Consider the following 69,135-nt stretch of genomic DNA (forward strand, 5'->3'; position numbering starts at 1 on the left):
AGGTTGAATTTTATACCAATATTAATAAAAGAAAAAAAACTTTATTGACAAGGGAAAAAAAAATTAAAGTAGTCGTGTAGAAAATATTCTAATAATAATTCATATCAAATTTGAACCATCAATTATTATATATTTTCTAGATGGTTCCACTACTCTTCTACTTTGATTATTAATTAGGCTTTAAATTTAATTTTTTTTGGGTTTGTTTTTAATGTTATCAAGCATTGAACATATCTACAATATGAAGTTTTTATAAATTCATTGACTTTTTGTATATATATATATATATATATATATATATATTACTTTAAGGTCCATTTGATAAGTCTTTTATTTCTTAAAAATAAAATTGGGTGCTACAACTTTTTTTTTTTAAGGTATGATTGGGATGATGACACTCACCCATAATCATTTCCCTCCCATTAATTACATATTTAATTATATCTTATTGTGTGTTACACTTTGGAAGTGTCATCAAAATATATGTAGGAGATAATTAGGGAATTAATTATTTGACAGTGGAAAAAAATTCATTGATGTGATTATTATTATTATTATTGTTTTCTTTTGTCATTTAAAAATTATTTCAACCACAAACATGCTCAACGATGATCTGTGTAGATGTGTGTTTTAATGAAGAAATTAAATATATATTTAAAAAATAATTGAATTCTATTGCTAGGTTTTGGGAATAAGGACAATTATTATTATTATTATTATTATTTGACTGAGGACAATTATTGAGAGGTATTATAATTTCTAAATAATTTCAGCTTTATCCACTTTGGCTTCTAGAATTAATGCATGCCCCTTTTTAGGTAAATATTTCTAGTTTTAGTTTCCTATTTCTTAGAACCATGCATTTCTTTTTCCATTCCAAATTTCCCTCTTTTATTTTCTGAAATAAATTGATGTTTTGATTCGAATATATAAATTAAATGTTCTCAATAATAATAAGGTTCTTTACTCTAATACGAAATCAAATTAATTACCTACCTACAACCTTTCTCAATAGCTAATTCACGTAAAAAGTTGGTTCAGAAATTTAAATCTCTACCTTTGTTTATTTAGTATAATATGTGGCAATGACAGTGAGATTCAAATTTATAGCCTTTTAATATAATGCTCCGCGTCCAAGATTCGGACTAGGATTTGGTCATAGTACAATGTGGTCTGAATTCTGAGTCCGTGGCGTTACAGAATGATATCAAAACGGAACCTCTTCTAGTACGATGTGGTTCGGAGACAGAAGCTGGTGGACATGTAACGCCCGACTAAAAATGAGGGGTACATGAATGAATCGATACCATATTCGAATGAGAGAGATTCTGAGATCATGGAAGAATGGTCAAGAAACGTTTAAAAGAATTGATAGTAGGTGAGGTGACCTCCTAGTTGCTTTACAATAAGGACAAAGTATGTTGGAAGGACTCAAGGTGCACCTTTCTTTTCGAAATATCGGGACAAAGAGGTTCAGATTGATGCGCGAGACGAGATAAATGTGAAACTAAAAAAAAAAGAAGCAAAAGTCCAATAAAGAAAAGAAATAAAGAGCATGTATTAATGACTTTTATGGATGATTCCACTATGTAGATGTCAAGAGGATGATATGATATGATGCATTTCCCAATAAAGAAGACTTATGGAAGACAAAGGCAACATTGTCATTTTAACAATTGGGAGACATGATTCATGGCCATGGGGGCCATCATATATCATATCATGATATTATCATCTATCTATCTTCACTAAAGAAAAATCTTTTACTAAATTTGATTTCCCTCTAGTGAAGTGGGGGCAATATCTTGATGAACCCTACCCAAACCCAACCAAGTTCCAATTGACTGTCTTTGCCCTTCTGCTTTTGTTCTTTCTTTACAAAGGCCCCACACACACACAAAACCATCTTTTTGGAGCTCAATATATATGCTTTTCACATTGCCCTAGTTCTCATTACATCCCTATCGCCGTCGATCACAATCGAGTTGTTTCTTAATTCTCATTACACCCTCAACCAAGAGCGCTTAGTATCAAAATCACTTAATGGGTAATCTGTTAATCTCGCCAATAGATGTCCCACACTTTCCATAAATCAAACGAACATTTTTCTCTAATCACGCGCATAGGGTTGATGAGATTGGATTTGCTAAATTTCCATGTCATCAACATAGACCAACAAGAAAGTCGTTATAATAAATGTTATGAATCTAGATCCAAGATGAGTGTCGTGTAGAAACTAATAAGGTAGGTAACAAAATAAATGACAAGAAATAATGGGTCTTAATTATGAGTTTATAGTTTCCCATACAACATGCTTCTCTTCAATACTCGTCTATTTACTATCAGATAAGGCATGTCCATAACCCATATAGTTTTTATTTATATGTTTTTTAATTTTGGTGGAGATCAAACTTTCAATAACCCATTAATTTGTTTTTGAGTTCTACTAAAAGAGAGAGATTTGAACCTCTAACTATTAGGAAGGTAAGTAAAATTAATATTGATCAGTTGAATATTCGAGCACCAACATGAGCGTAACTGAATTGATCAAATCAAAGTACTTACCTTCAACTTTAAAGCAAGGTAATAGATTCTTTATTAATTGACCTATGTTCGGACGATTGATACAACTCATTTAAGGTAGGAATCCAGCTAATTCTATTTCAGTCCTTTGATTTTGGTCCATCTTCTAATACATTGGGGATTCCCTTGCGAATTGTTCTCAAAGTATACGACTTGATATTGTTGGAATGATTAGGAATTAGGGGCTAATAATTTTTGAACATGTAATGTAATTAAGATGTTGATGTGTAATGTAAGATAATTTTTGAGAATGGTGGATTTTGGGCATTTTAGAAACAAAGAAAAATGGTGGCTGAAGATAAGAATCCCACCATCAAAAGCAAACCCTGCACGAACCACTCACCTAGGAATCATATCTTACACCATTTTGATTTTGATTTTGATTTTGATTTCCCTTTTTCTTTTGCCTCCTTTATTTGTATATGTGGGAATTTCAATGTTTGTCCTTCCCATCACACTCTACTTTTTTCCATGGAAATTCATCACCTTGCTTGGAATTCTAATATTGGGTGGAGTAAGTCTAAAGTTTAAGGGAAGAGAAACTCATTAATTCTTTATACCCATTTTGATATCATAATCAAACTCCTCAATCATGTCGTTGAAATATTACCCCCCAACGACTCCTATTTCGGAGCTGTTATGAAAAAGCACTTATCTACTTTCTTTTTTTTTAAGGAAAAGTTTGAGTGAAAACGTGCTGTGTGAATAGCGATTTTAAGCACTTCTAATAAAAGGCAATAACTTTACAAAGTTGCAGTAAGTCTTATCAAATTTACTCGAATCTAATAGGGTAGTATAGGTGCACCTCTGAAGAGAAACTTTTGGATTAAGTGGTGGTTTATTTATCATTAACATCATGGTATCAAAGCGGGAGGTTCTATGTCTGAACTACTGCATTATTGTTTCCTTCAAATTTACCCAACCCATCAGTTTAAACTTTTGGGTTGAGTGATGGTTTATTAATTATTTAGTCCAGTTGACAAGGGCTTTAAGTCTCTTGACCATATTGACTAATACCGAAAAACATTTGATGTCTACGAGGTCCGGGACTTTGGACGTGTGCGAGTACTCCTGGGTATAGGGAAGCAAAACTCCGGCTTCCGGTTATTTTTTTTTATAACCGTGTGTTTGGGCCATCTTGCGTGCACCTCGACTATTCACCGGCCAACCGCCTGATCCTACTATATTTGGTTTATAAGGAAACTCGTAGGACATTAAATCCAAGGTAGGTGACCACCATGGTTTGAATTCATTCCCTCTAAGTCTTTTGCTATTTACATTGGTTCCGATTGACCACTATTTAGTTATTAAAAAAAAAAAAGAGTAGTAGTGTATGTGCAGTAATACATTTCAAAAATTGAGATAGGAAACTAGAATAGTTGTGTGTCTGAAAATGTAAGCACCAAGTTTTAAATTTCCTCCTCACCCATTAATGATCATGACCCAAGTGGCAACATTTTAATTTTTCACCCCAATCTTTTATGAAAGTGACAGACTTTTTTCATGCTCTTTAGTGGATGGCTTTTGCTCAAAATGTGTTTGATACAGAAATTGGATTCTTAATCTTCTTGGCCCCTCCAAGAAAAGAAAAACCCCCCATTTTTGAGTTATTGAAACTTTGCTTTCGGATAGATCAAATGGTCCACTCAAAGGAAATGTGACGAAGAATACAATGTATTATATTTGTTACTTATTCATCTTTTTTTGGAATGGCTATTTTATAATAGTGGATGGAGACGTGTGAAAGTTGAAGGTGACAGAACAAGAAAATTGCAGAGTCTCATTTTGAATAATAGTAAGAGAAAAAAGAAAGAGGGAATTAATGGAGGAACAAAGTTTGGTACAATCAATCAATGTAGAAATGCATTGGATTGGCTGTGGAGAATTGGGTCATCATTTGGATGAGGAGATTGGTCCCATTTGCATAAGAACCCTCATTATTTGTCATTTGAATTCACAACCCACTTGTATTTCTATTCTATAACAGTCAATAAAGACACAATTCCTCTTCCATCCCATGCTTGGACAATAATCTTTCTCTATTCAACTCTCATTTATTTTCAACTGTTTTCGTCTTATCTTAGCTTCTCATTTTTCAACATTATCTTCGTTTATTTCTACACGTAACAAATTTTTTTGGTTATTATTTCGAGTCAAATGTATCGGGTTTGGTATTGAATTCAAGATTAGATGGTCTAAGATTAATTTAGTCGTTGCACTTGACTTTCTTACTTTTTCGATATAAGAGGTCTTGTCTCTTTACTGTTTTAGCCTAGTATTTTAATCTGGTTTCTATAGTTTTAGAACTTCTAATTTAGTATCTACCATTTCTTATATTTAGCGCCAACAAATTTAACCAGCAAAGCATTACGTCAACGAAAAACGTATAACGCATTCAATATAGTAATGCTGATTTGTGAGGTTTGACCAATTTATAAGAATCAAGACGGCTAAGGACCTTACAAACATTTATATTTAACATGGAGTACACCTCTCGTTGCCAATTGATTTTGAGATGAAACCCTATAAATATTATTATAGTATCAGAGTCCAAAAGCTCAAACAAGCATCTAATCCAAAAATCGGATCCAACCCAAGTTTGGATGAGCTTAAAAAACCACGATCTTGAGAGGACATGTTGAAAATCTCATGTTGAAAAGAAAAAGAACATTATAAAGATTTATAGTAGACCTGAACTATTCTTCTCATTGTCAATTGATTTTAAGATGGAACTCATTTTACTACACGATTCGTGGATAAATTGGACGGGTAGGTGGAGAAGAGAAAAGGAAGTGTCAGCATATTATTACTATTACTATTCTCCGAGAGTCTGAAAGGTTTCAGAGAATCCATATTCATCTCTGATTTTCACTCATTACATCTCAGCTAAAAAAAAGAAAAGAGAGTGGGATGGAAGTTATGTCATTGCCATCATGAATGAAGACAGCCACAGGAGCAGCAGCAGGCCTGACAACCTGGGATCCACCCTCGAACCCCAACCCCATGATGTCTCTCATTAATCTACCAAACAAACAGCAACAGCAACCCCTTTTTCTTTTCACTGCATCAGATCTAACTCCAACTTCTGCCTCATAATGGACCCAACCTTGTCAACCATTCTTACACAATGGTTTCTGGGTTCTGACATATGTTTTCAGATCTCTTACTTGAATCCTCATATGTGACCTGGAATTCAAGTTTATGTCACCTTCATCCAAACCCATGTGCTAAAGGAACAATTGTTGTAGGAGACTCCACATGATCTAAAATACAAGCTGAAGAAGCCTTCCATTTGAAAAATCTAGGCAAAATCTTTTCACAGTAATCCTCCCTGTCCCTCTTCAAGGTTTTGGCTCAGATAAGCTAGGATGTTCTAGATATAACTGCAAACTCAGAGGTTGGCTGTTCATAGACTTGATGGGGGTGATTACTGGTGGTTGTTGCCATTGCTTTGTATCCGTTGGAATCCATAACTCTGCATCCTTACTTGTGCTGGAACTTGGGAGCATTTTGAAGTAGGCAGTTATTTCCCATCTGCAATCTGTTATATACAAAGATAAATGAACTTGCAGAGTTCCTCCAATATTTTATGACATAAAAGCCAAAATGCAGCAGATGCAGAGATTCCTATGGATTGAAGTATGGAAACAGCTAGCAAGATTAGTGAACTAAGCTCTTACCAGGAGGAAGAACCTTGGTTAAAGGTCCAGAGACAGAGAGCTTGATCAAGAATGATCTTAAGGCAAACTCTAGATCGGAATCCTCGACCTTTGACTCATAAGACTGGTTCACCATGAGCTTGAAAATAAAACTTTCCACTGGGATATTTTCACCGTTGAAGAATATAACTGCCACTCTCTCTACCAGCCCCTAGTTGTGGAGGAAACTCCCGTTTAGACTTCTCAGTAAATTGCATGAAGAATTATTCACAACATTTATTGTTATTTCTTTAATTTTCTTTTAGCGTCAGAGATTTATTAGTTACATGTTTATGAAGGAAAAGTTTGGGAAAAACCAAGCAAGGACACTAGAACACATCTGCTCAGAAATGGAAGACAATAATGCATTATTCCATGAAGAGAAAGGAACTATGACAAATATATTAGAAAGAATGCCGAAACTTCATTTACCTAATAGAAAACAAAAACAGGACTTCCTGAAAATAAAAATTAATCATGGATCTTATGCAGAACCTTCAAACACTTTATGCTCAGACTCTCCAAGTAAGGCTGAAATGCAACAGTTAGATACTGCTGCATATGCCCTAAGGAAGTAGTTAATCAATCAAAGTTCCATACTTCTATAATTATTAAAAATACTACCATTTCTCTGAGATGAATTCAAGTTGGATATATCATACTGCAACTCCATCACCTAGACACCTACTTTATGTTTTCGATGAACTTTTCTCGGTTCAAGATTCAACTAATGAAATTACATTTGTAAACACAGGTTGTCCTACATTGCGAGAATACCAGTAAATAATCAACCCATTGTAGATTATAGCCTTGGAACTAACTACTAAGTACCCAATTAAATCTTTACATCTAATATTCACAACTACAAAACCGAATAGTTTCCTTCAATAGTTCCAATCATAAACAACTCCCACTCTTCCAAAAACCAGACAAGAAGTAGCCATGTGAAAGAAATAATCCACTGTTCAAGACTGTCCTTGATAAAAGGACCTGGTTTCAACTTTAAATGGCACATGGATGTCAATAAATTTAGGACCATCTTTAGCAGATGGAGGACAAGAATACAAGTGAATAATCAACCTTTTGGATGAAAGGCACTAGCCCTGAAACAGTTGAGTGGATGTAATCCTGCAGCTCAGGATGACGAGCCATCTGAACCACCGCATTCATGTACCTTCTTCTTTCAAAAGCACCTTCACATAAACCCCACAAATAATTAGCCACAATTCCTAACTTTTCTTTCTGTTCTTTATTCATTAATCTCGATTACTGATTATCTTTTTTCCCTGTGCTTATGAGGTGGGGGATAAAAGACCAATCTTACAGGTGAACGTATTAATAAAAATTCATGTTACTTTTGTTTCCTTTGGAAAGTAACACACTCATAAACCGATGTTTCTTAGCTACTTGGTAGAAATACAACGAAGTAAACTTCATGTAATCAACATTCTTTCAAGGAAATAAAGCAGCTAATAGCGACAAAAAAGGCATAGATTAAAGAAAGGGTTTCACCAGAAGGGTAAATGCCTTTGAGGAAGACAATAGATGTAATGGCCACCTCCAAGAATTCAACTAGAATCTGAACAGTTTCACCTGCATTTTTCATAAATAATTAGTTCAATGGGAATGCTACTTTTATTCTTATAATTGGGAAACTAAAATAAATTAGGGCTTGGGACAAATAACGATAAAATGGAAACCTTGAGGCGGTACTTTATTGTCTCTGCAGTCCATTGGCTAGATAAAATAAAGAGCTACGGTCTTCACACTAGATGGTCAAATAGTTAAGCCAATTATGCAAATCTTCTCGAACACGCTTCATTTGACTGCATAAACATAACAAAGGTAATCGTTATCTTTAGTTACATGAATATCTAAGACGGTATTCTGTATTGGATGTTTAGTTAGCAGCTAACTGTCTTAGCCATCTAATTAATTTACCTTGTTAAAGTTTAGTTCTGTAGATTGCCAATATAAAGGCATCGGGTTCACAGAAACTCAACTCACTTAGACAAATGTTGTCAATTCATTTTCTACTTCAGAAAAATTTAGCTGTTTCCTGCAGTTCCAGTGTCCATTATGATGTTTTTATTTAATCCTAAGAGAATATCAACATGACCAAACCCAAAGGAAGAAACAATTCATACACTGGCTCAACCCTTCATCGTAATTTCAATGCTCCTTAATTCTTTCGTTGCATTTTCTATTTATTTCATACCTCTTAACAGCTTGTAGATTCACAGAGAGTAAACCAAATAAATGTCCAAATGGTCGAACAAAATAAGCTCCAAAAAAAATTTTTTTTTGACCCAACAAAATCCACGCAACTATCTTATTGGGAAGAGAAAGAGCCAGTTCAACACAAAATTAACAACGAACAAATGGAAACGAATTGAAACTTACAAAATATGGGTGGTGTTCCTTTAAGCTCCTGCTCTGGTATAAGCAAAGCGAATTGTCCCGATTCTTATCTGTAAATGGTGCGGCTTTTGCAGGGTTGGACGGCGTTGGGCAGGAAATAGTCGAGTTCAAATTGCAGCAGTCTCTGGCTGAGGCTTGCGAATCCGGCGACCTGCCGTAGACGGCATCAAATTTAATGCGGTTCTTCATTCTTGTCCAGATTCGAGTTGTTCAAAACCGACCCAACCGATAAATCGAACTAACCGGTTCGAAAATTGGAAAAGAAAATAAAAAGAAAGGTTAAATTTTGCAAATCGTCTGGTTTGTTTCACGCTTACTATTCATCTGTCATCCTCCACCTACTCCTCCCACTTCAGGGTTGTTCAAAAAACCCGACAACCCGACGAATCCAACGAATCCAATCTAACCCTTGAGTTGGATTGGGTTTAATTAAACCTCGATTTGGGTTGGGTTGGAAAATTCCCAACCCGACCGGATTGGGTCGGGTCTCGAGTTAGCCCTTTAAAAATTCGGGTTGACCCAACCCAACCCGAATTAGACTTATTTAATAATATATATATATATATATATATATATTTATAATAAATATATAATATTTTTATTATCTTTAATCCAACCCTTCCTTGAACTTTAATCTTAGCCATCCATTTTAGGGTTTTCACCTCTCTTTACTCACCTTCCTCACTCCCTCATTTTGATTAATTTCATCATCCAGAGTTTTCTTTCTCCATAGTTTTCTCTCCTCCATTGTTGTCTCCTCACCCAAGCTCCATGCTACACCCGTCGCCGCCTGTTATCCTCTACATCCGTCGCCGCACTGCATCTCGTGGCCACCGTCGCCGCCCCTGCGTCCCGTGGCCGTCGCCGCCCCTGTGTCCTATCGCAGATCGTTGCCGTCGCCCTGCGTCCTATCGCAGATCGCCGCTGCCGCCCCTGTGTACCGTCTCGGCCCGTCACCATTTGCCGTCGCAGCTGCTGGTGTCTGCAGTAGCTACCATGTAATTTTTTGATATTTTTTTTATAACGTGACAACCCGACAACCCAACTCGAAATTTTTGGGTTGGGTTGACCATCAATTTTTATCCGGTCGGTTCCCCCATATGGCCAACCCGAAAATTCGGGTTGATCCAAAAAATACTCTTAACCCGACCCAACTCAATCCGTAGACACCCCTACTTTCTACTATGTGCTTACACCACACAGTAGCAATTCGTAGAGTGATAACAAAAAGTGACTTTTAAAAAAAAAATATATGTATTATAGAATGCTAAAGTAATTCATAAATCTTCTACGTTTTCTATTATTGACAATCAATCAATTTCGATTTCAATTAATTTATGTAAGTTGGAGTCAAAACTAACTGATTGTGATTGATTCTCATCTTAAATCAAATTGAAACAAAAGTTAAGCTGCCTCAAAACTCAGCCGCTCTTAGTTTTGATCAGTTTTATCGATTTAATTGAGTTGGTGGGAGTTTTCCTTAACACTCCATGCTACGAGTGTTCAAAAAACCCGACAACCCGACGAACCCAACCCACCTCATACTAAGGGTTGGGTTGGGTTCAATTAAACCTTGGTTTGGGTTGGGTTGGAAAATTCCCAACCCGACCGAGTTGGGTCGAATCTCGGGTTAGCCCTTTAAAAATTCGGGTTGACCCAACCCAACCCGAATTAGACTTATTTAATAATATATATATATATATATATATATATATATATAATATTTTTATTATCTTTAATCTCAACCCTTCCTTGAACTTTAATCTTAGCCATCCATTTTAGGGTTTTCACTCCTCTTTACTCACCTTCCTCCCTCCCTCATTTTGATTAATTTCATCATCCAAAGTTTTCTCTTCATAGTTTTCTCTCCTCCGTTGTTGTCTCCTCACTCAAGCTCCACGCTACACCCGTCGTCGCCCCTGCATCTCGAGGTCGCCGCCCCTGCGTCCCGTGGCCGTCGCCGCCCCTTGTCTTATCGCAGATCGTCGCCGTCGTCCTTGTGTCCTATCGCAGATCGCCTCTGCCGCTCTGTGTCCCGTCTCGGCTCGTCACCATTTGCCGTTGCAGTTGCTGGTGTCTGCAGTAGCTACCATGTAATTTTTTGATATTTTTTTTATAACGTGACAACCCGACAACCCAACCCGATCCAACCCGAAATTTTTGGTTGATCCCAAAAATACCCCTAACCCGACCCAACCCAACCCGTGAACACCCCTACCCCATGCAGCTCATTGAAACCGGTTTTGTCAAAATTTTCATTGGTTTAGTTGGTTATTGGTTTAACTGAAAATAAACAGAACCGAACCGATGGGAAGGTTGAAGTGAAACTAATAATATTATTGGGGTTTTTTTTTTTTTTTTTACTATTTGATAAAAGAGTCGTAAAAATGGCGCTACCCAATGGTGGTCCCTTCTCTTCCTTCAGCAAAACAACCCCTTTTCTTCGTCTTCACAGTCCCAATTTGATTGCCGCGGTTTTTGATGCAGCAAAATCAGCAACCGGAAACAGGGCAGAGCAGAACTTCTTAGAGTGAGTGTTCGAATCGAAGTGTATGATTTTATCGAACGAATTCACATTAGATTTTGAACATCATTGAACGCAGGACAGTAACTAATTGATCGTGTAAAATCGAAGAGGAAGCGATGGAGGGAACGAGAAGGGAAGGAAAGGGAGGCCGAGCTTGTGTGGTTGTTCTTGGTGATCTTGGTCGAAGTCCTCGTATGCAGTACCAAGCTCTTTCTCTTGCTCGCCAGGTATCACCGAACCGTTTTCTCAATTGAGTCTTAGCGTCTATTTATGTTTTCCCTCTCCTGTTGCTGATCATTGTCATTTCATTGCTCTCCATCTGATATGTAAGAATGCTCAATTTAGTTGCTCATTGTTGGTTCCGATAATAGAGCTACCATCGTGTGCTGATCTTTGCTAATAAGTAAGTGTGTTTAGTGGCGATGGCTTTCTCTCAATTGAGCTAGCCTAGCATGTATAATTATTAATGAGTTATTACCTGTTGTATGTTGCGTGAGCAACACCCTGGAATGGGTTAATGGCTTACTGCTAATTATTGGGTTATTGTCATCAGTTAGGGTTTTCTCTCTATTGAAGCTGGTACGCATAGTGATTAATAACATAACGGCCGATGTTTGTTAGGTTGCGATCATAAGTAAGAGTCCGTAGGGTGTAAATGTCCAACCAAACCTTCATATCCATACTTGCATAATAATGTATATTTTCAACATGTGCTCACATATATCTAGTTTTAGGCTCTATGTCTGTCTCATTATTGGAAATAAGCAAGGTTGGATTTTGTTTGTAGTTAAAGATTTTATCCAATTCTATACCTCTGAATGAAGTGGGACTGTGGTTGCACCTTTAATGCTAAACGAAAAACAAAAATATCAATGTTTTCTTTGATGAATCATGACTTTGTTTATAGCCCTATGAATAATTTCTTTAGTCTGAGAGAGTTCCGACATTGTCTTGAGTATTCTGTAGCAGTGTTTTTTTTTTTCTTTTCATGTTTGCTATTTGTGAAGTTTGTCTCCTTAACCTCTAGATAAGTGACTACCTTAGTCATATTATGATCTTGTGGGAACAAATAATTTTTGTTAGTTTTTGGAGCTGTAGGAGTGTAATTGGAAGACTTTCAATGATTCTTGTAGAGAACTTGAAGATTTCTTTGAGAGGGTGTGCCACTGTACCCTATTAAAAAGCTTTCATAATCACACTCCCTTATCAAGAAGTTATTTTTTGTAATTATCCTTTTGGTCTTGGGCCTATATGCCTGTTTTATGAGTTTCTTGTTACGTATTTCTAGTAAAGCATGGACTTCTTTGAAGGACTCCCATTTGAACCGTATAGCTTTGATGAAGTAGACAATTTAAACAAATGTCAGATCAATATCGTGTCAATAATTTGATTTTTAGGAGAATGTGGACCGTGATAATTTTGGAACATAAAGGGCAGTTCTTTAAATATAATGCATGGAGTAAAATGTTTATCATGCAATAAAGGTTTCCATAAATTTCTTCTTGTTCGTCTTTCAAAGGGACTGTTCTTTTTATTATTTTCACATCTAATTGTAATAATTTTGTTATTTTACCATTAACTCCATGGTTGATATTTTGGCTTTCATTTGATATCACAGGCAAATCTGGAGGTGGATATTGTTGCTTATGGAGGTTGGCTTGCTTTTTATTACCATAGGTTAATTTAAAATGTTTTGTTCGCATATTTATTTGTCTTTTTTATTACTGTCACTTCCACGTCATCAAGGAGCATTTGTCTTCCTGTTTACCTCGTTATTTTTCTCCCATTAAGTTATTAGGAAATGCTCCCATTTTATCACCCAGCCCTTTGAGTAACATCTTCACGTGCAGTTTGACCTGCTGGATGCAAGATGTTCACAATTTACTTTGAGAGCTCTATTATTTTATCATGTGTAGCAAGCTAATCTTGAAATTTGGGTGTTAAATAGGCTCTCAGCCCCACTCTGCACTTCTAGAGCACAAATCTATTCATGTTCATACCATGGTACTCATGTAGCAGCGTTTATTTTTTTCATCCTTATTTCTCCTTTTTTAAAAAAAAATGAAAATTTGTGTCATCTTGTAGACTTTCTCAAATGCCCCTTGTTGTTTATCACAGACACAGTGGCCAAAATTCCTTCAAAATCTGCCATGGATATTTCGGACTGTAATGCTACTGCTGAAGCCGCTGATTCAGTTTCTCATGCTTCTTTGGTTTCTTATTGTTAGAATTCGTTCTCCTGCCTTCTTTATTGTGCAGGTAAATAAATAGTTTTGACTTTATGATAAATCCAGCTTCTTGATTGCATCACATTTAGGTAAATAGTATATCTTTCTTTTGGGCATTGAGTCATCTCCTGATCTTTTTTGAACGATCTGTTCTCACAGCACAAGAAGAGAGACAGAAAGATTCTTGATTGTAAATGCATAATATGGTGCTTCATTTTTGTATGTTCTATAAATTGAAAATTTAGCATGAATTCATGTTTGATTGGTTTCCTCTCTTACCAAAACAAAAGTTGCTTCAAGTTTGTTAAAGAAATGGTCAATGATTGCGCTATAATTCCAAAATTATTTGTCTGTGATTATTTGCCTGGAAATGAGCAGATTATTATTTGTCTAGTTTTCTCTTTTACACTCTGACATATTTGTATGGAGCATGGACCGTGTTTGTTGGGATGTACATGTACATGCATTATATACAGTTATTGTTGTATATTATAAAAGTTGTAATAGGATGCAATGTTTGATGCATGTACTTTCGGCATAAGAATTGGAGTGTCCATACTTCTCCCTTTCTCCTCCCCCCATATCACTAGCATTTGTCCCCAATTTTCTTTTCGAATATTTGGGCCTTGGAGAAGTATGTAAAGTGATGGTTAAATCGACAGTTCACTGTTTGGTCCTTTTCCTGTAACTATCTGATATTTCGCACAAGTTCATTATCTTGATATAGCTTTCACACATCTTGAACTAGGTTAAAGAAATTTTTGTTAACATCTGCTTTTCCATTGTACATTTTAATAGTTACTGTTTATTTTCAACTTTTTATATGAACCATGTAATTTTTATAATAATCCTGCTTTATTGAGTGTTTTGTCTTAGGTACTAGTCTTTTACAAGTTTTTCTTCTCCAGAATCCTCCTTCTGTTCCTACATTAATTGCTGTGAAATGGGCTAGCATACTGAAGCGATCTGCATTTATCGTTGATTGGCATAATTTTGGTCATACCCTGCTTGCCCTGTCTCTAGGAAGAAATAGCAGTTTTGTTGCTGTATACCGCTGGTACTGAATGTTTTTCCCCTTTTGTTTTTCTGTGTGTGGTTGGCTGACCTATTGTTGGCTAAATTATAGTTTTATGTGTGCCTAGGATTGAAAAGCATTTTGGGAGAATGGCAGATGGCTCCTTTTGCGTCACGAAGGCAATGCAACATGAATTGGCTGAAAACTGGGATATTAAGTAAGAGGGTGGGACTGATGGGTAGATGGACACAGAGTCGTACTTAATCTAATATATCACACGACAATTTATTAAGTATTGTGAATATTTCTTTTCTTTTTTAAATTGTAGAGCCACAGTTTTCTATGATCAACCTCCTGAGTTTTTCCATGTTGCTTCACTCAAGGAAAAGCATGAGGTGAGTTGTGGCTCCTTTATTGGTTCCTTCTCAGAATACATGAGAATTAAACTAAATATGATGTTCATTTTAGTTGTTTTTTAGGCTACATAATAATCTACTTCAACCTCTTGGTTTTCAAGATTGTATTAGCTATGGTAAGTTCTACATTTCAATAAATTTCCCTTGTTCACAAAAAGTTTCCCTTGTTCATCAAGTTAAAACTGTAATTAGCAGGTGTAGGAATGGTAGACAATGAGCAGCAGGATACACTGTTAACAAGCCTGGTTGGCAAGGATATTTTCTTGAAGCCAAACAGACCTGCAGTCGTTGTGAGCAGCACAAGCTGGTGAGGTTTAACTTTTGACCTAATTTAATAATGCTTCTTGAAGAACTTGTATTTGCACTTCTTTTCCTTAGAGGTTGTTCTATGTTTGTACTTTCAATACACTTTTTTTTAATATATTTTTTGATTGTTTGATTGTCAAAATGAATATGATAGTTTATACTGCAACAGTGCAACTTGTCAGGGTATTAATATTTATTGTAAATTCCTTAGGCAGCCATTTGGTTGTTGAGAATCATTGGATGGGATGGCTATAAAACTGAAATGTAGATGTTTATATTGGGTATACACAATTGCACTCCCGAGCTTGACTTCCATGTATGTCTCCGTATTTGCAGGAGTCTAAATGCGCCAAATTAGTAGGTTTCAGGATTCCCACCCTGTAGGATCCTTTATTAATCCACTATGATGTTTTTTACCAAACTTAATCTCATGTTTTGAGTCTTTAGACCAAATATATTTTGTCTAAAAGATAGTAAAATTTCAGAATTAAAAATGCAAGGGCTTACCAATTATTTGTTAAAGGAAGCACCTTAAAGATAAGATAATTCAAACAAACCTTCTCAACAAGGTGGAAGTTGAATTTCTAATAGTAACATTATAGAATCGAAAAGATAGAGATCTACTAATTTCTTTTTGAAGCATATTGTTAACTTCCTGTACTGTCTTTTAGAACTTCGAGATCACTGCATTTTTGTTTTAATTTTTGAACAAATAATTCATTTTCAGGACTCCAGATGAAGATTTTAGTATCCTTTTGGAAGCCGCAGTCATGTATGACAGGCGTGTTGCTGCCATTCTAGATGAGGATGATTCTATTTCTGACGAGTTTATCTGGAAAGAAATGTATAGTGGAAAGGAGTACTTATACCCTAGGTTATTATTCATCATCACCGGTAATTACTTTTCACCTACTGAAAAATTAGCATCCAAGTGACCTATCTAAATTAGAGATATTCCACTGTTTATAAAGGTAAAGGGCCTGAGAAAGAAATGTATGAAGATAAGATCAGTAGATTACACCTTAAGCGTGTGGCATTCCGTACAATGTGGCTGTCTGCGGAGGATTACCCATTACTTCTTGGTAGTTTGTAACAGCCTAAGATTTTCCTGCACGTTTTTTTGTTTTGTCTTCCTTGACCAGTTTAATAATAGTATATTTGCATATGTACTATTTGCACAGGGTCAGCAGATCTAGGTGTTTGTTTGCATACTTCTTCATCAGGCTTAGACCTTCCCATGAAGGTATGTAATTTTTTAGTTGAAGCTTTAAACATCATAGTGTCCGGAAAGAAAAATGTTCATATGCCTGTCCATAGTTTCATTAGACTTGATCCTGAAAATGACCAATATGTGATCTTGATTAATAGGTTGTTGATATGTTTGGTTGTGGACTTCCTGTTTGCGCGGTTTCCTATTCTTGGTAAACTCTTTACCATATCTTTTAGCATGTGTGCCATGTAACAGTACATGCTCAAGGCACTTAACTCATGATTTGTTTCGATGGTTTAATTCATTTCAATCCCACAATTTTTTGCATGCCCCTAGCATCAACGAACTTGTGGAAGTAGGGAAGAATGGTCTCCTCTTTTCATCATCATCAGAGCTAGCAGATGAACTACTGGTAAGTTTGTTCCTTAAACGGGGCTGTTAAATAGGATCGTAGACAATTTATATACGAAAGATATAGTATTATGCTTAAAATTTTCCTTAGAGTTTAAAAAAGAAGGAAAAGATGCTTAAAATTTCGAAAATTAAAGAATGGAAAAGATGCAATATAAATATGCTTTATTCTACCTTGAACCCTTGCATGTTGGTAATTGACTAAATAATGTAGTTTGTATAAGGTGTCTAATTGGAGATATGATATAGTGCATACTACTTGATCAACGTTCTCAGTTATTTTTATTGTGATCTATACAGATGCTTTTTAGGGGATTTCCAAATGAATGCAGTGCTTTAAATTTGCTAAAGAACAGCACTGTGGAAATGGGTTCTCGTAGGTGGTCTACCGAGTGGGAGGAGCATGCCAAACCATTAATATCTCAGGCAAGTCTGCTATTGTTTCACCTTCTATGGTATTAGAGTCTATCATCATGTGCATTGTGCAATGTACATACAGAGTGTTGTTCTTTTATATTTTCTCAAGCACTCTTATTTCAGTCCTTCCATCAATGCCTTGGACATTTATTTTTGCTGCATTTGTTTAGTTTAACATTAAAACTCTGCTCAAGGTAAAGTAACAAAAAGAACAGTATAGGAAGTTTGGGCTTTGTCCGGTAAACAAGTACGAAGAGTATAGGAAGTTGTTACCTTGTCAACCAAATGTAGTAGGGTCAAGAGGTTGGCCTGTAATTAGTCGAGGTGTGTGCAAGCTGGCCCGGACACAGATATAAAAAAAAAAAAAAAGAGTATAGGAAGTCATAATGTTAAAAGCTAGGATATTCCGGTCTTTAATTCAGTTGTATACAAGACTCTTTAGTACCATCATCCATAGTGTTCATTTTACTTGAATGTGTTGCCTAAGCAAGAAATGGGACTTGCAGGTTATCACTCGGTATCAGGACTAAATTATCGGTACCCACTTGAATGCTCCCGTCATGCAGACATTTCCATTCTTTCCTCTTCAAAGGTTTTTTTTCCCCTTCTTTTAGTACTTCAAAGGTTTGATGATATAGTTTTACATCTTACTGTAAATTGAATTAAGGTGATTGTGAGTACTGTATTTCATTTGCATTTTTTTTATTTTCTTTGATTCCATCAATGCAAAAGGATACTGTATTTCATGTGAAAATTTTGACAAGGAGTGGTAAATTTACTATCTTTAAGGTTCCATTCATTTTATTTCATTAAAACTCAATACGCTTCTAATTGTAATTTAAGCATGTGATTCAATTATTGAATTTGAATATGTTCTAATAGTGTTACTATAGCATCCATCAATATTCAAAACCGAAAATTTTATTAAATAATTAATGAGGCGACCTTGCCAACCTCTAAGTAGGCGTCATGCGTATAATGAAATTCAGTTTTTTGGACTAAAATTCGAGCCCAAAATATATATGTGTATATATTTTTTAGTACACATTGAAGAGGTGATTCGAATTCTCGCTTTGACAAATCCAAAATATTGATCACTTTAATCGGGTAAATTTCCTTGTCACTGTAACTACACTCTTATCGTTGGAGTTGCGCTTTGACAAATCCAAAATATTGATCGCTTCCATCGTACAAATTTCCTTATTCGAACTCACAACCTCTTGTCACTAGAACTACTTTCTTATCATTGGAAGGATGCTCGCTTTGACATCCAAAATATTGATCGCTTCCATCGGACAAATTTCCTTTCTCAACTGTAGTTTATTTGATGATTGTTTTCACAACACATACAATAAAATTGATGGAAGGCATATTAGAGATAGTTGACAAATACTGGTTTAGAAATTTTAACCGTTTTCAAAGTGATTCCTGAAGATCTTAAAAACATAAATATTTTCAAGACTAATTTAGACCGATAAAAATCATTCATATTCAAAACATTGACTCAAATAAAACATAATCAACCGAAATGTATCTTGGTAGTCCATACAAACGCCAAATGAGAAGTAAAATAAGAGTTAAAAATAAAAAGGTTTTTCCAAAAAGATATAGGCTTTAATCCTATACGGTACGGTCCTGCTCCTGCAAGGTTCATATGGTCCTGTTCCTGCCCGACAAGTGATTTAAAGTTTGTCTTCAAACTCGGACAATGGGGTCATCTGCTCCTTCAATCCCTTCCTCTTCCTAATGTCGGTAACCAACTGCGCAGCTTGGGAGCCTGCTTCCAATGGATCTGAAGACATCATGTCCCAATGGTCAAACACACACTGCGGGAACGCCTGCCCAGAAGTTGCAGCTCTCAGGGTGCTCGAGAACCCGAAGGACTCGATGACAGGGAGGTATGCCTTGATGTTGTAAAGAGGGGTACCGGGCCTCTGCATCTCCTCAAAGACATGTCCACGCTTCTGGTTAAGAACACTGTAGATACCACCGAGAGCTTGCTCGGGAGCCTGAATTTCCACCAAGTAGACTGGCTCAAGAAGTCTGGGTTTGGCTGTGATCTGAGATGCGTATATTACCCTCCTGGCAGTGGGAATCACCTGACCACCACCTCTGTGGATGGCATCAGCATGGAGAACCACATCGCACACTTCAAAACAGATGCCTCTCATGTTTTCTTCAGCCAACGCACCTTCTTTCGACGCCCATTGGAAACCAGCAACCACGGAATCCTTGATTTCGTTCAGATATTGAACTCCCTTACACATATCAACCACCATATTAGGTCCAAGAGTCTCAGGACCAAAGCACCAGATCTTCTTAGCAAGATCTTTATCCCAACCAAATTCCTCCGATAAAATTTTGGAACGCACTTTAGGATCATCTCGTGGGCCAATGCGGCCATCGTCAATAGCCTCTGCCAGTCCATCCTCCAAGGGGCGTGCTTCCATGTACAGACGATTGTGTTTGTTGGGGGATTTACTCATCACTGTGCGGCAGGACCTCTCAAGGACAGTTTCACGGAAAGAGACGACGGGATCAGATTTTATGATCTCAGCTCCACCCATGAAGTCGTCTTGCAAATCCTTCAGACAGATCTCAAGGTGAAGTTCTCCAGCACCAGCAACAATGTGCTCACCAGATTCCTCCATGGTACACACAACCATAGGGTCTGATTTCGCCAGACGTTTAAGGCCTTCCACTAGCTTGGGAAGATCAGATGCCACCTTGCACTGAACAGCCACACGAACAACAGGCGATACAGAAAATTTCATGGCTCGAATTGGATGAGCATCAACTTCCTTCTCATTTGTCAGAGTGGCATTCTTGGTGATAAATTGGTCCAACCCAACCATGGCAACTGTATTACCACAAGGCACGTCCTCCACCGTTTCTTGCCTCTTTCCCATCCAAATGACAGTTCTCTGGACACTCTTCACGTACAGGTCTTTCTTTTCTCCAGGAACATAGTTTGGACCCATGATTCTAACTTTCAAACCAGTTGAAACTTTCCCAGAAAAGACTCGACCAAAGGCAAAGAATCTACCCTTGTCTGATGCAGGAATCATTTTTGAGACATAAAGCATAAGAGGTCCCTCCGGATCACAATTTCTAATGGCACTAGCATAAGCGTCATCTAGTGGACCCTCGTACAAATTCTCAACACGATACTTTTGGGCCTTTGCAGGGGAAGGAAGATGAAAGATCATCATTTCCAAGAGGGCAGTGCTAGCTGGAAGCCATGTTTGCATCACACGCTTCATCAGTGCTTTACCCATCAACTCCTTTTCATCGGACTTCATGACAACTCCAAGCTTCTGCAACATTGGCCATAGCTTATCCTTCTGATCATTCATGCAAGTTGCAATTATCTGCTTGATAGGTTCGTAGCAGAACTGGACAAATCCACGTTTGCATGTTCCAGAGCCAGTGTTCTTGCTGGTCCATTTCTTGGTTGCAGGATCGAAGAAATTCTCACCCCAAAGTCTCTCCATCATCTTTGACTCATCTACTCCAAACTTGGAGGCATACATCTTTGCGAAGTTAGTCAGGGTAAACGCCCAACCATGCAAACCAGCAGAGAAAGCAACTGTTCCTTTCTCTGGGTACACTTGCACGTCACCAAGAAGGGGATCTTCATATGTGGCCATAATCACATTAGCATTCTCTATAACCCTCTGAAATGTTTGGTAAGCCTCTTCTCCATCCACTTGAAGTTCAAGGAAGCACCTGTCCATCTTGTTAACAGTCAAGACAGGTCTAATCCTCTCTCCCAAAGCCTGACGAAGCACGGTCTCTGTTTGGACACAAACACCTTCGATGCAGTCCACCACAACAAGGGCACCATCAGTAATACGTAGAGCAGCTGTAACCTCAGATGAGAAGTCAACATGTCCAGGTGAATCAATAAGATTGATGAGATATTCATTTCCCTGTCTCTCTCCCTTGTAACTTTTCAATGATTCATCAGACATCTCATAATAGAGGGAGATGCCAGTAGATTTAATGGTGATACCACGCTCTGCCTCATCTTGGCGAGTGTCTGTCATCCGCACATCACCAGCAACTTCTTGTGCAATGATACCCGCAGCAGCCACAAGAGAATCTGTGAGTGTCGACTTTCCTAAAATGTGAAAAAAAGGGAGAAAATAAGACACCAAAAAATGGCATTTGTAATGCACATAAAGCTAATTAAGGTGAGAGAAAAGTCCAGGAATTTTGCCCTTCTCCATAAAAAAAATTAATAATAGTAAGGAAATAAAATGGTTTTTGGATAGGTTTCAAATGTCCCCGAAAGCATGTTTCAAAAAGAAAAATGGTCGATGGATAAGTAACCTTGTAATGGTCTAGTAATAATTATAAGCCGCTTGCTACTAAATATCCAGAACCAAGTGAACCACGCCATATCAAATCGTCAAGCAGACATAATCCAATTTACTAAATATATAAAAAATAATCGCTAAAAAAACCAACTCCCAAACAACAGTCAAATCATCATAAGAGTGCAATTCACAGCTATGTATCTTACCATGATCAACGTGAGCAATAACAGACATATTACGAATGTTATGCTTGTAGTCCATAATCCTACGAAGCTCCTCGGCTGTAAACTTCACCTGAGGGCACGCAATAAAGAAAAGGTTAAATCAATTAATGAAGTCATAACCAAAGTAACGAAGTAATAAAGTACTCAGATCACCCAATTAGCTTGGTTAAGGGAAAGTGAACTAACCATCTTGACAAGTCTTCAAAGTTCACAATGTCCAAGAATAAGATTGTTAACTGTCAAAAGATTAAAAACAAACGTCAAAATAATCAAATCACCCGATCGAACATCAACAAGAAGTCAAAAGCCATAACGCCAAACAGAAATTTAAATATCATCTCCAGATAATAGAAAACAAGCAAAACTGCATATCTGGCTACCCAATTCATCAGCTAAAACACCATCGGTATAATAAACATCCTTATTCCAAACATGATTCCAACTTTAACAATACAGGTTAAGTAACGATCCGTAATATTTCTTTCAATTATTCAATTCAACGGAAAATATAGACTAAACAAACAGATCTTGCAAGCACCAGCCATACAGTAAAGGCGCACGCACAGAAAATCGCAGGCGAAACACGAGAGCTAAACAAGTAGAATCAAAGATGCGATGGAATAAGCTGAGAAGTCAGTTAGATCGGAGAGAAGAAGAAAAAACCTGAAATGAACGGAGGGAGAGCAAACGAAGGCACTCCCTTAAGCCTCCACAGACGTGAAACACTGAAACAGAGCGCGCGAGAGGCAGAGAAAATGGCTGTGGCAATGGAACGTTTATATATGTGGCTTCAGTAAAGAATTCCCATTACGTTACCTAGGGTTTCCCCTTTGGGCTGGGCCTGGTGGAGTGCTAAGGCCCATTTAGTTTACGTTGTGGGCCCAAATACGACTCCTACATCCAACATTGTATGGCGTTTTCCATTTTTGACCCTTCTTATACCTTCTATTTCAATTTTGCCCCACCTTTTATTGGTTACCTTTTAGCTCCCATGTTAAGTGGCCAATAAAAAGGTCATGAGTTCAAATTCCTCCACCCCAATTGTCCTGACTGCTGCTTCAATTTGAGTCATTTCTCGATAGTAGATAGCGATTTTTATGAAATACGTTACATTGTCATATTTACAAATATAGAATACAATTATGATTTTATAATTATGACAATGTTTTTATAATTTTCCACACACCTAATTTAAACATTTTTATATATAATCATCTTTTAGTTTTGTATACAACGCATGTGTGTCTTTTAATCTATTAATATAGTACATTACTAATAGACATCTACTAGTGATAGATGTTTATTAATAGTATAGACAGCATGATAGACATTTCAAGATTACACCAACAATTACCCTTTAGTTCAAATTTTAATTTATCCAACCGCGAATAATCAATCCCAATTCTAACTAAATCTAAACATTGTATAACTTCATTTGTAATTTGTCCAACATCACTTCTATCATTATCGAATCCATCAAATCATGTCATATCATTCAAGTTTTAACTTTTATCCAACATATTGTCATCTTAATATGATAGACTAAACATAGCAAAGATGGAAATTTGTAATTTAAGCTTTGAAATATTGTGTTGCTATTTAAAAACATTCTTACTAACTAATATATGACCAAATATAAATAAAAATATAGTCTCAATCGGTTAAAAACAGTCATTAACATATTAAATCTACAAAATCCTGATAGCTCTACATCACCAGCACCATCAAAGCTTAAACCAACTGGAGGTGAATCTTAAAAAGGAAAAAAAAAAGTTAAAAGTTTCCGAACCAAACTCTGCTACAATTAAGGCTCTCACTAAAATAACTTGGAGGAAGAAAGAGTGAAAAAAAAAGAGGTGTTCTGACCTCTCATTCCTCCAATAAATGGAATATTTGTTATACAGCAATGCCTAATTTTCCTTTCCAGTTTTAATTGAATGGGGGGAAAATTTGCAATCTCCACAGACACCCCAAATGGAAACAGACTATTTAGACTTCTTAAGAAGATTGGAGGTCTGGAACTCAGCATCATCCCTCACAAAACTCCACAAAAGATAGGTGAGAGGAATGGTAGAAGCGTGCCAGAGCGCATGAGCATCCACAAAGCCTTCATATGGAGGGAAATCATAGATTTCCAGTAGTAGTGCTAAGCCACCGCCCACAACCACCGTCCACAATTTCCAGCGAGAAGGATGACCACTGATACCGCCCCAGATTGCCCAAATGACAAGTTGGGAGACGCCGATACTTGCACAAACAATCATGTTCCACCCTGCAAAAATATCGACGTTTTCGATTGGTACCTCAATACAATTGAAAGTTGAAAGTCCAACTTATTATTAGTTCACCTAATTAAGGCTTATGAGAAATTGTATCATGAGTGCAGAAGGGGGTTAAAAAGAGTAATCATTACCATAATCAAGTTCATAGAAGTTGATGTATAAGATATGCGTAAGTGCAAAAGCAAGCAAAGGAGCAGCAACCATCACTCTGGTAGCCTCATGCCTCACATTAAAACTTCTTAGTATTGCCAAAATGAGTGAAAATCCAAGCAGTGCCACAGCAGATGAGTAATCTAATTTCTCTGTCAGATCCACATCACTGCACTTCAATGGCACGTAATAACTATCAGGGCATGCTTACATAGATGAGAAATTTTAAAATTGTAATATGGTATATAATGAGTTTGTTTGAAATTTTCTTAATATTATTCAAAAACAAAATATTTTGAAGCCAAAGATATGAACAAGTGATATTTGCAATAATTCATGAAAACAAAATTAAAAAGCTCACCGACTATGGAAAACAGCACTCCAAAACCAAGCGTTCATTGAAAGGAGTGCATAAATGTGCCACAAACTGGCATATTCGTAATATGCCTTCTTGTCTTGTCTCAGAGGTAACTTGTAATAGAGAAGGATAAAGAAGGATAGCCAGCCATGGAAATGCATCGAAAGGTTGAGGGCAGAGAATACTACAGAAACAGGTTCCTGGGAAAATCATGCATGACAATAATAATAACAAATACGAATAAGTATCATTTCAGTTATAAGTTCAAATAAGGAATTGCTTGAGTAATTTGATGAACCAAACCTGGATCCCATATATACGCTTGAAGGGCCATTTACCATGATATTTAACAGGCTGATAACCAAGTGCTTCTCTTTCACCCTCTCGTTTGACCATACAATAGTAACGACAATCACTTTGGCAGTCCCATTGTTTCCACCTTAAGTAAAGTGGTTCTTGCATATACCATGGCTGGTCAACGGAAACACCATCTCGAGAGAATTTGCACTGAGGAAAGCACTGCTCATCAATGCATCCTATTTCTTCACATTGTTTAACACAAGTCCTGCAGCAAATACAAACATCAACATAATTTCCTCATCTATGAAATTCATTAAGTCAAATTATGATATTGATAATAACAAAGAATTAAATGGGCATGATTAACAAAGCAGAAAAGTACTTTTTTTAAAAGAGATTCCTAAACTTGTGAAGGCGCTACTAAATGAAATTGTATGACTCATTAGAATAACAAAAGAATTACCGTCAATCAATGAAGACAAATATGAGCAAGATTTTAGGAACAATAAACAATCACAAAAACTGATACATCTAACCTCTATGAACAAGAATGAATTAAAGAAACCTTGGATGCACAAAATTAGCTAGCCACCATACAAACACTAGGAAAGAAGCTGGGTCGAACACTAACTTGCATTAGCTAGTCTCATAACAAACTAAACTATTCTTTTCTAATGAAAATTAACAAACTAAACTATAAAAAAAAAAAAAAAAACTATTACAAAAACTAGATAACAGTAGCCTAGCGTCAAATTCAATTTCTTTATACAATGCAAATAAAATAACGGGTGACGTAAATGGTGATCACAGAAATACAAAAGGAAAATCAAGATTACAATTGGGGGGAGGGGAACTAGGTAATACAAATATTAATCATCTATATGATGGAACATTGAGGTTTCCAGGGTTAACTAGTACGAATAAAGATGAAGAAAATACAAAGAAAATTCCGACAAAACGAAAAGTACCTGTAATGCGGGTCAATATCACCTGCACTAGCATTTAAGCCTCTCACAGACCATGTAAGCACCACCGCTAGCAAGACAAACCGGTAGCATTCCCTCATCTGTTCAGGAATTGCTTAGAGATTATCAAATTGGAGACACCCAAATGGCGTCCAATATTTAGTTCTGACAATAACTTAGGAAATAAATCCAGTGAAAGGGCAATTAACGACCACTACAATTAGGAAGAAACTCATTAATATCAAGGGCATCAATTCTTTTCAGCTCTAGCCACTTCCACACCGGTGGGTTAGGAAACCAGAGATCTGATTATACTCCGATGATTATTCGGGCGTCAACATAACCAAAAAAAAAAAAAAGAAATGACAAAGAAAGAAAACAAAAACAGACAAAAAGAAAGGGCAGAGAAACACAGATTCAAAATTAGAGATAAATTAGAACACAAAGAAAAGGGCAAGTTATAGTGATGTCTCAAAGATTGTTCCGAAATATCAGGAGAGGCACGATACGGAAATTGGGTTGTCCAACTAGAGGGTCAACATCCTAGACACAATTCTTTGATCTGAAATCAAAATCTCCTTGATAATGAAATCTAACGTACTACTTCACCAACAACCATATGAATTCAACGTCGATCAGGGCAAGAGGCAGCTCGGAAAATGGCCAGATTGGGTCATTAGAGTTGAATCAGATTTCAATCTTTAAACATTAAGAATAAAAAGAAAATGAGGAAAACCAAGGGGGAAGTGAGAAACAAGTTGTTTTACCTCTTAGGCAACCGATAGGGAAAATCGGGTGCTTGGGCTGAAGACTTTAAGCTCCAACAATGGCGAAAGGAGTTGGCGAGCGCAGGAACAAGAAATTAAGAGTTTATTTGGCCATGGCGTATTAAGAAGAAAGCGAAAGACCTAGGGCAAAGTGCAAAGTGCAAACATTGAGGAATTAATCTTTTTTATTTTATTTTATTATTTTCTACAACATTGCCGAGAAAAAGATTCGAAACAACAATTCACAAAGTAAATATTTCAAGAAGAAAAAAAAAATCACAAAGCAAGACATTAATTTTATAATTTGGCCACGATTAGTAATCACTAATCATTCTTATTAATTGATTAAATGGAAAATGTCATCTTAATTTTTATTTGAGTTTCATTTATTTTATTTTTCATGGAGTAGATGAAGCTAAAAATGGCAAGGTTTAAGTTTTTAACATTCGGAAGATTAAAATTACTTAAGAATATAAATTTATGTTGGACCAAAACGATCATAACTTAATAGTAATGATACATATTTCTAGTTAAGAAACTGTGAGTATGAACTCCTCCCCATATGTTATACTAAAAAAAATATATCACAACCAATTTTATTTTCCACTTTTATCCTCACCCTCCTTTATCTAGCTCCTCTCTATTTTAAACAAGCATCTCTCTTTGTACATACGACCTATCAATAATCTCTAGAAAAAAAATATAACTTGTATCAATTTCATAAAATTCAACCATAAATTTAGATTCATGTTATAATTTTCTTTTCTAACTTATGCTTAATTTTTTACTACTTCACCTTCTAATTTTAGCAAGAAGGCAGTATAAAAAGATCACTAATTTCAATAAAAATCGAATTTTTTTTCAACAAAATTAAGTTGGATCAATATACAATTTTTTTTAATTCTATTTAATTCGATACCAAAAGTATGTTTCTATAATTCATTAAATACATATGATTATTTTCTAAACCAGTATTTCAAAAAAAAAAATCTATTAGAAAGTAAATATTAGATATTAAGATTCGAACTTATGACTTATTAAACATAATAAATATCATAACTAGTTGAGCATTATATAATGCAAATGAAAAATTACTTCTCGATAACCATTGCTTAGCTGGTTGATTTGTGGTGGACTCTTCCGTATAAATCACATGACTATGTTTATTAAACAATATATGATGAGTTATTAATTGCGTTGTAGCAAGTAAAGTAGATAAAATTTACTTCAATTAAATAAAACAATATAAAATATAACTGAAAGTTATTTTAAGTATCTAATTTGTTTAATATAAAAAATTCTCATAGTATTTTTTTTAATTAGTTAATGCAATTTTAATTAATTAGAATATAAAATAATATTTTGATAATAACAATGTCTTATTCTCATTTCTTCATCGAAGTAAACCATATGAATTGATTTTTGATTTCTATTATATATAGTTTCAATTAAACAATATAAAAAGAATAATATTCTCATTCTATTTTTTTTATTTAAAATGAGAAACAAAATAAAAAAGCGAAAATGTCACCAAACAGACGATTAACGTTCCAACCTTAATGATAAAATATTGATCATTTTTACCTGAAGGGAATGCTCTAGTCTACCTTTTATTTCTCCCTCGATGGTATATTACCAAAATCATTTTCACAATAAAAATTTTAATGAATTTTTTACGGCAACATGGTATATAATATTTCTATGAAAATATCCAAATACAGATTTTAGTTAAAGTAGTATTTTTGTCTCTTAAAAAAACTAGTATTTTTGGACCAATAATATATAGTATAAGATATATTTGAAAAAAACATTTCAACTACAAATTTTAATTCGGTGGCTACATGTAACTTGGCTATGGTAAAAGTCTATTGATGCGTATACTAAGCATATAATTTACTTATATATATAATATATATAATTTAAATTATATGCATATACTAAGCATATAATTTAAGTCAAATAATAATAATTTATATATGGAAAAAATACATTTTAAAATATTTAAGACTTCATATAGGGAAAAGAAAATATATGAATTTTATATCCACAAGTAATTGGATCAAATATGTTCTGGAAAAGCTATTATTTTAAATTTTCGTTGGGACATCAAATTACAAATTTTTCTTATGTCATGACAAAACTATATTATATATAATTTGGAAGTCACATTATTTTCTATGACTATCGCCTTCACATCCATTAAAAAATTTATGAACTCATGAATAATTGCTTTTAGATTCACTTCTTTGAATAATAAAAGTTTAATTCAAAGATATCATATCATTAATTATATATATTGATTCTTAAAAAATATATTTTGACGATCTCATTTAATCTCTTAAGGTTCCAATTTTATTTAATGAAAATGAAGAAGAAGAAAAAAAAAAGAGACTCGAGATTTAATTTTCATTTCTTTTATATTGTTTATTCTATGTATGTCCCATATCCTATTTCATTCTCAAATGGACCTATTCTAAGTAATTTAAATAATTAATCAGTTTAATTTTTTTCATTAATGATTTGTATTAGCGGATAGCTAAAATATTTGTCATATCGGCAAATATAGCAACAATTTGAGTTTTGTAAATATGACAAAATGTTTGAAAAGTAATTTTCAACAGTTATTTTGATCTTTCCCTTATGAATTTTTAGATATATTAAATTAGGTATATCTCAATTGTTATATTAAATCAGGTATATATATCAACATTCATATTAAGTGTATAATTGGTATATTAACATTCATATCAAGTATATTCGTAGGTAATATCAACGTTCATTATCAGGTCTATTAGTATTGTTGATTCCTTTAGTAATGTAACATATATATCGATATTCATATCAAATATAGAAGATATATATTTTACGTTAACATTTCACCTAAAGTAAAATTGAGAATTCTTCGAAGAATCCAAAAGAAAAAAGGGGTTGAATTGAGAATTCCTTAAAAAGAAAAAAGGTGTTGAAAATCGAGACCAAGAAACACAAATCAAGAAGTAAAAGGAGGAAATTGTAAATAGATCACTAGACCCAAAAAATGAAGAATAAAATTCACTATCGATCCGTTCATTCATTCTTACAAAGAAAAAGAAAGAAATAATAATGATTTAAACTCTAAAATTCCGATTCCATTTGCATATTGACATTTGCACTTAAAGTCAAAAGGACAATTCAATTCACGAATCAAGATCAGACTCCAAAATTGATTTCAGCTCTTCCCATTTTTCATATCCAAACAAATCCGTGGCATCCTCGTCAAAATCCGAGAAGCTCGACGACGCCGGCGACACGTTTACCGACCAATTAGGCTCCGCCGACGGCGGAATTTCCGCGACGAATCGGCCACCGTGCTGCAGCATCTGATCAACCCCACCGGAATTTTCAGCCCTCTTCACGTGATCGAAACCAACAAACGAATTCGACCCGAAACTGATGTAGCTACTCTCTTCGTTATCGTCGGAATATCTATCGATCCCAATATTGGCTGCCGCCGCTCCGAAGTTCATGTCCTCCACGGCTCGGCCTTTGGCCGGCGCCGGAACCACGGCTAATTTTTTGGATGACACATTTCGTTTGAATATCCGACACAGAGTCCAAATTTCCTGTGGTTCATCAAGAAAACAGAAAAAAACATAAGTTTTGACCAATACCCACTTTTTTTCTTGCTTCAAATTACAAGTTTGGTGAGCTTACAGCTTCTTGAAGGTTGTTTTTTGTGGTGGAAATTTTGGAAGGGAGGCGAAATTCGTTCATCATCCACTCTGTTTTAGTGCCTCTGCCGGCGCTTCCTCTGTAATAAACCAGAGTCTTCTTAAGCCCAATAATGCAATGTTGGGTGTGTGAGTAAATTGGCTTGTCAATTCCAGTGGCCTTCCAGAATCCAGAACCTGTCACCCTATTTGGCCTCACACTGTTTTTGTATTTTCTTCCTCTTTTGCAGAAGAAGTACAACTCTTTGTCCCCCAGCCCATTACTCGCATCTGCACACATTTTAATCCAAAACCCAATTATAAACTTAACTAGAGTTTCAAAATAAAAAATAACTTAAGTAGATTTAAGACTTACGGGGAAGGTCCCAAGGACTGTATTTGTAAATGTCAATTTGTTTGATGAGTTGGGCGGCAACGGCCTTGTTGAGGACTTTGCGGCGGAGGTAAAAGCCGACAAGTTCTTCGTCGGTCGGGTGGAAGCGAAACCCGGGGAGAGGAAATTGGCAGTCGTCGGCGGCGAACTGATCATCAGCTGCCATCATCATCATTGTTGTTGTTGAGTTGTTGAAGGAGAAGAAGAAGTAGTGATGGATTGAGAGGGAAGATTGTTGGGGTTTGGTTAATTTATAGTAAGGATTGAGGATTGAGTTTTGAGTTTTGAGGGGTTTGAAGTTTGAATGTTTAAGGTCAAGTCTTAGGCCTCTGACTGATGAAGAGTACTTTGAGAGAGAGAACAGGTGGCCCAGCTTTAATGGAAGACTTTTTGTTTAAAAAATGTGTAGCTTTGATGGAAGAGGAAGAGGAAGAGGAAGATGAAGAGGATGAGGATGACTAATTCTTCAGCAGTACACCATTTTGGACTTGTTATTAACCCAATAAAATTTTTTGTTCTTTTAACCTTCTTCCTATATCCGTTTCCTTTCAAAGTTGCTATGGCAGTGGGAATGGGAATCTAAGGAATGTATTTATTGTGGGTTGGGTTCTGTTCCTTCAACTTTAAAATTTTAGACCACATTTGTAGATTTTGAATGGTGTATATTCTTAGCGATTTTTACTTTATATTTTGTTACGCAAATTAATTAAAAAGTTTACGGGACACTCCATTGGATGTAGTTCAATATTCTTTTTTTAGTACAACATGAAGGAGTGAGGATCGAACTCATAACCTCTGATTACAGATATATGTCAATTATCACTAAACTATGTTTGTTTTGACTTGGATATAACTCAATTACATTTTAGCTTAGTGTACTATACATATTGCAATTAAGTTAGACTTTAATTGGATTACACTAATCTTATAAAATTTTAAACTTTATGCTATATTTGAATATACATATTTATTAAAAAAAAAAATACTTTGGCCAACATGGTCCTCTACTCCTCTCCCCCATTAAATGTTTGATCAAGAGAAAAATGTAAAAATAGACCCTTCTTATAGAAAAATAATGAGTTGTTAAAACGTAAAAAAAAAAAAAAAAAAGAGAGAGAGTTGTATGGGGAGGACAAAGTGAGTAGAGAGGAGAGTATTTTCCTTTATTTTATGTTATTTATGTAATTAACTTTTTTTTTTTCTTTTGAGAGATTCCCAATGACATCGAATTAATATGGATTTATAAAAATGTCAAAACTTTTCATTTATTTATTTATTTATAAAATAGTATACTTTTTAGATTTGGATTGGATTATGGTATTTTTATTAAACTTTAAACTTTGAAATATGTGAAAATTATACGTATTTATTTTACCTCTATTTTTTTTAAAACTCAACCTTAATCACCCATGACCCAAACACAAATTTAATAACCACGGTTATGTCTACCTCCAATTTCCAAATCATGTAATTGTATCTAAATATTTATCTAATAGAACTTTGTCAAATGTTCCATCAACCGTTCATGACAAAAGAGTATGGGATAATAATCATAATCCCAAATGTTGTAAGTTTAATTTGTGGTATTAAAAAAAAATCATAATCTAAAAAAAATCCTAATCTGAAGTCCAAAAGATGTAATTATCACACCAATACTCTAAATATAGCGACAAAAATCTATAATTTAACTCAAATCACAATAAGAACCCATGAAAAATCTAATTATTTTACAAACAAGATCATCTATAAACAACAAATTAAAACAGAAAAAATAAATTAAACATAATCCTTCAAACATATTTTTACTGATCTTTATTCTGATTTTAAAAACTCAAGATCATCTATGGGGCCAACAATCTAAGCTGATAGGTTATTAATAATTTTAAAAGTTTCAATACATTTCTTCTCGTGACCGACTCTCTGATGATGATGGTAATATTATCATTATTATTATTATGTTAGAAGGATTACCAATGAATAGTTATTAATTATTTAATTAGATTTCATTTTTCTTCTGATCTTCTACTTCTTCTTCTTATTTGAATAATTAGTTTTCGTTGATCAATAGATAGAGCTAAGATTCAACATATATACCTAAGCTGTTAAATACGACTTCCCTGGTTAAAATTATTGAAATGAATTTAAAAGTAATTTTAGAACTTTAAGCATATAAAATTAAAGCAAACTGGGATTATAATTAATTAAATTAAGCGAATCAAGTTAAAAGAATGATCAAAAGGCAGACGCATGTGTGTTTGAAGCAGACCTTATTAATTTTCAAGCGATGGTGTATAATATAATGTTTGACAAATGACAGACTAAAGTTATAGGCCTAATTAAAAACCTCACCGCTTTTCATATTTCCTAAAGTTAAATTAAATCAAATTAAATTAATTAGGGCATAGAACTTCAACCTATATAATGGTCCCATTATCCCATCAAGGTTTTCATTTTCCTTGATTTGGAAATTAAAATCACACTTATTGTGAAGAAGAAGCTGAATTTTTTGACTTTGAAAAGTTTAAATTTAACCTTTCTCAAGGAGGGCATGGTTCATCACCAAAGTCAAACTATACATTAAGAGGAATTATTATTTAATTTAATTGGTACATTGTTGTGACTCTTATAACTCTTTGAAACAATAAGAGATTTGTTTGATAATTATTTTGTTTATTAATAAAACTTTCTATCGGAACATTATGCATAATGGGTAATGACCCATTTTGATTGGAGTAAAGTTAATTCGTTTCTTGTACTTTACGAGAATTATAAATATCAAAACTTCACGGACACTCACATGTCTTTAATTCACCTTTGGGACGAAATCAAAATTGGCAGCTTACGTTAAAAAAATGTGTTGACCAATTAAATTATACAACCTATGTTAGTTGAAAGTTATATTAAGTTTTAGGGTTAGGGTATAATTGAAGAGTGATATTTCTAGAGATTTAGTCAAATTTAAAGTAAACAAAGAATCGATGACAAGAGGTGAGAGTTAAAAAAAGATCATAAAATACTTGAAGAATCTCTGTTGAGATATTTTTTTGACGATCTTATTAAGTTTGAATTAGGAGCAATTGAATTCTGAATATCAAAATCAGTAATGAAATTAAAGACCAGTTATATATCCTATTAAAAACCGTATAATTAATTAGTGGATAATCTAAAATAAGATCAGCATTACATCACTTTTTAGGCTATTCAATTCAAAAATCAAAAGAGAAGCATCTTTTATACCATAGTTTTCAAACCTCTAGTGATAATAATAAATATAAATATACAAAAAAGAGGTAATTGAATTCGCATAAATGACATAAGAAAATTTCATATTGCCAAGTCAAAGATAATCAAACATCTTGACGAGACCTCATTTAAAGTTGCTTTTGAATTTATATGATCAAAACCTAAACAAAACCTATATTGTATAGTTTTAATTACATATTTTTATAATTAAAGTGACATATAATAAGTTTTGACAAACCCCCCACAACCGTATCAAAGTCATAGGGCCACCAAAAGGCATCAATTTTTTTTTTTTTAATTTTCATTAAGAATTGACCGGTCTCTTTTAAATAGAGTTTCCTAATTAAGTAAAATAATAAATTTTGATTAAATTTTATATATAATTATGTGCATCTATTTAATGATGGCTAATTTGAGTGGCATAATTCCAAAAAGAGTTTTAAATACTTACTCGTTATAATCTACATCCACCTAATTATTCTTTCTTATTATTTTCGTTAAAATGCGAATATAGTTCAATGGTGAAGGGCGTTTATATATATATAAGAGATTTGTTGTCTTTTTAACGGTGGTTTAAAAAATATGGATCAATTGGCTTGTGGAGGGAGGTTGCCACTCCTATATTCTTCATATTATTATTGTTTTTTAAATGGAGGGTTTTTGGTCAAATTATACAAAACAAATTAAAAAGAATCCCATGGTGAAAGGGCATCAGAAGAAGTGAGTCTGGTCTATCAAAATCCACACAGTTGCCTCTGGTCAAAAAGTCCATGGTCATGGGTCAGGGATATTGTGATGTATATATCTATATTCCAAACTCTTATTTTAATTTCATTACGTATTCCTCTGTCAATCTATTTTTTATTCAGTTTTAAAATAGACACTTTTAATTAGGGTTAAAATGATTTGACGGAATGTTAAGTTGTTTATTCAGTTTTAAAATAGACACTTTTAATTAGGGTTAAAATGATTTGACGGAATGTTAAGTTGTTGAGTGTATAATATTATTATTGATTCGACAAAATATATTAGTTTAATAGTGATTGTACATTTTATTTTTGTCTCTCCCCCTCACCACCGCCCATTAACTCCAAACTTTAGAGAGAAAAAAATGTATCCATTATTCTACGTACGCTGAGTTGTCTGTCCTAATGAGGCCAGCCATATTGAAATCTAAAAGTAGAAATCTAAATATGTAGAATCTAACATTTTCTTGCATTACCCTACGGTGCAGTGTATAATATATATTAAATCAAAGATTGTAAAGGATATTCAAATGAGAAATTTAAGGACAGACCATATTCCAGAGAAGAATGTAATAGAATTATATGGATAATGACCCAAGTCGTACAAATATATGGTGATAATTTAGAATATTATTATATTGAGGCTGGCCGGCAGGGGCAGGGGCTGTGCATGTACTGGGTAGGATTGTATTTTGATCAAAGCAAAGAGCCAAATTATGTCGGGAAAATGTCCAAATTTTATGGAACATGGTCGAATAAACTAGGGTTTTAATTAGGGGTAAAGTATTAATATATAATGGTTTATTTTGGGTGTAAATAAGTCTTTTGATTGCATATGTTTTCAGACATGTGGACAAAGTGACTAAGATGATTTGGGATCTTACATAATCCTAGCAATTGTGTGGAGTTGGTTTCGTGGTTTGCCAAAAAAATAAGGGATCATTTTGGATTTGTTTGTTTTTGCAATACAAGACAACAAGTCGAAGTTACAAGAAAAGGTTTTGGACTCTTGAATATTTAGAATCTTTCAACTTTTGTGTGAAGATTACTTCAAATTTAAGCGATTAGATACAATGTTACGAATTAATATATAAAGGATTGTATGTTATTTTAATTTGTAAAAGATATCAAATCATTTCATTAGAAAAGGTACGTGTGAGAAATATATAAAGATGTAAGAGGAATATTAAATAAACGCGTTCCAATGGAAAAATAGTAGAAATAATATCGTAATTATAAAAGAAATTGGATTTTGAAGATTAAGAGAAAGCTAAAAAACCTTTTATGTCTTCCAAAAAAGAGTAGATAGCCCACAAGAGCCAGCAAACAGTAAAGATTATATATTATGGAATGACATTGATCATGTTTAGAACTAATTTGCACATTCCTTGTCCCACGTATGAAGATTTACAATCGGAGACAAGAGTAAATATGGAAAAGCCTTTTGGTTTGGTTTGTAAATCATATTTGGGTTGAGCCCAAAACATTTCTCCACACGTTTTGTTGTTGCCGTCCGTCTAGTTACATGAACGAATGAATTCGAGTAATTGAACCAACAAATCAAGTTAAAGTCTCTTGTTTTAAAAACCGAACCAACCGAGCCAACAAAATTTATCGTTATCCAAACTGAACCGAGACAAAAATCCTCGATCAACGCAAACAAATTAACTTAAAGGTCTCTCTTTAATGCATATATTGTGTGCTTAGATTGATCGAGATGCTTAATCCGTCAAATTGGTCGGCAGCTCTTCTTAACGACAAATTAGAAAAGAATTAAACCCAGCCGATCATCACGAGTGATAAAAACTCTTCAATATACCAATTAATTAAGAACAACAACTTTTAAAAATTTCCAAATCAACTCATAATTTTATATATAAATTACGTCCCTCCCCGAAACAAAACAAACCAAAAACTGCAAATTCTCACGAGAGAAAACAGCAAAAATACAAGCAATTAAAAGTTTATTAATTTACATACAATAATAAAATCTGTATATCAAGGATCATTCGAAAAATGGATCAAAAGCAAACTCCACAATGGATCTGAGTTCATCCCAATTTTCATTTTCACTACCCCCAAACAGATCAGTGGGTTCTTCATCAAACCCCGAAGAATCTGGCGACTGGCTTACAGACAAAGGAGGAGACACAGATTCCACCTCAGCTGGTTGACTACTAGTACTGTTCATCATCGTAAACTCCTCCCATTGGTTGTTGGTTTTGTCGCAATAATTAACCAACGGCTTCATCTTGTCTTCGAAGTAATAATTACCATTAAAGCTGGGAGCAGAGCTGAAACTTATGTAATTAGTTGCTCTTAATTGATCTCCATTATCGTAAAATTCAGCCATAGTATTGCTGCTGCAATATGTTTTGGACTTGGCCATGGCTTCCCTCCCATTATTATTGGCCGCTGGAATTTCTTTCCAATTTGGTGTACTGTATTTTCTGCATGAAACGCTGCGTTTGAAGATCCGACATAGCGTCCAAATCTCCTGTGATTTTGGAAAATTCAAAAACACACATAAGCACACCCACCACCACAAAGACAAATAAAAAACATGAAAAACAATTGAACTTCGTTGGTGTATTTTCAATTAGATTTTTCTTTTTTCTTTTTTCTTTTCCTTCTAAATATCTGTAAGTATCGGGTCACTTTCGACTCCCCCACTTGGTTGCTAAGAAATTCACAAAATATTAAATCTCATTGGGTGGCTACCATGGTTTCAACTAAATAGATTAATCAATGATGACTATCTATTAAATACAAAATTGAAAGTTCAAAATCAAATCAAATTTTGAAAGAATAAGTACCGGAAAGACACCATCTTTGAAAGTTTAGAGATCCGAGACTAATTGGACACAATCGTAAAAATTATTATTGTTGAGATTGTAAGGTATGCCAATAACCCAAACTGATTAGGGAAATGAGTGATCCAATATTATATTTCTATTGGTACGAGACACTTTGAGTAAAATCAAAAGGAAATAGCTACGAGAGTTATGCCAAAAACGGAGAATATGGGGTACCGTATTCTTCATCAATTACTAATCCTAATTTAACTAACATTAAAAAGAAAGTAGATTTAATTGAGGGTTAGTGATCATTCTTACAGCTTCTTGGTGGGCATTGCTTTTTGTTTTGGCGAAGTGGGAATTAATAGTAGAAGAAGAAGCAGTGTTGGGAGGAAGACGAAACTCATGCATCATCCACTCAGTTTTGATTCCTCTCCCTGCACTTCCCCTATAATACACAAGCGTTTTCTTCAGGCCAATGCAGCGGCTGCCTTGGCCACCTCCCTGTGAATAAATTGGCTTGTCAATGCCAGTCGCCTTCCAGAATCCCGAACCCGTCACCCGATTCGGTCTCACACTGTTCTTGTACTTTCTCCCCCTTTTCACAAATACGTAGCACTCTTTCTCCCCCACTGCCCCCTCGCCATCTGAAAATTTTTTCATTACTGGAACCCATCAGCTTAAGTTAAATCCCTGAGGATATATATTTAATTTACTGTGTAATAACTCTATCGGACTTACAAGGGAGATCCCAGGGGTTGTGCCGGTAAATATCGATCTGTTTGATGAGTTCGAGGGCAACAGATTTCTTCTCGACCTTGCGGCGGAGGTAATAGTCGACGAGCTCTTCGTCGGTGGGATGGAAGCGGAATCCGGGGAGTGGGAACTGGTAATCATCCATGTCAAAATCTGGAGTAGTGGCAGCCATGATGAAATTGAGGAACAAAAGAAGAATTAGGGAGAGGATCAAGGAATATTAAAAGTGTAAGTGTATGTGTTTTTGTGTGAGAGGATTTTGCTGATTAGTTGTGAGTTTAGGAAGAAGAAGAAGGTTCAGTGTTTGATTTTATATAGGGAAAATTAGTTATGCATTTTTGGAGGGTCAAGTCTTTGGCGTTGACTCAGAGCGGGGGATGATCTAACGATTCACAAAGACTTGTTCTTCTTTCAAAGTTACCATTTTGGACTTTTTAAACGAAGAAAAATAAACAGAGAAGCTCATAAATTTGTCATTATTACAATGTATGCATTTGCATGCATGGTCGTTTTTTTATTTTTATTTTTAAAGAAATATTCACATATATATATATATATATATATATATATATATATATATATTATTTTTAATAATGTTATATGCATTTTGGAATACTCTCCTAGTGAGAGAATAAGTCCGATTTAATTTTAAAATAATTATCCCATTTGTAATAAAATACATCAAATATTTTATTGATACAAATACTCCCTAATAATCAATGAGAGAAATCATTTGGATGCAACAGTTAGTTTCCACAACCTTGCCTCGTTTAGTTTCGAGAATTAAAATTTTCAGTCTTTTTTACTAAATTACTAAATAAAATCTCACCTCAAACCTTATAATAACTCAATCTTAAAAGGATGTATCTCATTGAAGCTCATCAACCTTATTCTTATTTCCTATTTCCTATTTCCTGAGCTTCACATCTTTATAGTTCTTCTAATAAAAATTTACAACTTTTATTAGTCGGTATGATTTTATTATAAAACTTTTAAATTTCTATTTAATTTTATAGTTAATTAATTTTACTTTTAATTAATATCAATAAAATTTTTAAAATAAAAAAGAATTTACAAACAATCAGTTTAATAATATTTTATATTAAATAATGTTGTTCTAATATAAAATTATTTTTATTGATGTAATTTTATTTTAATATTTAATAAATTGTTATAATAAAAAATATTTACTATTGCTATTGTTGCACTAACCAGGTATTATATTTCTATGGACACATGTCGACATGACATTTCTATATGTTCGTAGGTTTGACATCAAAATATAAAGGTTGAATCGAAATTTACATAGAACCTAAAAAAATTGATAAAATTAAAAAAGATAACCAATAAAATATTACCAAGGTAGACATAATAGTAATAATAAGAAATTTTAATTTATTTAAAAATGATAAAATGTTTATTTTTTTTTATGATTCTTTATCATTTTTGTAATTTTTCTAGAAATATCCACTGACATTGACATATTATTGATATATTTCTTTAAAATTGAAAATACTTTGACTTTTTTCTTTTTGAAAAGATGTACCGTTTCGGTGAGAAATATATGTTAGAAACATACAAAAGAATGCCTATAAGTAAACACTTTAATTGAGAGTAATAGTAGGTATATCATAATTACAAAAAAGATTTGATTTTGACGACCAAGTTGATGCGGTGATTTTAATATCCTCCCAAGGTCTGTACGCCACTTGAAGGTATATATAAAAGTGTGATTGTTCCGTTCCAACTAGACATTCTCGAGAATAGAACCAGTAGAATTACTTCAAAGAATTGAAAACTTGAAAAATATTCAATATAATTGACAAGGTCTCTTTTGAAGTCCCTATGTACCATCAATGCCAACTTAGACTAGTAGTATGTGATATCATATTGGATAGCATTCTATTTGAGCTATTTACTTAAAAAAAATATGAAACAAAATAAGGAAATATTCTAGAAAAGCTAAATAAAATAAATGGGGAGAAAAGGAGATCACCAATATGATAGACAACATTGGGCACATCTTTGGTTTTAGCATCAACCAAATAGAAATGTCAATATATATTATTGTTGAAAATTTGAACCACCAATAACGTGTAAATAATGGGGAGAGTGATGACCAATGTAAACTTAGCTCAGCAAAAATTAACAGGTATTTTTGACCAAAAAATAATCATCTCCCATTTATTGTACGGAGTGGTAACTTTTTATAAATATATATCAATGTTTTTCTTTCATTGCCAACCAATTCCCACCTAGTGCTGTACTTAAAAAATATTTTTTTTCCATACTATTTACATATTTCTTCTTGGTTGCTTTCCTCCATAAACAAAACTCCCACAAATGGTAAAAGAGTCTTTTTATGTGTTATTTTTAATTCTTTTAAAAGAAAGATTTTACAATATTGTTACCAAAATAAATCCCATTTAAGTAAATTATTATTGAACCTGATAGAGATATATGTCTTTAACTAATTTATTTGAGTAATATTATTTTATTTGAATAGTTTATTATTTTTGTTAATGCAAAATTTAATTCATGGCCCAACTATCCCAACAGGGCAACATTTTAAATGAAGACGAGCCTCATTTTATTTATTATATTTTATAAAGCCATGTCAGTTATTAAATTATGCATCTCAAATTCTCAATTATGCTCAAGAATACTTTTCCCAAGAATATTGTGCATAATATGCCATGGAAATTTGACTTTATTAGCCAACATGTGGCTAATTCAGTTTTAATTTTTCTTATTTGTTATTTTTCAAAAAGTTCAAATATGTTTGCTAATTATTCCTTATTTTTGCTCTCTCCTTTTTAATGTTAAGATAATGTAAAATCATTTAACAATTCTTGCTTATTTCTTGATTTAAAAAATTTTAAGTACGCATTAAATTAAAATGTCACTTGGAAATTTACTTCTGTAAACAAACTATTGGAAAAACAACATATGATCGATTTCTGGGTTCTGTTTGTTGAATCTGTTATTAACGAACCAAAAAATGGGGGAAAACGCACTATAAAGTATTAAGTTTGTTAATATTTTGTGACTTAGAAAATAGAAAATAAGAAACATTAATAAAGTAGGTGGCAAGTTTTGATGTCTAAAAATGAGTGCTTACCAGAAACTGTGTGTAGACAATGAGCTTTTTCCATATATTGAAATTCAGATTCCAAATTGGATAAAAGAAAGTCAAATTAATAATGAAATTGTGACTTTTAAATCCATTTTTTTTTCAACTCGTTGATTGAAGAGGAAAATAAAAGAAAGAAAAGTTTACTGAATTAGATCACATGGTGTGAAATTTTGGCAAACTGTACAATTTGCTTTTAGTAGAAAGTCCTCAAGACTACATACCAAATTGTGTGCTCATTCTTTCCCTTCGACAAATTGAAAGAGTAGATTTTTATTAAATATATATTTTAAAATTTAAATAATTATATAGGTAAAATATTTTTAAACGAATAATTACCTATATAGCACTGTTGCGATAATATCATATTTGTCACGGAAAATATTTTGCATGTATATTGTTGATGTGCATTATATGAAGTATATTAGCATACTTTTTCAATGATACAAAAATGGTACATCAATGATATATTCTGTATTGGTATGCCAGTTATATATTTTATCAAATATGTAGAAATGGTGTATCGGTGATATGATTTATTCCATAATAGATATATTTAAATATATCCAAGACTTTAAATGTCGATGTTGATAGAAACGTAGAGGTCTCAATTTTATAGAAATTGTCGATACACACGTCAAGAAATTTCAAACCTCTTGACCTTTCCTAGCCACAACTTTGTCAGTCTCTTAGTCTTTAGTGCCACTTGTTTTAATTATGTGATATTATTAACTTTGCCGTGAAGAAAAAAGGGTTCAAAAATTGAGGGTTTTTAATTTGTTGTCCATTGATTTGGCTATTTAATTTCTTAGTTTTCTGTGGACCTGAAATGCGATCTCCATCACTTGATAATTACTCTTTTGAAAATTTCGCTCAGCCAAAAGCTGATAATTTTGACTTTGAAAATTATGCCACAGATCAATTCTGAATCTTAATTTTTCTAGATTGTTCATAAAGTACTTGCTTTTCGAGTAATAATTTATGCACATAAAATATGTAAATATAGTTTCAATCATAAAGAAAATTTACAACATATCGGCTAAAACTGCGGATTAAAATTTAATAAATGCAAAGTGCGGATTGTTTTGTTTGTATCTTTTTAAAATAATTGAAAAATAGCAGTTCAAAGACATCTTTGAATAATGCTCTAGAAGTTTAGATAAAGATATTCCATCACACATTATTCACCAAGTCAAGATTATTATTATTTATAACCATAGTTTAAGAAAAAGAAAATTACTATATGGTATGCATTTGTATAATAATTCAGATTATACATGAATGATTTGTATATAATGTATAACGCCTTAATAAAAATAAGGGAAAAAGATATTTTGCCTCGTTTAATTAGCTTTCTATTTCTAAGTATTGAATATTAGATTTGTCCAGCAGTGAATTAATAAATTGAACAATAATAACAAACTTAACATAATTGATCAATTGGTTAATGCATATTAAAAAAATATCAAGTTTGAATTCGCACCTTGTACTAAAATTTTTTTGAACAATATATAATAATATTAATAAGAATAAAAAGGAAATGGACAACTTATGAGAGTGAAACTAATTAAATTAATAATTAACTTGAACGAGTTTAAGGTTAGAACTAATAGATGGGCAAATTCGGGTAAGAAAATAATTTTCCCTCCAAATAAACCCAACAATAAGAACAATGGTAAGGTGTAAGATCAAACTTTCAAATTCAAGAAGAAAAAAAAGAAAAGAAATTGATATTTTATTCAAAATGATACACTATAAACCCGTGTTAAACTTTATTTAATTAGTCAAGCAGGAGAAAAAGATGAAAAAAAAAAAAAAGATATTTAGAACAACGAAATATAGAAGTTTAAACTTTTAACTTTAAAGAAAGGAACCAACCGATGCCATTCAGTATTGAATTTGGCAATGGAATTTATATTTAGAATAATAACTTAGAAATATAATTTAAGAGCCACCTCATTAAATTAATAACTTCATTGAGAATTAAGCAAAGTGGATAAGCCTAAAACATTCTTCTTCAATTACAGTTCTAAAATAGATATTAAAGCCAATTCAAAACTAATCACAAGATAAAATAGTGTAAAAAGGACCGAGGACTATTCTTCAGCTCAAATTAAAAAAATATTACTATAATCCCACAAACCTAATCTCTGTCCCTATCTTCTTCTTACATAGTTTCAATCTTAGTAGTTTGTCACCATCCAAATAAAATAAAAAATTATTTTATATTTTAAGTTAAATTATATGCTTTGAATATCAAGTGTTTGGGCATGGTTAGTCCTAATTATCTTTTTTGTTTAATTCACAGTTATTATGTTTTTCCTAGATTCATCCATTTCAAATTAGTTCTATAATTTCTCTTAGTATCGCTCACCAATTAATTATGCTATATATAGGTCATCATAAATATAACTTCTATTATTTCTCTGTCTTTTCTTTTGTTTAGATATGAGGTTGTATTGGTACAACTTCTCCCGTATTTTGTCAAACTCGAGTAAGACTCAATAATTAAGATACAAAATAATTCTCCGTTTGAGTTTAGTATAAAAAGATATCAATTACCATTTTAAAGATCGATATCACTGGAAAAAAACAAAAACCATGAATAACTTCTTCCTAGTTTGAAGAATTCCCTCTAGAGATTAATTTTAAACAACCGAATAAAATATGAAATTGGAGTTAGATTCCTTCTTGGTCAAACATACTTGAAGAGATGAGAAAAAACCGATACAATCCAATAGCTTGTGGACAAAAACATGAAAAGAAAGTCAAAGTCGTTTGGTCAAAATTAAAGTCGTGAGATTATGTCTTGTTTCAGATCATCAATTACAGGAAGAACAACGAAATATATTAAATTAAACAAAAAAGGAGAAAAAAAAAGGAGAAATTTTTAAATTGACAGAGGCCGGCTTCTTTTAGCCTCTTCTTCTCCCCATTATCAAATTTTCTGCGATTCTTTTTGCCGGCTTCAGAATTATTACAGAAATATAAAAATTCTTACATCCATCGTTTTCGTTAAGGTTCTAATTTTTGTGATTTATGGACAACCAGACATATAAAAACAGGAGGTTCTACGTACTGTGTCGTGTCCAAAAACAAAAATTCTAGAGATTATTGTCTAAATTTATGACCTCTTCTTCATTCTTTTGTCTTGGGTTTTCTTGAATGGAAGTTCGTACGTCTAGAAATGGGAAAAGTTTTGAAATTTAGTTGGTTCCATGATGCCAAGGTTTAATTTTGTTTTTGGTAATTCAAACCCTCATTAAAAATGTCATTTTCTTTGATCCAAAATGAAAAGAAGCTAATTAATTCCTTGGTAATCGAACTTATTGGGGGAAAATCGTCATTCAATTTTGGTGGGTTATTTTGAATTTTAGATTTGGGGCGTTGCAAAAGTATAGAAAAAAGAAACTGTAAAAAGTAACTAACAACTTTTCAATTTTGTAAAAATAGTAAAATTTGGATGCGGATGAGAAAGCAAAAGTTAAATATATACTCAAAATAAATATGGAATCCAAATTAGGGTATTAAAAAGTAAATCGATATTTCTTTAGTATTGTAAAAAAATCGACAAAATATAAAAATATTAACAATGATTTACGTGATATTATAATGATATATCTAATATTTTTTATATTTAGCAATATTTTAGCTTCATTAAAAATTCAATTTAGATTTTCTAAGGTTCTTTGTAGAATTAAATCTAAATATTCAGTTGCCACTACGTTCAAAGTTGACTATCCAAATATATATATTTATGTTCAAATTAATTGTGCAATTTTTTTGACTTTTTAGGAGAAATTATTGAGTAAGGTTAATACAATGGGTCTCGTATTTTATTTAATTTGATTTGTAGAAAAATTATGAATACATGTATTATCAGCTTAAAGTAGACAAGTCAATTGTGCTATAGTCTTGTATGCTCCACCTTTTATGGGTCTAAAATTTTGACATTTATATGTCAAAATCTCTCCCAAATTTTATATTAAATCATTCTAGAATTAAAATTTAAAAGAAAAGTTTGAAAAAATTACAATATTGGCCAAGATGAGTTCTTCATTAGAGACATTGAATTTCCTTGGTACTTCCTCCGCAAAGCGTAATGTATTTATCTGTGTCATAATCACTTCTTGGTAGACACCTTATTGGATTATGGGAAAAATACACTTTTAGTTTTTGAGATTTGGAGTAGGTGTCTATTTAGTCCATGAAGTTTTAAAATGAACACTTTTGGTCCTTAAAATTTGAATTTAGTGTCTATGTAGTCCTTTCAAAATAGACACTTTTAGTCCTTGAAGTTTGATAAATAGTTCTAAATGATCCATAAATTTGTCTAATATTAGATGACGTGACACTTTAATTACTGACTAGGTAAAATATATTAATTTAATAATATATTTATGAATGGTTGGACTTTTATTTTTCTGATTTTATTCAAATTATCTCACTTTCTTCTTCCTCCCCTTCTCCCATAAAACTCACCACTGGCCCAACAACGACTCGACGACCTTCGCCGACCACAAAGATAAGACGAAGAAGAATGGAAGGTGGATCTGTCCGAAAACCGCGTCAACCCAGAACAAAAAAATACCGGCTAAAATTATTTTTTAGCCCATCCGTCCCCCTCATCTTTGGGAATAGAATAACCCATCTTCTTCTCCTCCAACACTCTCGCATTTATCCATTGGTCCGCCAAGAACGTCACCAATATCAGTCCTATTTCCCACTCAATCGCCTCCACCACCAAGCTCCACCTTGAGTGCTCACGAACCCACCCACCGACTCGTGGCTCCAACTGCTCCAACCCGAAGGCGATCTCTTCAAGCTCGCATTGGCTCGGTTTGGCCTTGCTCCCGAACGCCATGTAGAACACCGAGCCTCTGGCTTGCTTGTCGAGCCACTCCTTTATCGGCCGCCACGCTGGATTGTGGTCCTCGGTGTCATACTTCGTCCTGGGGAGTTGACCCACTGGGAGAATCGGTTCGCTGTAGATATCTCCAAGTACTGGAATCCAGTGGCGGTCGAATTTGGGGCATCCTCTAACGAACACTACATCGCCATTTTTTTTTGTTCTGGGTTGTCGCGGTTTCTGGCCAGATCCACCTTCCATTCTTCTTCGTCCTATCTTCGTGGCCGACGAAGGTCGTTGGGCAGTTGGTGGGCCAGTGGTGAGTTTTACCGGAGAAGGGGAAGAAGAAAGTGAGATAATTTGAATAAAATGAGAAAATAAAAAATAAAAAATAAAAGCCCAACCATTCATAAATATATTATTAAATTAATATATTTTACCTAGTCAGCAATTAAAGTGCCACATCATCTAATATTAGTCAAACTTAAAAACTATTTCTCAAACTTCAAGGACTAAAAGTGTCTATTTTGAAACTTGAGGGACTACATAGACACTAAATTCAAACTTTAGGGACCAAAAATGTTCATTTTAAAACTTGAGGGACCAAATAGACAGCTACTCCAAACCTCAAGGACTAAAAGTGTATTTTTCCCTTGGACTTTTATGTGTGCCATAAATTCTACATAAAAAATATATATACTAGCTAAGTTAAATTATAAGTTTAGTCTTTGAACTTTTAAGTTGTTTCTAATAGGTTCTCTTAAACATTGAAAAGTGTCTAATAAATCACGAACTTTAAAAAATGTCAAATAGGTCCCTATACTTTTAATTTTGTGTCTAATAGGTGTCGAATTTTCAAAATTTTGTGTCTAATGAGTTTCTGACCTATTTAACATTTTCTATAATAATTTAAAGATATATTGGACATAGAATTGAAAGCTCATAATCATAATAAGTACAAAATTCAATTTTGTGTTTAATTAATCAATATCGAAAAGGTAAGGGACCTATTAAAAATAAAATTGAAATTTTAACGATCTATTAGACAAAATATTAAAACTAAAGCTTTGGACTAATAAGATATTCAAGAACTTATTAGATATAAAATTAAAAATTTAAAAATCTACGCTTTTTAAAGCTCATTGACTAAATTTGTAATGTAACCAAAATATTATACATCTTGGATTGATCTTGAAGATAACATTACTTTCTAAGAAGGGACTTAGACTTTTACTAGAGAACTCTCTCTCCAAGATCAAAACATATAATTAAGTCACCTCAATTTAATTACGTCCTAAAATCCAAGTAATTTATTTGCATATATCAATATGAAAGAAAAAACTACTAATAAATTCAAAAATTTAAGTTGATGAGTTAAGATAAATTTAGATATTTTGTTCTAACGACTAGTGAACTCAAAAGTCTAGGTTAATGAGTTAAGGTAAATTTAATTCATATAGAAATCTCACTGATCTATAAAATATCACTCTCATCCACTTGGAAATGAGGTTTATATAAAAGAAAAATGGTAGACAAAATAATTTCTTGTGGTGGAAAAGTTTAAAACTTTGAATCTGACCTTTACCCATAGTGATGTATTAATTTTGATAGCCAAACATTTGGTTGAACAAAGAAAGACTCTATTCAACATACCATATAGACTATTTTTCACTCGATCTAAAATCAATTTGAAACCAAAAATTCCAATTATATTTTGCTAATTATACTCCCATATTAAACACAGCTGTTTTTTAATATTGAAGATGTGTCAATAAGAATTTAATTAACTTAAAAAGATGTTTCATTAAACTTAATCTGTGAGTAATTCAATAGAAAATTTGATACAAAAATTAAAACCAGAGCATAACTAATTACAACCACCCTTCTAATTTTATTTCATCCTGAGAGAGAAAACTAAGCTACATATTTTTTTTTGTCACCAAACTCTCACAAAAAAGGGTAAAAAGAACCCACAGGAACATAACTCAACGATAATTGACATGTACTATTTTCCTCAAAGTTGAAGGTTCGATCTCCCGTATCCCCAAATTGTTGTCCCAAAAAAAGCAAAAACGATTCGAACCCAAGATTATTTACATAAGAACAGAGATAGTCATGGATCAATGTTAGAAAATTGGTCAAGTACTAATTGGAGATTCTTCCTATCTTTGTATCCAAACAGATCAGTTGCATCCCCATAAAAATTTGAGAGGCTTGATGGTGGTGATTCAATTGTAGAAGAAGAGGGAGCTTGTTCAGAGATGGAGCTGAAATTCATCATCAATGGATTCCATTGATGAGAAACTAGAGGCTTCTTTTCATCAAAATTAATGAAGGAAGAGCTGAAACTAATGTAGGTGCTTTCTCTATCATAAGATTGGTCACTCTGATGATCATCACTGTGTGGATTTGAGTTCATTTCTCCAAATATTGAATGACCATTGGCTGCTGCAATCTCCCTCCAATTTGGTGCAAATTTTGTACATGAAACACTTCTTTTGAAGATTCTACACAATGTCCAGATTTCCTGCAGTTAAACATTGAAGTAGAATGTAAATATTAGTATAAAAAGTAAGAAAGGCTGAGCCTTTTTAGTGGAGAGTTCTAAAACAAATTGTTCTATTTTGTCTGTGATCTCCTATTTCTGAAAGTTGAGTTTATAAACACTAATACCACTCGCGGGTGGTGGTATAGTGGGTTTGTGGTCAAATGGGGATATCTCTTTTGAGTTCGAGCCCCGCAAGCTGCGTACGGGGACTTTTCCCCTATTTAGGAACGAGTCCCGCAAAGTTGGTTATAATGTCCGGTGATCGTGTGGATATCCCGATTATAGGGATCCAACTAAAGAAGCCACCTAACATTAATTTCTAAGTTATAAGGAGAAAAAAAAAGCAACACTCCCCTCGCTCGTGGGTACAACAATTAGCACAAAATCAGCCAACAAAGTAATTATGAAAAGGAATTGATATTGCAAGAGTTGAAACACAGGACTCCATGCGTGATCTTATGTGTTAATTAAACTAAACTGCCACTAAATCCAAAAACTTGAAGTACTATTAGCATAGGGCAAAACTCATTCATGTTGTTTAACACAAATCTACACGACCCGATAGATTCATTGTTGTTTAACACAAATCTATACGACCTGATAGATCAGTAACTCAAATCGAAGCGAATAGAAAAAGAGGGAATATTTTTCTTACAGCTGCTTCTTGGACATTATTTCTGATTCTGGCAAAGAAGGAGCTGTAAGTATTGTGGTTGTTGAGAGAATGAAGGCGAAACTCATGCATCATCCACTCAGTTTTGGTGCCTCTGCCAGCATTTCCCTTGTAATAAACAAGGGTTTTTTTGAGGCCAATGCAGTGGTTGGCTTTGGCTTGTGAGTAAATTGCCTTGTCAATTCCAGTTGCTTTCCAAAACCCTGAACCTGTAACTCTATTTGGTCTTATACTGTTCTTGTATTTCCTTGCCCTTTTGCAGAAGAAATACCACTCTTTGTCCCCCAAATTATTTCCAGCATCTGCCACCAATTTCCACACAAAATTAATTTTAAGTTAAGAACAATATATCAGATGTTGTATATATGTTGTGGTCAAAACTAATTTGAATCATATATTTTGAAAAAAAAATGCTCTAGTTCAGTGAATTGTAGAGAAGATGACAAAAACGTACAGAAATCCATATTAAATAGTATATCACTATTAAAAAAGTTATGAACAAGACAACTCAATGTTTCTTAATATATCCGAAAACATAAAAAGTAAGCAATTGATAGGAACCTTTGGATCTGATCTTATTATATATCTTGACATAGTGGAAGAATGGTATGGCGAACATATCCTTACATTCATCGGTTGAGAGTGAAGAAAGTCAAAATATAAATTTAACCGTTCGAGTGAAATCAAAAAATGGAATCTAGTTAGAATAGTTTCTCAAATCTTGAATCAAATCTAGGTAAATATCAAGATTCACGGATATCATTTCAAAGCTAATTAGGTAACCGTAACTCATTTATATTATAAACTCTGGTTTAATTAACTTCTTCTTATCTTTTCAAATATTAGATCGTCGTAAATTACATGCATATATAAAATAATATAAGTAACGGAATGAATCGTACTAGGAAGGTCCCATGGGTTATGCTTGTAGATATCAATGGACTTGATGAGCTCGGTGCTGGTGGCCTTCTTATCGACCTTTTGCCGGAGATAAAATCCAACGAGCTCTTCATCGGTAGGGTGGAACCGGAACCCTGGAAGCGGGAACTGATAGTCGTCAAGCTCAGGCTCTGCACTGAACATCGTTCAACAACACAATAAAAATGGAGAAGAAGAAGAAGAGAGAGTTGGGTGAGAGTAATTGGGAACTGATTGGAAGGGAGAGCTTTAAATTTATAAGGTTATGGAACCTCAGGGGGTTCTAAAAGTTTGGATCTTTTTTTTTTTAATTGACTGAAAAAATGTATAAAGTAAACACAAATCCTTTCCACCATCACCATGTTCTTGAAAGACTCATTCTTTACAAATAATATATGTTTAATGTTTTGGAGTTTCAGAAGTGGAAATCTAAAATATAGTGTAAGATTTGGCGCTTAGTTCATTTTAGATTTTGTTTCTCTTGAGGAAACTGGCAAGATGTTTCTATTTTCTTCATTTAATAATAATCATAATCGATCTTTTGCTGAATAAATTAGCTGAATTTTTGTTTGTGCTTAAATTGCATTTTTATCCCCTATTCTATTAAGTTTTGCAATTTAGGTCTCGTTTAGTTTGAGGAGACCAGAATTAAGGAATGCGAATCACCTCAAATTTTATAATCACTCCTCCTTTTAAGATGTAATCTCATTCTTTATTTTGTAGCCTCAGACCTTTATAATAATTATTTTGCAACTTTTATCATTTCTTTTTTCAAACTTATAGTTTTTTAATTAATGGTTTCACGAGTCATTCAAAATCAAGCTTTTTTTTTATTATTTGTAATTATGATATATCTTTTATTTCTCTGGAGGGGAGTGCTATTATTTAGCCTCTCCTATTAACCTACCTAATGAAGTGATTGTGATATCTATTTAAATAATAATAATAATAATAATAATAATAATAATAAAATTGTTTTATAATTTTATAATTTCTTTTTTATTTATACTATTAATTATGTTTATTCTAAATAAAAATTTTTACAACTTTAATTTTATTATAAAATATTACAAATAATTATACTTATTATTATTAATTAATATCAATAAATTTTTTAAAATAGAATTCATATTATTAAATATTAGGATAATAAAATTTTATTATTAAAGGATGGTTGGTCTTTAGTTGATGTAATTTATTTTAATTATTTATCATTTACTAATATTAAATAAATTATTATAATAAAAATATTTGCTCTCAATAAAATAGTAACAAAATAAATAATTATTTTAATTAAAAGAATTAGCACAATAATATATTTAAAATGAGCTAGAAATATATAAGAAAGGGATATACTCCTAATTGTTATACATTTTATTCATATTCCAATTCCATATAGTTTTAGTGAACAACATCGATTTCTAATTCCCATTCTAAAAAAAAATTTCATTCTCACTTCGATTCCTTCCCATTAATTAAGGGGGTCTTAGTTGTTTCTATGTTTTTAAATTTTGGTTAAAAAACTATATTTTTTGTTAATGTATTACTTTATTGAAGTAACAATTTATTTCGAGATGAAAGGTAATGGTTTAGTTTATATAAGATTTTAACCCCAAATCTTTGGGCAATGTAACTATTTAAATTTTGAAATTTAAAATCTATAATAGTATAATCCCTACCATTAATATATATATATATATATATATATCAGGATTCCACCCATGTGAATTGTCTTCATTTTTACCTCACCAGTCCCCAAGCCCTTCATTTTTGCACACTTGAGATCTAGGTAGTTGTCACGTCAAATTCTATATATAAAATTTTCAAATGTTATTTCATAAAAATGATTGACAAAAAATATTTTTTTAACATACTCTTAAAAGTTTAATATTAAATTTTACTGCACGTCCAAGTTATTAGTAAAAGATTAACAAAAGTCCAAATAATTATCACTTATTGGTAGCACTCGAAAAATGCATCATGAAAATTGAATAAGACATTATCGATGGAACTCTAAAGTACAATATTTTTTTTCCTTTTTCTTTCTTTTCTTTTCATCAAAACAACCCGTTATACCCAAGATTATAATGATGTCACACTATAAATCTCGTAATATTTATAAATTAGTAATTTGTAACTCAGTTTTATTACTCTTCGCTAATGATATTTATATAAATATTTAAATAAACTTTAATTAATAATAGACAATATAATTAACATAGAAATGTAATTTAATTTAATCTACGTTTTTTCTACTTAATTTGTAATATCTTCATCTATGGTACCCCATGCTGGTTCTTTATATGAAAAAACTATTTTTTTTCCTTGAAACATGAAAAATCCAGTAAAAAAATTAACTTGCATTCAAAAGAATTATTAATAGTCAAGATTGGATAAAAGGGGTTTATTTTGAAGATCCCAATTCTAAATACCTAAAAACTTGTGATGCTAATTTAGAAATTTTATTTTTTATTTTTATAAAGTTTGTTTATAGAAGTAAGAAAATTAAAAGATCAGTTTAGATAGCTTATGGTTGGGAAGTAGGCATCACTTTCTAGAACCTAAAATTGTATAATTAGATTCTTTATGATACTTTATTTATGTCCACTTGTTGCAATAAATAAATAAATATAAGTATGGGATAAAGATTAGTTGCCAATTATGAAGAAAGAATTAATATTAATTGGAATTGATGCCATTAAAGCGCTGTCATTTACATGTTAGGAAACCACAAAAAGGGAACAGAGCATAATGCAATTTGTTTTGTTTAAGGAATTCTCTTGGTTTAAATAATTTAAATTTTTTATTTCAAGTCAAATTTATTATTATTATTATTATTATTATTATTTTATTAGAAGACAAGATGAGGAAATTTAGTGCCTTTCTGGTCTTTATTATTAGAAGGAAAAAAAAAGCAAATAAGATAGGTACTTTAACCACTTGAGTTATGCTCGGTTTAGTGCAATCAAAGTTCTATATTATTGATTAGGAAAAAATGAAGATCATAGATATATAAATAGATAACATCTCTATTAGCACGAGACTTTTTTTTTTTAATTGAAACCAAAAGTAAATTCATGAGGTTGGGTTTATGTTCAAATCAGACAATAATGTAGAAGGATACCTTGTTAAGTGGTATCAGAGTCATGCGCCTGACATAGTCATTTCCAGCAGGATCATGAGTATACAAGTGAGAGACAACTTCTCTATTATTATTAGTATGTAGTCTTTTTTAGTGAAATCAAAATCAAAGTCGCGAAGGCCTTATACCCAAAGTGGATAATACAATTATGAGAATGTGGAGTCGTTTATCGTCCCTAACAATGTCATCCCCTTTTTCAATAAGTCTTTCTAGAGTATCCGATCATCTTATTTTTAAAAGGATTAATCTTGGTATTTTTCATTTAAGTTTTATTAACTACAAGACTTTTTTCGTCGTTGAAAATCATTAGCAATAATGTAAAAAGATTCATGGCAACATACGTTGTTGAAGAATCCTCTATATAATTATATCCTTCATTTGATAGGTAAGAAAGAATGAGATATTTTAGAAATTGAGTTTATAAATTTGTTGGTTTATAAATAAATTCAAACTTTTTATTGAAATAATAAACAACTCCTACACACTCCCTTTCCAAAGAGAAAAAATCAAATATACCAAACACTATGCAAATTAGATTAACAATGCGTTAGTAATTTAACACCATTATTGTCATTTCACAAGTTTATGAATATATGCTCTAATAATTATATTCAAAACATGATATATGCAGTAGAATATAATAGTTATTGGAAACTATTTAAGTAATATTTACAATTTGGATGAAAATTTTCTAAATAGAATTTGTTATTTTAAAAAAATTTAATTAGGCCTATATCTTATGGGGAATTAAATAGGGAATGACGATATATAAATATCAGATGCAGAAATTAAATATTAGAATTACTCAAAGTGGATTGTAAATCCAAAGCTACTAGAATGTCATAACTTCAAATTAGAAATCAAGAATCTATGGAAACCCCCTGAAAAAGTAATGCACAGCTCAACACTTAATAGAATATTTTTGGAGAAAAATGAGGGAAGAATTTATTAAAATATGTCAAGTCAACATCACCACAACTATATCTCAAAAATTAAATAAATAAATAAATACAATAAGACAATTCTTTTTTCTCTTTTTCTTTTTTCTTTGAAAAAGAAGACAACTAATTTTGTCTCTGAATAATATTAATTAATTTTAATAAAAGGACCAAAATTGATCATATAAATGAACTAACCCAATAATTGACAACTATTTTTGTCTCTTAATAATGTAATGGGTTTTTTTTTTTATATACAGTTTTCATTCTCTTAAAAAAAAAAGAGTAAATTAAAGTACGTGGCATATTTTAAAATGGAAGTACTGGGAAAAGTTTGGTGGAAGCAAATAATCAATTTGCCATTAATTATTATTCGAATTTGTTAAAAGTGCCATAAAAATTTCGCATCACTGTAAATTAATTTTGGTTGAAGTGAATATAGTCAAATTGTTTTTATGGTCCGTTCACGCCTAGTTACAGTGAGACGACTGTAAATATGACAAAAAATATATATATATATATATATTAAAATTAATAAAATAGCAACCCGTCTAGTTTTTTCAATTATAGCACTTCTTTTTAAATAAAAAAAAACGGAGATCCAAACAACTTTACCCAAATGATATACATTTATAATATATCTAACTACTGATATATATGAATGTGTTATATATGTGATATACATCTGATATTCTACCGATATGAGTGTCTGTGTAATATGTATATGATATACATCTAATATACTACTGATATCAATGTCTTGATGTACTACTAATATATGAATATCTTATATAAATAAGTGAAAATTTTTATAAAAATTCTAAAAATAGGTGACATATTTTGAAATACATAAAAGATTTTTTTGCTATCTTCGCTAATTTCCTTAACTCAAATACGTAATACCTATTACCCTGATATTTGATTTTCTAACTCAATACAACACTTTTATTAACATAGATTCTTTTAAAAAAAATCAGTTATAAGATGAGAGTAAGAAATTCAAAATAAATATTTTCCATATTTAAGCTTGTTAAACTCGTCGAGACCCATATCAAAATTCATATAGAGGTTCATCTCAAAATCATTCTACGATGAGAGAAATTATCTATATATATTATAAAGAATTGTTAGGTTTCCACACATTTTTGTGTGGAATCCTTTTTTATTTTTATTTTTTATTTTTTTAAAAACTTCAAGGCAGAATCTTTAACACAAAGGAATAAGGTTATATGAAATAAATCTCAACAACTCTACTAAACTCCACAGCCCATAACAACAGTATAACACCAGCCTAAAATGCCACTTATACATTAAATATTTAACAAAGAATTAATCATCAATGAACTGCCTTTCACGTAGTCAAATTTGTTTGATACAACAAAATCAATCTGAAATTTAGTTTCTAAGCGAACGATTTAAAAAAACACTCTACAAAACACTTTCTAGATCGTTAGAGTATGCGTTTGCGATTGAACAACAAACTGAAAGTTAATTAAGGCCAACCATTGGTCAAACCAGGATCAGTGAGAAGATACTGTGATGTGTAATAAAAAGAAAAGAAAAAGGAAGCAAAATTTGAAAGCATATGATATATCAGTTTAATTCTGAGAGGGGCGGCTAAGAAGAAACAGCAGAGAAATTTCGTGGGATTCGAATGACAAATCAAGATCTGTTAGAACAACAACAGAATACACAATTAAATTAAAGCCTTGAATAATCCGTCGCTATCTCCTTCATTTTGATTCCTAGTATTTTACACTTAGTTTAATTTTGACTTTATATTTCCCACTTGTTGGTTGTCTTTATCTCCGTTTTTTTATCTATAAAGTATTTTGTGTGTAAAGATGACATTAATTATTTGAAGATTTAATAATATATAGTCGAAATTGTTGTAATAATGTTATGGTTTTGGAGGATGACAAAGGCGGCTAACTGATGCAGATATTTCAGGTCCTCCATGTGACGAGGGCAGCAGCCCCTCAACATTCATTGAACCTAAGTTTTTTCTTTTTTCTTTTTAATTAAAATAGAGAGAGTTGAATTATGAAGGCCATGGGTAAGATTCTAGAGTTTTCAATTGGGGATATCGGATGATCCGAGAATGACATCAATGTTATCTAAGGAAATCATTTTGATAGCAACCCACTTGGTTTTTGGTCCTGTAAAACCAACTTATCCAAAGAAAAATAAAATCATAATATTATTTTAGTACCGTACTTTCAATTTCAGCTATATTTTGGTCCAGGTTAATTTTGTACATAATGGAAACTCTTTAATATAAAATCATAGTTGCATTTCAAGAAATATACTAAGTAGCAGTATCATGTTGAAATTGTGATTAAAAATAAAATTAAGAGATCATATATATATATATTTTTTTAAAGTACAGAAATTAAAATGAAATATTTTAAAAGTATAAAGACTCAAATAAATTAAAATTAAAAATACAACAACAGTACAAGATCATAATACTATTTTAACCCAAAAAAAGGTATACTTTATTTGCTTTTGAAGCGAGCCCGACATGTGGCTGAAGATAGAATATTAAGTTTTAAAGCTTAAAAAAGAGAGAACTGTTTGGTGGAGTTGATTCTATGATACGGTTTCTATTAAAAGATGATAAATTAATAAGTAAAACTGTGAAAAGACTTGACTATATCTAGAATTAGAAGCCCTATCACATACTAGTTATATTACTTTCAAGAGAAAGTTTACTTAATTGGTTGGTAAGGGTGTTATTTTCACCCTATGGGCTCGCAGAAACCTTTCCCAAATCAGGCAAATAATAAAATACAATACGTAACACCAACCTGAACATAACTCGACTGATTAAAAAAATATATTATTGATGTTCAAATTTCTACCCTCATATATTGTTGTACTAAAAAAAATATAAAATTTGATCGTCCCTAGCCTAACAAAAGCATAAAAGAGACTTTTGAAAGAATAAGTTCTACTACCAAAAAGAAAAGAAAAACAGAAGCTCCAAAGAAAATTTGATCGAGTTTTTCTTGTTGAAATTCTCGTCCTAATCATTGCAAACTTTCATGGAGAATTTCATAAGTCTCCACCCTACCCCAATGACACTTCTATTGATTAAAGTTGCTATGGCAGGAACAAACGAAAACAATGGGCACAAAAATCATATTGAGAAACAATTTAATGAAGAATTAGTTGATCTTACATTTTTACTTTTTTGAATTATTCTACAAAGAGAGCAAGTTTCCTCCGAGAAATCCCCATCAATGGGATGGGAAATCTGTCCCCGCCCCACGACGATAGTACTTCTAGCATTTATGTATTTGATATTTAATATTAGTTGTTCAATAAGTACGACTTATTTAATATAAAAATTAGAATAAAACAATAAATCCTTTCTATAATTTTTAGTATACAATTACTTTTTAAAAACTAATTTAACTAAAAATTAAAAAGATTTTATTCATCTCCAATTACATTTGATATAAAAATCCAAATTCAAGAAATTAGAAGAAAGATTATAAAATTATATATGTTATTTTTTATTTTTTCGACCGAAGGGACTTGACTTATTCGAACCCGAATCCAAGAGACCTCAAGAAATTTTTATATCCGATAATTTTCAATTAGTACAAACATTAATAACCTTTCTTGAACATTGCAGGTTTAAATCTAACAAAATATGCTATATTTGTAAGAATATAAAAGTTTGGTGTTAAACAGATTTGAACTTCATTTGGGAGAGATTTAAATACCCCATTTTCGGTTATCTCTTAAAACTTTCGATAATCAATACCACAATATAAAATACTAACCAACACTTCGATTATAAAAAGTTTTCATTCAGAGTCGGAAAGTAAACAAAATGCCGCATGTCATCTCCTTCCACAAGAAATTAAAAGTGGTTTTTTCCTTCTTTTTCCCCTCTATCCGATTCCCCTATTCCATTGACTACAACAGATGCATTTTAGTTCTCTTCAAGAAAAAAAAGACAAAAAAAAAAAGGAAGATGCATTTTATTTTAAGTTTTATCGGGATTTCTTTAGACCTGAATACTTGGGCAGAGAGAAAATCCTTAAACTAATGCACAGAAGAGATATCTTCCCTACTTAAACACTTTACCTAGTCTGTATGTGTACGCGGTATGGCTCGAACCTACTCGGAATCTGGAATTATACTTTCTCCCACCTGAAGCCACAAATCTTGGGTCTTCCCTTCTTCAGCCTCAAATTCATATCTCAGCAGTATCCCAAACAAGATTTTCCCCTGCTTCAATGGAATAAGTTTTGTTAACCTGATGTTAGGATTTCAGATTTTACAATGACCCAGAAAGAAAGAAAGAAAGAAAATTTGATTCTTAACCTTCACCCTCCGGTATGATGCTAAAGTAGATAAAGGTTCGTTTGTCTTCAGGACTTGTTCAGCATCAGTATAAAAATTGATCATCTGGCAGCGGTTGCATCCACCTAAAGACTGGAAATGAAAGCAGACGTTACAGAACATGCATGTGCATAATTTGCAAAAAAGTGACTTATTATGAATCTAAAATTGAAAAGAGACCTGAATATCACTGCCATCGATTGTAAAAAGAACTTACTCTGAAGTACTTATTGTTACCAATTTTAATATTTCTCCACTCATCTTCAGCGTAAGGTCTCCCTCCAGAAATGACAAGATTTGGCCGAAACCGCGTAGGGTTAACGCGAACTGATGTTCTACGAATGTCCTTTCCAACATCTCCTAAAAACAATGCAACTTAAGATCATCACCTAATTCAGAATTTAGTAAAGCTAGGTCCACATCTAAATGTTAGGTTTAAAAATCTTCAACAGCATGTCAAACTGAGAAGCCACTTTAACCAGGACAGAACAGAGAACAATCAATAACTGAAAATGCTTCATAGCAGGATTGCAAGTATCATATTACCAATAACCTACTTGAATTCAATCTATCATTGAGGTCTGATACACTCTCCTCAGATATCAGCAAGAACTGTGCTTCATTGGAAAAATTCAAACGAGTCCGTGATTCTCTACAGGAACCAACAACATCTCTCTTATCCAAGCTGACATAATGACTGGAACTTAAATAGCGCAACAAAGTACATGGCCGACCAATTGCAGCACTAAACCAAGCATCAACTTCCTTGTCATAACCCTGAACTTCATATCTGAGCATCAGAATAACAATTAATTCCAACTCAGGTGCTAAAATTAATTCCAACCTTAAATGCTAAAAAGAATAAACATGAACTTGTATATGCAAATTTCAAACTTCTTCCAACAGTCTCTTGAAACAAAAATCAGAAAGAAAACTACCAAACATGCCAGGCACGAAGAAAATTACCAACATGTCAGGCCATGAAATTTAAAATTCTACAACATGGTATTACTCACATCTGACCGTGTAAACTTATTTCTTCTCTCTTGGCATTGCAAGGATTTGAATTAAGGGTGATCTGCAGTCTCTCTTTGCAATGTGGGGAGTCGATAAACAATATTCCCTGACTTAGGTCGATATGAGTACTTACAAGGCACATTTCAGGAACCTAAAAAACCAATTTCAGACGAATTAAAACCCAATTATCAGAGGTCGAACAAGAATGAAGGTCTATTATCTAAGCAGTATCAGAATTTCTCAGAACGAAGTTAAAAGGAGCATGAAACCCTCAACAATGTGCTTGAGATTCAAGTAAAAGGTAACAAGGAAACAGGTTCTCTAGATCTAGCATGTCAAATAAAATCACTTCCAGTGTCTTAAGACTTACATAATTTTCACACTTCGAAGAAATCCCCATGACTATGTCAAAGTATAGATTAAGTCATGGGGAGAACTATGATCTTCCCTTGGAAACTTTGCTTTATCCTTAAATTCTCTACATTCTAGAATTTGGACTAGCGATCAATTAAGGGATTTTTTCATAAATCCTTGATTCTCTCATTTTGCTTGGGTCATTACGGGAGGTGTAACTACGAGTTAATTCAAATTATGCAAATCCTAATGTTCAAGGGTAAAGTAGGGGCTCTTTGGATAAGTGTCTGCAACCCCTTTTGGACATTTGGAATGAGTGGCAAGTGTTTGGAGCTGAACCCACATTTCAACGTTTCATGATCCTCATGAGAAAAAAAACAGTTCACACAATCTCCCTTCTATCAGGCCTCTAAACAATTGGCAAGCAAATTTTTCCCTCCAAATTAGCATTTTAGTAGGAGGCATATCAGTTCTCCCTATCCCATTACTAATCTTATAGAAATGAAAATTTTTCCTTATCATCAAACAAAGATAATAAATTAAATATAGCTGTTAAATAACAGTGGTATTCAAATCTTAGAATTTTAGGGAATGATGTCATAATAATACAACTACAGCATTTCAGCTCAGTGAAGGCTACTCTACATTTAATATATACAAACCAAAATATATTATGTGGATATTTGTTGCATCGTAATGGTAACTACCTTAAGGAACAGCAGAACTTGACTGTAACTAATATAATATATTCTAAATGTCTGAGGGATAAACTACGGGTACTCGATTCCTAGCATTTCAGAAAGGATGGGAGTGGAATTTAAAGAAACATATCCAGAGATGTAGTCATGTAGTGGATGGTAAATTTAATAATTAGTACAATTAATAAGAAGATAGCACAAAAATAAAAGTCATCAACCATGATTTTGGTGAACAGCTTAATAAAAAACCATCCAAAAGCCTTGTAACAGCAAATTTTGAGCACAACGTGAAAGCTTTAACAGAACTAAGAATAAAACCCATGGAATTGGAGTATGACTGAAATTCACAAATATTTGAGCAAATAAATGCTGTTTCTGCCTTTTCATTCAGCTATCAACTTCCTTGTGATGGTGAGGAATTCATTACCTTAACAAAAATATGTGAAAAAGGAAGAGTTGATGAAGAATAATAGCTGACCTTCTTCTGTGTAAGAGTTTCACCAGTCAGGCTTTGAAGTAGCCACTCCCGATCATGAAGCAGCCCTACTCAAATTTAAGAGACAATTTAAATAAATTGCTAAATTAGAAAAAATAAATAGAACCATACCAAAAATTATAATCATCCCTATATGTGCACATAGATATTAGGAAGCTATATTGGAGTAACCTGAAAGAAAGAGGAAAAGAAAATTAATTAACCAAAACACTGATGATGTCAAGCTTGACACAGGTCACAGCAACATATCAGCACCCCTCCCACCCTCACCCCTCACCCACCAAACAGGTTCATGGGTTGGGTATCTAATTATTGTGAAATTCTGCAGATCCCCTGACACAAACTTATGTTCTACTACCTAAAGAAACCAGGAACGTTACAAGTAATTGACAACATTTCTTTAATTTCCTATCTCGTTCTATTACTCCCTCTGTGGATGATAAACAAAGCGTTATCTCAAGCATCCAACAAGTCATTTAGCTTTTATCAAAGCTAATTATAATCAATGTCTTTTCTACAAATTTTTAAATCAGATATTTATTGTGTAAACGTATTGCTCCTAGTCCCTATGAATTTTCAAGTACTCCAAGAGAGGCATCAAGCAGCGATCAAGAGTCTTGTGAAGAATTCCTTTGTGTTAACAGTTAACCATTCTCATCAAAATGCAAAAAAATACATGCATGAGTAAATGGATACCTCGACTGCTCAATGGCCATCTATCTATGCTGAATCCTGCACATGATTTTATTGGATAGACAGCAATAGATTTGAGGTTAAATCCAGAAGCTGAATATCTGCTCTCAAGACCTGGGATAAATTAACATAAAAATATGTAATTACAAACAGAACCAGTAGATATTTAATCAAGGTGCAGTGCAGCTCGGTATTTTAGCCTCATGAGACTGTACAGGGAACCATGAAGCAGCATAGATAGATTTGACTGACTTAAATAATACTTCTGCAAGCTGCATCTTGACAGGGAATAAATCTAAGAGAGAGATACTCAACAATGTCAAGAATTAAATATAGCATGGGCATACCCAAAGTTGTCAATGGTAGGAAGCATTGTACTGTGCGAGGAAAGGTGAGATAGTACTCTCCATCTCCAACTTTGAAGTGTTTTTTAATCTCATTTGCACCCCATTTTTGATTTCAAGAAATTGGGATAAGTTTAATAAATCGCCTAATAGAGATCAAGTTCCCCATAGGAAGGATTATTCACTTTTTATTATTTCATCAAAATAATAATAATAATAATTAAATAATTAATTTAGAAGTCTATATTTTTATGTCAAAAAATATAGATTATATATTTATTATTTATTAGTTTAAATAATTAACTTTTATGAAAATATCTATATGATAAATTAATTAAAGAAAATGGTAATAAATATATATGAGAACAACCAAAAATTAAATCATTTAAATTGAATTTAATGAGCTTATGACTGAAAGAATGATAGAAAAGTAACCTGTGTCTGTGAAAGGGATGGACCTTCTGCAAAACTGTAATCCATGTCTAGCATAAGTTGGGATCGAGACAAAGGAACTTGTCACAAAATCAATGAATTTCTGCAATTCAAAAGACAATTTTTGTATGAGAGTTGAGAAAACCAAAAATAAATTCAATATTATGTATATAAGCCGGTATGTCTAAATTATGTGTCCTTGCAAGCTAATAAGCACTAAAAGTTCCTTGAAGCCAAAAAATCACCCCACAGTTACAATGTTTCAAGTATGTCATATGACCAAAAGAATTGTTAGAACCAAAAATAGATGATTTAATTTACCTTGACATCTTCATAAGTTGACATGTATCCAAAGGATACTCTCACTGCACCAGTTGGTTTTCCATTAATTATATCATAATCATCCCAGCAGACATGACCTGCCTGGACCAAGAAGTCAATTAATAAAGACACGAGAAATTGTAGAAGTCAAATGGACAAATGAAATTTAAAAATTATTGTATAACCCACATACAGAAGTAGGAAGAAAAAGATTTACCTCAATATTTGTAACAAGATCCAAATGAGATAGACCAAGATATTTTGCACAGGCTCCAGGATTACAGAAACATCCTGTCTACACAGAAAATCAAATGAAGGTATGGTCAGTAGCACCTACCAAAACAATTAAGTACAATTTTAATATAAATATTTAAGAATAATCAACTTTCACCCAAGTACGAAGTGAGAATTCTAGCATGGTCCCATCAGCTTAAATGTGATTCAACAAGATATACATATATAATTGCAATATACTACCTAATGAGCAAAAATACAACAGCTTAAACAATTATCTCTCGTGTATCTTTATAAGCATAAAGTATCAACCTTCATATTTACCACCGGAGGAAATCAAGAAGAATAAAAATAAAATGAGAATAAATCAATTAAAAATTAATTAATGATAATTTTCACTGCAAATTGGAAACATAAAAACTTAAACAGTATATTGCAAAAATTTACCCTTAACTGAATCCCAGACAAAGAGGCCAGTTTTTCCACTTCACGGTGTCCAACCCAAGATCCATCTGGTCGTCCCAAATTGAATGAGACTATAGAACCCATTTTGTTACGTAGTGTCTGGAAAAAGATAAAATAAATGATAAGCTTGTATTCTTACATAAACCAAAAATTGAGATTGAAAGCTCAAGAAAACATAATTGGACAAAAGGACGGTGATTAAGTTCCATCCTCCAGGGTTCTGTACCCTTAAAAATGGATGATGTTGATTTACCCAAATATAATCTTGACTTTCATATCAATGGCTTCAGAAATCGGATCCCAGACTTATAATTCCAGGAAATTTAGTTAATTGGCACCTAAAGATATGTTTCCAATTGTTTTTATATAAGAAGAGGCCTCGGTGAGAATCAGTACCAAATATTCCCTCAAAGCCCGCGCCCCCCCCCCCCCCCCCCCAATGTTATCAACAGGTCTTAGAACTCAAATCCACATGTCACTCTTTTTGATGCCTGTCTTGTTCTTTTTGTATCTATTTTCATTATCCTCAATAAAATCGTTGTTTCTCATAAAAAAAAAAGAAAAAGTTTTGTGTACCCTCTTTTTCCAGCATAGTAATACCATGATAATGGGTATCATACTGCAAGAACAGTATTACATCATCTTTTTCTATTACAAGTTGAAAGCCTACAACTTAGGACAGGCAATTATTCCCGTCTCCTCTCATCAATACTCGTCCTTTCTGATTGCCAACTTCCATTACTACTTGACTTTCAATGTTTAATGCTCCTAATACAATTTAGGGCCTAATATTACCCTCAAGGTCAGCAACACCTTGTCCTAAGTGGGAAGAAGGGAACTAGGTCCAGATTGTATCTGAGAATTCTTGTGATGCTTCAAACTACATGGGCCCTTGCATTTGATAGTACCCTCGGCTCCCACACAGTCATTTATCAACGATGCACACCGAAAAGCTATTCTAGTTACACAAACCACTCCAAATTTGAGTCTAATCATGGTTGCATTCTTCATGTTATAGCAACTGCCACCTCTGGGATACATGGGAAAGGTGAAAGATAGCCATGGTGAATAATCCTTTCGGCAACCAGGTCTAGGCGAAAAATGTGTAGAAAGCTTCTGATTCACCTACTTAGCCAAGAAGGCAACCAGTGTGGTCAAAGATTTAAGAAAACCCAATCAAAATCATGATGCCACTCATCGGAGTAAGCACTAAAGGTCTGAGAGAATCAATTACTTCTATTCTGTTCCATTCACTAAAGATATATATAGACTTGATAAGGAAAAAGACATTATTGGTCCCACTATTTTCCAAGAATTAAATGCAGAAGCTATCCAGAATCAAAAGTCAAAGGGCAACCCTTTTCCACCTGGTATGAAGAATACCGAAAGATTAATTCAGCCCCTTCCTCTTTTCTTCTCTCGTAGAAAAACAAACACTATTTTTGGAAAGGAGCTCGCAAAGCCTTTGTTCTCTGAAGGGGTTCAAGTTAACTTGTATAAGTCTTTTAATGAGGAACGGGAAGCAGTTAGAAAAGTTAGTATAGACAAGTTAAATGTTCTTTCCATTGGCTCTATTCACTCCACTAATGAGGGTTTGTCTCATAGATCTTCCTTCTTGGAATTCTCGGATAATGATTTTGAAGAATATGATGGAGCAATTAGTATTAGTAGTTTGGACTCTTCCCCAAAGTCAGACATCCCTATTGAGGATATTTCTAAGCAATCCTTTGAGGAAGATGTTCATATTTTATTTAAGGAGCAAAAAAAAGATGAGAAGTCGGATCTTCCTCAGCAAACAACCATTCCTTCCTTTTTTAAAGAAATGGAGATTACTCTTGTCCCATTTGAGTATGTCCTCTGAGTTTTAAGTAGTTCAGAAAGCTGGAATGTTCTCCCTTAAGCCTTTTGCAATTTTCGAAGCTTTGCAATTTTAGTTTGGTTGGTTGGCTGGTGAGGTTTTCAAAGTTTCTTTTCAACATGCGGATTTGCATATGGTGGTTTATATTTGGAGGTTTTTTGACGACAGCATTGAGGCTTAGTTTTTGGTGATTACTCCTTGCTAGCATTTCGGTTGAGGTTTGGTTCTTATGTCCCTAGCTTCTACTTGGTTCTCTTTGAAGTTTGGTCTTCGCTTTTGGTGCTAAGGAAGGTTTTTTCCTTCATGCATCTGTTGGCTCTGGAATTAGTTTGATTTTTCAAGTTCTGTAGTAAGCAGATTTTCTGAGTTCTAGTTTAGAATTCTTTTTATCTTCTTCGAACTTGTATTGCTCTTGTTGCACTAATTTTCCGTTATTTTCTCTTATTCTTTCTTTTCTTTTTTACCCCTTTCGGGTTTGTATCTTGAACCTTTTTCCTTTTCATATATCAATGAAAGGTTGTTTCTTGTTTTTTTTTTTAAACAAAAAAAATGTTAAAAGATCATGAAGGACAATATCTCTAATAATACAAATATACTAACAAAGGTCATCTGGCTTGGCTCAAGACAGATGGACCTTGACTTGTTAGAACAGAAACGGAAGTGATTGACTACCATAGACTCGTTGTATAGGAAGTTAATAATTATATTTAGATGGGAATATTTGATCACAACTGAATTACTATCTTGGGATCTTTGCATATTTTCCTCTTATGCAACAATGAGTTGCATTAAACATTTAATCAACAGTGATGAGAGAGCAATAATTTTAACACGACCTCCTTGCCAACAATATAGAAATTTTAAAAAATATTTGAACCAACCAAAACTTTGTAGTAAAACTAACCTCGGAATTGCAACTTCCATAGAGAGTGCATACACTGGTTCCATTTTCATGCTTCAAGGCCACAAGAATGTTCCTCAAGTACGTGGCAAGAGATGAAGTATGCCTTCAGTTAATGATGTCAAGTGTGCTTATTAACATAATTAGTTGATGATAAGTACAAATATAACAATTAAAGATAGCCAGAAACAAGCAAAAATAGAGAGAGAGATTAACGACGGGTGACAGGTGAGTGGTATTGTCACTAGTCAAATGCTCAATTGCAAGAATGTAATACAATAGCCTACACAAATCTTGCTTGTTGGAAAGAAAGAAAAAATATGCATATCACAGCTGAGAGAGAGAGAGAGAAAAAAAAAAAAGAATGGAAATCTTAAATACAGTGACAATATTGCTGCAGCAAGCAAGTCTTAAACAGCCTAAAACAAAAACATAACAACAGACATATCAACCAGAGTAGCTAGCACATCGAATTCATAATATACAAAGAATTTGAGAATAATAAAGATATTATAACATATTACTTAATTTCTTTTCAGATAGTATAAATTAGACGACAAAGTTGCATCATAAATCTTATAAGCACATTAAAACCATGATAAAATCATCGAAGCAATTTTAGAAGCATGCAACTTAAAGGATGCATTTTCCGTACCGAGATATTGCAGGTACAGTTAGAGAATTTAGAACTTTGAACCCATGGGATAGAGACGCTATACTCAGGAATGGGATTGTACCATCTTCAAAGAGCTCCTCGATGCCCTCTCTTCGTTTGACATAGTCAATGTCAGCAATTGAAGCAGCAACGGTGCCTATATAATTAAAGAATTTGTTAAAACTTCAATTAGTTATCCTGCAGATAATCTGTATGAATTTCTTATCCTCAGGTTGTGCAACCCAACTCAAAGCAGAGGAAGCCTATTATAGAGAAAAGTGAGGGAAAGCGAGCTGGAATAAGGGCTGAAGGAATGCTCTAGCCTTCTCTTTATATTGGAACCATGAGATCTGTTTACTTCTGGATAGCTGCCCTATGGGGGGTTAAGCACATTTGCTAAAATGCTGCTTAAAAATCTTGTTTTGCACATCGTGATTAGTGTAGTTTATGAACCACTTCTTAATTCTTATTAAACAGCCCCTGCAAGCTTAATATATGATGGAGGCTACTGGAGAAATTTAAGATGCCATTTGTTTTTCCCCTCAAGGTCTAAACGGCCTAGACACGTTGTGTCAGTGCCATAAAGGTTTAAGAAAAAGGGCCAAGGTATTCTGTCTGGATGCAACTATGGCTATTTTTTCTATGTATGATTAGAACAAAATAGGATAATTTTTCAGGGTCCTAAAAAGCATTAGCAGGAGCTTCTGACCTTATTGTTTTTGTAGTCTCCTCTTGGAGCTCTTTCTAGCTCTTTTCCTAATCATACCTTTCTTTAATTCTTGGCAATAGGAAATGGTTTTCTTTTAGCTTAATGGTTTTTGTAGAGGTGGTTTCCCCTTTCACAACTTCTTATGTGCAATGAAATTCTTAGATTCTTATCACCCCCACCGGAAAAAAAATAATAATAATAATAAATTAGAAGAAGAAGAAATATCCACTAGATAACATAGCTAAATACAAACCTCCACTAAAGTATCTTTTCTTCAACAACTTGGCAGCATCTGCAATATTAAAATAGTAATAGTATTAAAACCTTTCCAACCATAGTACAATCTAATTTAATATATGATGCATAGCTCTTACAAGTACAGGGAAGATTAGAAGATTAAAAATTTCAGCCTGGAATCTACTTTAATAAGGAAAAGGTATAGAGAAACAAACTAATTTTAGTGAAGGTCTAAGGTAAACAAATTTGTTCTTATTTGGGTCTTGAGGAGTAAAAACAACAGATCATTTCATTGTAGCAGAAAAGATTATATCAACATGATGTTGGTGGTTTACATATGTAATAAACTTGATCATACGATTTTATGATTGAGGCTTAGGCCTCGTACAGCTTCCAAACTTACACCTCACCTCTTAAAGAGAAAAAACCTTGAGGTCATCTTTAACCTTCTAAAATATTAGTGGTACATAGAACACTAACCAGGTGCATACACTTCAATCACGCTGATGAAGTAACTTAATAGAATACAAACTTCTGAAAAGAGACCCTTACCAGTATGAACTATGAGAGCTCCAAGTCCAGTTGGATACCCAAACAGCTAGTTCAGAAGAATGTAAAGAAATAGTTAATAAGAATATTAACTTTTATTTTTAGATCTTTATATTTGTAAGATCAGATCATGACAGAGCCTCCTTTACTTGATATTTAATTATTAAAGCTCCATATCAACCAGATCACCGGGTGTCTGCAAAGCTGAAATCACAATGCATACATAAGGTAGTGGTTTCATGGAAATTCAAAATATTGCACACACACCTTATAGAAAGAGATGACAACAAAATCAGCAGGATACTTCGATAAATCTGGTGGTTCTGTGGTACATCCTTTTGCGGCATCAATCAAGACCTTCCAGTTTCCACTACACGTATAGACAT

At 33.0% G+C, this 69,135-nt stretch overlaps 9 protein-coding genes across 31 annotated transcripts in view; 1 reads left to right on the forward strand and 8 right to left on the reverse strand.

Annotated features, from left to right (window-relative positions):
- Nucleotides 1-5,357: 5,357 nt before the first annotated feature.
- Nucleotides 5,358-8,107, reverse strand: REV7 (DNA-binding HORMA family protein). The gene is made up of 5 exons (XM_022293891.2): nucleotides 7,982-8,107; nucleotides 7,794-7,874; nucleotides 7,362-7,474; nucleotides 6,264-6,453; nucleotides 5,358-6,124 (listed from the first exon to the last, which is right to left on the reverse strand). The coding sequence occupies exons 1-5, from the start codon at nucleotides 8,013-8,015 to the stop codon at nucleotides 5,925-5,927; spliced, it is 618 nt and encodes a 205-aa protein (XP_022149583.1). The 5' UTR covers nucleotides 8,016-8,107; the 3' UTR covers nucleotides 5,358-5,924.
- A 732-nt stretch (nucleotides 8,108-8,839) lies between these two features.
- Nucleotides 8,840-18,027, forward strand: LOC111017980 (UDP-Glycosyltransferase superfamily protein). Of its 11 annotated transcripts, none has more exons than XM_088120761.1 (18): nucleotides 8,840-8,980; nucleotides 11,190-11,232; nucleotides 11,306-11,456; nucleotides 12,848-12,881; nucleotides 13,178-13,233; nucleotides 13,348-13,488; nucleotides 14,366-14,514; nucleotides 14,600-14,689; nucleotides 14,801-14,867; nucleotides 14,941-15,004; nucleotides 15,081-15,195; nucleotides 15,922-16,088; nucleotides 16,166-16,276; nucleotides 16,376-16,437; nucleotides 16,563-16,615; nucleotides 16,741-16,816; nucleotides 17,116-17,241; nucleotides 17,739-18,027. In XM_088120761.1, the coding sequence occupies exons 3-18, from the start codon at nucleotides 11,346-11,348 to the stop codon at nucleotides 17,760-17,762; spliced, it is 1,446 nt and encodes a 481-aa protein (XP_087976887.1). In that variant the 5' UTR covers nucleotides 8,840-8,980; nucleotides 11,190-11,232; nucleotides 11,306-11,345; the 3' UTR covers nucleotides 17,763-18,027. The 11 variants fall into 11 exon arrangements, with proteins under 11 accessions (XP_087976887.1, XP_087976889.1, XP_087976884.1 ...); XM_088120763.1 differs by having other exon boundaries at nucleotides 11,311-11,456; XM_088120758.1 differs by lacking the exon at nucleotides 8,840-8,980 and adding an exon at nucleotides 9,391-9,700.
- Nucleotides 18,028-18,697: 670 nt separating this feature from the next.
- LOC111017979 (elongation factor 2) lies at nucleotides 18,698-22,590 on the reverse strand. The gene is made up of 4 exons (XM_022293894.2): nucleotides 22,442-22,590; nucleotides 21,965-22,014; nucleotides 21,761-21,848; nucleotides 18,698-21,355 (listed from the first exon to the last, which is right to left on the reverse strand). Exons 2-4 carry the CDS (start codon nucleotides 21,965-21,967, stop codon nucleotides 18,915-18,917), a joined length of 2,532 nt encoding a protein of 843 aa, XP_022149586.2. The 5' UTR covers nucleotides 21,968-22,014; nucleotides 22,442-22,590; the 3' UTR covers nucleotides 18,698-18,914.
- A 919-nt stretch (nucleotides 22,591-23,509) lies between these two features.
- Nucleotides 23,510-26,760, reverse strand: LOC111018105 (Per1-like family protein). The gene is made up of 6 exons (XM_022294057.2): nucleotides 26,601-26,760; nucleotides 25,837-25,934; nucleotides 24,872-25,133; nucleotides 24,572-24,768; nucleotides 24,192-24,379; nucleotides 23,510-24,050 (listed from the first exon to the last, which is right to left on the reverse strand). Exons 2-6 carry the CDS (start codon nucleotides 25,932-25,934, stop codon nucleotides 23,764-23,766), a joined length of 1,032 nt encoding a protein of 343 aa, XP_022149749.1. The 5' UTR covers nucleotides 26,601-26,760; the 3' UTR covers nucleotides 23,510-23,763.
- Nucleotides 26,761-29,638: 2,878 nt separating this feature from the next.
- On the reverse strand, nucleotides 29,639-31,150 carry LOC111018013 (transcription factor JUNGBRUNNEN 1-like). Its single transcript, XM_022293935.2, has 3 exons — nucleotides 30,666-31,150; nucleotides 30,294-30,580; nucleotides 29,639-30,202 (listed from the first exon to the last, which is right to left on the reverse strand). The coding sequence occupies exons 1-3, from the start codon at nucleotides 30,856-30,858 to the stop codon at nucleotides 29,777-29,779; spliced, it is 906 nt and encodes a 301-aa protein (XP_022149627.2). The 5' UTR covers nucleotides 30,859-31,150; the 3' UTR covers nucleotides 29,639-29,776.
- A 5,319-nt stretch (nucleotides 31,151-36,469) lies between these two features.
- On the reverse strand, nucleotides 36,470-38,493 carry LOC111018095 (putative NAC domain-containing protein 94). 2 transcript variants are annotated; one of them, XM_022294045.2, is made up of 3 exons: nucleotides 38,212-38,493; nucleotides 37,789-38,117; nucleotides 36,470-37,169 (listed from the first exon to the last, which is right to left on the reverse strand). In XM_022294045.2, exons 1-3 carry the CDS (start codon nucleotides 38,396-38,398, stop codon nucleotides 36,678-36,680), a joined length of 1,008 nt encoding a protein of 335 aa, XP_022149737.1. In that variant the 5' UTR covers nucleotides 38,399-38,493; the 3' UTR covers nucleotides 36,470-36,677. The 2 variants fall into 2 exon arrangements, with proteins under 2 accessions (XP_022149737.1, XP_087976662.1); XM_088120536.1 differs by having other exon boundaries at nucleotides 37,789-38,135.
- Nucleotides 38,494-45,959: 7,466 nt separating this feature from the next.
- On the reverse strand, nucleotides 45,960-46,469 carry LOC111018012 (UDP-glycosyltransferase 91A1-like). The gene has a single exon (XM_022293934.2). The coding sequence runs from the start codon at nucleotides 46,467-46,469 to the stop codon at nucleotides 45,960-45,962; it is 510 nt and encodes a 169-aa protein (XP_022149626.2).
- A 1,589-nt stretch (nucleotides 46,470-48,058) lies between these two features.
- Nucleotides 48,059-50,748, reverse strand: LOC111018094 (transcription factor JUNGBRUNNEN 1-like). Its single transcript, XM_022294043.2, has 3 exons — nucleotides 50,332-50,748; nucleotides 49,412-49,731; nucleotides 48,059-48,735 (listed from the first exon to the last, which is right to left on the reverse strand). Exons 1-3 carry the CDS (start codon nucleotides 50,510-50,512, stop codon nucleotides 48,322-48,324), a joined length of 915 nt encoding a protein of 304 aa, XP_022149735.1. The 5' UTR covers nucleotides 50,513-50,748; the 3' UTR covers nucleotides 48,059-48,321.
- A 7,461-nt stretch (nucleotides 50,749-58,209) lies between these two features.
- The window catches only part of ABA3 (molybdenum cofactor sulfurase (LOS5) (ABA3)), a 16,278-nt gene continuing 5,352 nt past the window's right edge, over nucleotides 58,210-69,135 (reverse strand). For 3 of the 12 annotated variants that reach the window (XM_088120531.1, XM_088120534.1, XM_088120535.1), the window contains 16 exons: nucleotides 69,017-69,119; nucleotides 68,753-68,798; nucleotides 68,217-68,255; nucleotides 67,255-67,411; nucleotides 66,603-66,705; nucleotides 63,823-63,939; nucleotides 63,359-63,436; nucleotides 63,142-63,243; nucleotides 62,824-62,923; nucleotides 62,048-62,158; nucleotides 61,283-61,398; nucleotides 59,803-59,954; nucleotides 59,344-59,576; nucleotides 59,004-59,146; nucleotides 58,769-58,879; nucleotides 58,210-58,672 (listed from right to left, as the gene is read on the reverse strand). In XM_088120531.1, coding sequence (XP_087976657.1) covers nucleotides 58,562-58,672; nucleotides 58,769-58,879; nucleotides 59,004-59,146; nucleotides 59,344-59,576; nucleotides 59,803-59,954; nucleotides 61,283-61,398; nucleotides 62,048-62,158; nucleotides 62,824-62,923; nucleotides 63,142-63,243; nucleotides 63,359-63,436; nucleotides 63,823-63,939; nucleotides 66,603-66,705; nucleotides 67,255-67,411; nucleotides 68,217-68,255; nucleotides 68,753-68,798; nucleotides 69,017-69,119 — 1,822 coding nt within the window. In that variant the 3' untranslated portion in view covers nucleotides 58,210-58,561. Of the gene's footprint in view, nucleotides 58,673-58,768; nucleotides 58,880-59,003; nucleotides 59,147-59,332; nucleotides 59,577-59,802; nucleotides 59,955-61,282; nucleotides 61,399-62,047; nucleotides 62,159-62,823; nucleotides 62,924-63,141; nucleotides 63,244-63,358; nucleotides 63,437-63,822; nucleotides 63,940-66,602; nucleotides 66,706-67,254; nucleotides 67,412-68,216; nucleotides 68,256-68,752; nucleotides 68,799-69,016; nucleotides 69,120-69,135 lie in introns of those variants that run through there. The other 9 variants (XM_088120532.1, XM_022293913.2, XM_022293912.2 and 6 more) reach the window with 9 other exon arrangements.

This window comes from Momordica charantia, assembly GCF_013281855.1.
Source record: "Momordica charantia cultivar OHB3-1 chromosome 2 unlocalized genomic scaffold, Mcharantia_2.0 BLBB01000002.1, whole genome shotgun sequence".
NCBI lineage: Eukaryota > Viridiplantae > Streptophyta > Magnoliopsida > Cucurbitales > Cucurbitaceae > Momordica > Momordica charantia.

What these genes read in the sequence shown, in the direction of transcription:
- REV7 (XM_022293891.2), bottom strand. Translation starts at nt 8,015, where the DNA reads ATGGACTGCAGAGACAATAAAGTACCGCCTCAAG. An exon ending in CAAAGGCATTTACCCTTCTG is followed by an intron (nt 7,475 to 7,793) that starts GTGAAACCCTTT and finishes GTTTATGTGAAG; the next exon opens with GTGCTTTTGAAAGAAGAAGG. An exon ending in TAGTGCCTTTCATCCAAAAG is followed by an intron (nt 6,454 to 7,361) that starts GTTGATTATTCA and finishes CTCCACAACTAG; the next exon opens with GGGCTGGTAGAGAGAGTGGC.
- LOC111017980 (XM_088120761.1), top strand. Translation starts at nt 11,346, where the DNA reads ATGGAGGGAACGAGAAGGGAAGGAAAGGGAGGCCGAGCTTGTGTGGTT. An exon ending in GGATTACCCATTACTTCTTG is followed by an intron (nt 16,277 to 16,375) that starts GTAGTTTGTAAC and finishes CTATTTGCACAG; the next exon opens with GGTCAGCAGATCTAGGTGTT. An exon ending in CCAAACCATTAATATCTCAG is followed by an intron (nt 17,242 to 17,738) that starts GCAAGTCTGCTA and finishes TGGGACTTGCAG; the next exon opens with GTTATCACTCGGTATCAGGA.
- LOC111017979 (XM_022293894.2), bottom strand. An exon ending in TATTGCTCACGTTGATCATG is followed by an intron (nt 21,356 to 21,760) that starts GTAAGATACATA and finishes TTCACATTTTAG; the next exon opens with GAAAGTCGACACTCACAGAT.
- LOC111018105 (XM_022294057.2), bottom strand. Translation starts at nt 25,934, where the DNA reads ATGAGGGAATGCTACCGGTTTGTCTTGCTAGCGGTGGTGCTTACATGG. An exon ending in AGCGTATATATGGGATCCAG is followed by an intron (nt 24,769 to 24,871) that starts GTTTGGTTCATC and finishes TGATTTTCCCAG; the next exon opens with GAACCTGTTTCTGTAGTATT. An exon ending in AGTGCTGTTTTCCATAGTCG is followed by an intron (nt 24,380 to 24,571) that starts GTGAGCTTTTTA and finishes ATTGAAGTGCAG; the next exon opens with TGATGTGGATCTGACAGAGA.
- LOC111018013 (XM_022293935.2), bottom strand. Translation starts at nt 30,858, where the DNA reads ATGATGATGATGGCAGCTGATGATCAGTTCGCCGCCGACGACTGCCAA. An exon ending in CAGTCCTTGGGACCTTCCCC is followed by an intron (nt 30,581 to 30,665) that starts GTAAGTCTTAAA and finishes AAATGTGTGCAG; the next exon opens with ATGCGAGTAATGGGCTGGGG. An exon ending in AAAACAACCTTCAAGAAGCT is followed by an intron (nt 30,203 to 30,293) that starts GTAAGCTCACCA and finishes GATGAACCACAG; the next exon opens with GAAATTTGGACTCTGTGTCG.
- LOC111018095 (XM_088120536.1), bottom strand. Translation starts at nt 38,398, where the DNA reads ATGGCTGCCACTACTCCAGATTTTGACATGGATGATTACCAGTTCCCA. An exon ending in CAACCCCTGGGATCTCCCTT is followed by an intron (nt 38,136 to 38,211) that starts GTAAGTCCGATA and finishes GATGGGTTCCAG; the next exon opens with TAATGAAAAAATTTTCAGAT. An exon ending in GCAATGCCCACCAAGAAGCT is followed by an intron (nt 37,170 to 37,788) that starts GTAAGAATGATC and finishes CCAAAATCACAG; the next exon opens with GAGATTTGGACGCTATGTCG.
- LOC111018012 (XM_022293934.2), bottom strand. Translation starts at nt 46,469, where the DNA reads ATGGAAGGTGGATCTGGCCAGAAACCGCGACAACCCAGAACAAAAAAA.
- LOC111018094 (XM_022294043.2), bottom strand. Translation starts at nt 50,512, where the DNA reads ATGTTCAGTGCAGAGCCTGAGCTTGACGACTATCAGTTCCCGCTTCCA. An exon ending in TAACCCATGGGACCTTCCTA is followed by an intron (nt 49,732 to 50,331) that starts GTACGATTCATT and finishes AATTGGTGGCAG; the next exon opens with ATGCTGGAAATAATTTGGGG. An exon ending in ATAATGTCCAAGAAGCAGCT is followed by an intron (nt 48,736 to 49,411) that starts GTAAGAAAAATA and finishes GTTTAACTGCAG; the next exon opens with GAAATCTGGACATTGTGTAG.